The following is a 72,089-nucleotide window of genomic DNA, read 5'->3' as shown; positions in this document are numbered from 1 at the left end:
GTCCAAAAAATAAAGGTTGAGTGAGCATGACTGAATCTTAGTTATCAAAAGCCACAGGGTGTATAAAACAATTATTCCAAAATTGCTGCGTAAATCAGGAGACTGCAGGAACATTTTTTTCCTTAGAAAATCATTTAAATGTACTTTAAGATTTAAAGATCCGTACTGTAGATTTCTTAAAAATGTACAAAAATTCAGGAAAACAAAGTATTAGTGTGCGTAAATGATTATATGACTAATATGAAAACATACTCATTGTGATTTATTAAAAAAAATGGGATTTTAATACTGAAAGTAAATGATACGTCTCCCTTGCTTTCTCTATTTACCTATCTTATGTATAAACTTGCCCCTTAAAAATTGATGCTCGATTTTTTTTGCATATTTGTGACATTTGAATGTTTCAGATTATTAAATGAGTTTACAGAAAATAGCATACAACCATACAACATATACACACATAAATAGCTTCATAATGATAATAATAAAATTCCCTAACAAAAAGCTTCATATCAAATTAAGCTATGAAATTCATAACCAGCCAAGACATAACCTTACGTTCTATAGAAATACACTATATCACTTATGGAGCATGAAACACAAAGAGACCATAGGTGTGAAGCATGAAATTTGTCAAGCAGAAACACAAGTAGTGCAACTAATATGTATGGAACAAAAGAGGGGAGATTTGGACATATGAAATTTGATAAGGTAGCCTCTTTTTAATTATATTTTAGTATACAATCATAGTATCTCTTCTATATTTCATGCTTTTGGGTTGCTTAGTTTCCAACCTAATGATCCAAAAGGCTTCCCTGAGAGAAAGTTTATTTTTCCATTCTCCTCCTCTAATGGGAGGATTAACCTTCTCAATGTCAAAAAAGAAAAGCAATTAATATTACAGTCATATAACAAAAAACAAAAACAACCATGGGTGTCTGCAAATATCTGAGTGTAAATATCATATAAAAACCCAGAAAACGACTAGGATTAAGGAAGAAAAATATCAAAGTTTATTAACAGTAATACACATAATGATACAATAAACAATATGTGAGAAAAACAGCTAAAATGAAGGAAAAAAGGGGTGGAAGATGGAAAAAAAAATTATAAACCCTCTTATCAAGACTTGTATCTCTCACAGTATGTATCCAGGTAACATAAACCACACACTATCAATAGTGTTAACATAAACTGTAGGGTCAATACTAAATATGAATTGCCTAGCTATCAGGATAATAAAGAATATAGCGGGCTTATGCACACATAGCTGTCATATAAAAATGGAAATATATAAGGCAGATGTCTGATACAAAAAACTCATGGGCCAGTACTAAAGAGTTTCCAGATAACATCCAAAGATCCTAAAGTCAGTCTGGTAAGTCTATATGCTGCAGTGCTTGTGATCAGAGCTCATGATTCAAGCAACTTATTCTTAAGCTTTGTTTTTAGTTATATGTTCTATTACTAGGATTTTTTATAGGTTAATTTAATATTACAGTCATGATATCAATAAAATGTTTCACTACACCTGAATATGTTCTGTTGTTACTATTAATATTTTGTTTAGGTTTGGATATCCATTTCTTTATTTTACAGCCGGTACAGCCAATATATTTGAGGTTACAATAATCGCAAACAATACAATAACAACATGTCATGTGTCACAGTTTTTAAATGAATCAGTTATCAAATGGTAATTAATTTTTGTTTTTTTCTTGCAAATTCATATGTTACATTTGTTTTCTGTACATTTATGAAAATCTTAACTAACAGCCAAGTGAAAGCATTAGAAGGTTTTTGAAACATACTAGGGGACAATATTGTGCCCAAGGACCAGCCCCTTCTGGCCACACATCTCTGACCCTTCGATAGGATATGATTAAAAGTATCATCATGGTATAACATGGTGTGGAGACGTGAGGGAAGGGACAGTAGGTGCTCTCATTTGCTGGCCTGGCAGCACGGTGGCTCCGTGGTTAGCACTGCAGCCTAGAGTCCAGCACTAGAGTCCTGGGTTCAAATCCCACCAAGGACAACATCTGCAAGGAGTTTGTATGTTCTCCCCATATTTGTGTGGGTTTCCTCCGGGTACTCCGGTTTCCTCCCACATTCCAAAGACATACTGATAAGGAATTTAGATTGTGAGCCACATAAGGGACAGTGATGACAATGTGTGCAAACTGTAAAGCACTGCGGAATATGTTAGCGCTATATAAAAATAAAGATTATTATTTATAAAGACCGCATGGACCAGAGATCATCCCACTCAGACAACACAAGGTGAGGGTAACACACTAGGGTAAGAATTTATTGGATCAACAACATTCAATAACGTATAGTACAGTCCCAGCAGCATAAGGTGGTGCAAATGACAGAGTCTCACACTACCGCTGGTTTGCCGTGAATTAGAACATCTGCAACTTTGCAGCTTCCAGGGCCAACTATCCCACTTTTGGTCGGCACCCACAGAGAGGAGGTAGTGGCAAGCTTAGTAAGCTGACAGTCCATTGAGGTATCTGGCCAGGTGACCTGATTGTCCCAACCTGGGCTCTCCAAATGTCTCTGTAGTTTCGATGATGGGCTTTGAATCAAATCTGTATTCCTCCAGTTGGAGCCATGGTGCCTTGGCTGCTGTTGTCTAGAGTTTCTCTGTAAAAGAATATAAGTCCCTTTTTATACCAACAGCTGTTCTTCAGGCTATTTTCCACAGGTTTGGGGGGTCATCTATCATTGTTTCAATTAACTTGCATATTTTGTCCTTCAATATTTGCAGAACAACAAGCTGCATTGACTGATACAATAGGTAGTCAGCTGGCATTCACCAAATTAACAAACATTGATTTTGAACTAACTTGCGCCTTTGTGCCTCAAGGATAGTAGAACAAGGAGTGATACAATAGGTAGAAAGCAACCACTCAACAAACAAGCGATTTAACAGATAAGTAAATGCGACCCGAAAGCTTCTTTGGGTTCCATTAATTGCCAATAGTCCTGAAGTTGCTGGGACCGTCTCATTTTTTAGGACAGCAAATTTGGAGCTTCCCCAAATAGCATACAAATAGCAAATTCAGGGCTTCCCCAAATCTAAAAGTACTAATGTAAACCCAATGCATAAAATAGGGGCATGCCCGGAGGAAATTTGAGTGGGGCTTAAAAATCATTACTATATCAAGAGCAATGCTGGTAAATATGTTTTCTGCTCGTGCATCAGCTTTGGCTGAATGCTTTTTTGTTTTTATATGGTTCTCTATTCTCACCCATGTGCCCTCCAACAGAAACTGCTGCCACGTTCTGTTCTCCCTTATCATCCCTAAATAGGGTTTTCCATTTAGCTTTCTCTATGTCCAATTTCAGGGTATGTGCACACGTTGCAGATTTGCCTGCGGATTTTTCTGCACTAAATCTGCAGCTCTTGGCAAAAAACGCAGGGGCGTTTTTGATGCTTTTTTGCGCTGTTTTGATGTGGTTTTTGACGCGTTTTTGTATGCGGTTTTGAAAGCAAAATAAAGATGTATTATTAAACAAAAAAAAAGATTTGTGATGTCATGTCTTGTCCAACCTCCTCTTTTACATTTGTCCAACCCACACTCCATTACACACATAGATAGACAGATAGACAGATAGATAGATAGATAGATAGATAGATAGATAGATAGATAGATAGAAGGAATGAGATAGATAGATGTAGATAGATATATCTATGGATAGATGTAGATAGATATATGGATAGTTAGGCTACTTTCACACATCAGTTTTTTTCCGTCAGGCAGGATCAGGCGAATTTTTGAAAAAACGGATCCGTTGCAAATAGTGAAAAACTGATGCAACTGATCCGTTTTTTTGAGAGACAGAGAATGGAAAATGTGCATGATTTGAATGGAAACATGCATGAAAAACCAGACTCGGAGGCCGGATTCATCATTTCACATCTCAGTTTCATACGTTTTTCACCGGATCCGTCGCTGTGCGTTCTTTTTTTCAACAGAAAAAACGTTCTTCTGTACGTTTTCTCCGTCCACTGGAAACAGCTTTTCTGACGGATCCGGCAAAAAACAGATGAAATGTGAGGCAATCAGGCGCAATCCGGCACTAACACAACTGTATGAGAAAAAAACGGTTCTGGTGGAAAAAAAACCCAGATCCGTTGTTTTCAAAACTCACTGGATTGTGCCTGATGGCAAAAACCTGATGTGTAAAAGTATCCAGATAGTTATATGGATAAATATATCTAAATACCTGATGTGTGAAAGTAGCCAGATAGATATATGGATAGATATATCTATGTATCTATAGATATATTTATATATCTATAAATATATCTATAGATAGATATATCTATAGTTATCCATCTATAGATATATAGATTTATCTATGGATAAATCTATAGATATATTCATAGATATATAATAGCTAGGCCGATGTTTATTAATGAACGTTTAATTAAAAAAAGATAAAAAAACGGAAAACAATGGTGTGGGCTCTTTTCTGTGCCAGAGGGGGAAAGCTTTCTCACTCTCCCAGTCTTTTTGACACATTCACCCTTGTTTAACCCTTTCGCGACATGCGCCGTACATGTACTGCGCATGTCGGGTCCCCTGCTTTGATGTGCGCTCCGGCGGTGAGCGCACATCAAAGTCGCGACATGTCAGCTGTTTTGTACAGCTGACATGTGCGCGCAATAGCGGCGGGTGAAATCGCTATTCACCCGCCGCTATTAACCTGTTAAATGCCGCTGTCAAATGCAGACAGCGGCATTTAACTACCGCATCCGGCCGGGCGGCCGGAAATGACGTCATCGCCGACCCCCGTCACATGATCGGGGGTCGGCGATGCATCAGGAAGGTAACCATAGAGGTCCTTGAGACCTCTATGGTTACTGATCGCCGGTAGCTGTGAGCGCCCCCCTGTGGTCGGCGCTCACAGCACACCTGCATTTCAGCTACATAACAGCGATCTGATGATCGCTGTTATGTAGCAGAGCCGATCGGGCTGTGCCTGCTTCTAGCCTCCCTTGGAGGCTATTGAAGCATGGCAAAAGTGAAAAAAAAAAGTTTTTAAAAATGTGAAAAAAAAATTAAAAATATAAAAGTTTAAATCACCCCCCTTTCGCCCCATCCTAAATAAAACAATTAAAAAAACCCCAAACCTACACATATTTGGTATCGCCGCGTTCAGAATCGCCCGATCTATCAATTAAAAAAAAGCATTAACCTGATCGCTAAACAGCGTAGCAAGAAAAAAATCCGAAACGCCAGAATTACGTTTTTTTGGTCTCCACGACATTGCGTTAAAATGCAATAACGGGCGATCAAAAGAACGTATCTGCACCGAAATGGTATAATTAAAAACATCAGCTCGGCACGCAAAAAATAAGCCCTCACCCGACCCCAGATCACGAAAATTGGAGACGCTACGGGTATCGGAAAATTGCACTTTTTTTTTTTTTTTTTAAGCAAAGTTTGGAATTTTTTTTCACCACTTGGATAAAAAATAACCTAGACATGTTAGGTGTCTATGAACTCGTAATGACCTAGAGAATCATAATGGCAGGTCAGTTTTAGCATTTAGTGAACCTAGCAAAAAAGCCAAACAAAAAACAAGTGTGGGAGTGCACTTTTTTTGCAATTTCACCGCACTTGGAATTTTTTTCCCGTTTTCTAGTACATGACATGGTAAAACCAATGATGTCGTTCAAAAGGACAACTCGTCCCGCAAAAAATAAGCCCTCACATGGCCATATTGACGGAAAAATAAAAAAGTTATGGCTCTGGGAAGGAGGGGAGCGAAAAACGAAAACACAAAAACGAAAAAGGGCCGCGACTTGAAGGGGTTAATTTCAGCCAAAAACATTTTAGTCTGTTAATTAGGACACAATACTTACCTCACCATTACTCACTATACTCACTATACGGTACGTAGCTTTACTCATTTTGTCCATCAAATCCTATGTGACTGTGCCAGGATGTATCTATCTCTTCCAATTATGTTTCACTAAATATCTAACATTTTGCCATGTAATGTTTGTATATACTTTATTTTTTATATTCTTTCTTTTGGTAATTCTGTAACCTACAGTAACTGATGAAGGTCATTGTTTATGACTGAAACGTTTTGCTGTTACTGCATTTGGAATAAAAACCGCTTGCATATATCACAAAGTTGAGTGCCAGGTTTTGTTATATATATCACTAAGGTTTTGGAACTTACCTGGGCACCATTCTTTAGAGCTGTGCACACACTTTTTTTGATACTGAGTTTACCTCTACGTGTTTGCACGCCCTTATCGGCTATGTCTTCAACCACATTTTCATACATTTCATACATACATTTCTTACATATAGAAGAATCCTCTAACAACTTGGCACAGTCTAAATTTTCCTGTGACTTCCTTAAAATTCCTCCACAAGAAACACGTGGTCGCGATCTTGAAAGGGCACTTCGGCACCAAGTTAACATTGAACTACATTGTGCCACACTTTCTGAGTACCTCCGGGTTAAAAGAATACCAAGAAGATTAATGGTTCCTTTACACCCCACCCTCTTTCATGATAATTCGGATTACTGTTCTAAATATGAACACATACTAGACAAATGTTCTTTTGATTTGATGACACTCACGGTTAGTGTTGAGCGATAACCTTCCGATCCTTGAAAGTATCGGTATCGGATAGTATCGGCCGATACCCGAAAAATATCGGATATCGCCGATACCCGATACCAATACAAGTCAATGGGACACAAGTATCGGAAGCTATCCTGGATGGTTCCCAGGGTCTGAAGGAGAGGAAACTCTCCTTCAGGCCCTGGGATCCATATTCATGTAAAAAATAAAGAATTAAAATAAAAAATATGGATATACTCACCCGTCCGGCGGCCCCTGGACCTTACCGATTGTAACCGGCAGCCTCCGTTCCTAAGAATGAGGAGTTTAGGACCCTCGATGACGTCACGGCTTGTGATTGGTCGCGTGCCGCTCATGTGACCACTCACGCGACCAATCACAAGCCGCGACATCATCGAGGGTCCTAAACTCCTTATTCTTAGGAACGGAGGCTGCCGGTTACAATCGGTAAGGTGCAGGGGCCGCCGGACGGGTGAGTATATCCATATTTTTTATTTTAATTCTTTATTTTTTACATGAATATGGTTCCCAGGGCCTGAAGGAGAGTCTCCTCTCCTCTAGACCCTGGGAACCATACACTGGGAACTTCCGGTTCCGATTTCCGATACCACAAAAATATCGGAACTCGGTATCGGAATTCCGATACCGCAAGTATCGGCCGATACCCGATACTTGCGGTATCGGAATGCTCAACACTGCTCACGGTGGAACACCTCCACAAGAGCATCGAGAGCAAAACAGCCCATATCAAGAACATCGAGACTCAACTGGCAGCAGCAGGCTTAACAGAGGAACTCAACTCTCTCAAGGTCCAGATCTAGACCCGTGTGGAACAACACAGAAAGGACACTGAGAGCCGCAAACGCAGCAAGTTCTCCAGGGACACCACTGATTACGAATTGAATCAGGTATACCGATGGCGAGACAGGTCTTCTACCAGACAACCACCATCCCGCAGTCAAAGATCTTCAACGGCCCTTTCCACTTCAGGATCGGAGCAAGAAAGGAGTACACTTCCTTCCAAACAGGGTCTTTTTTTAGGACAGAAACGCCGCTTCCCAAGAAGAAGACAAGATGTGGGCGTACACAGAGACATCAACCCGGACAGAATGAGAGTGACGAGGTCCCAGGTAGGGAATCTTTGGTAGTCAATATATCATCAAGATCCCTGGGTATTGCTGAACAAAAGTTGCTTCCGGTCACCCCATGGGTCACATGCAGTAGAGACGTTTATTAACTTTATACAAAATTCTTTCCATACCATCTGTGAAGACATTGAGAAGGGAGACTCTTCTTTCCATCTAATTTATCTGCAGTTGAACATCAGGCACTTAGGACACTCCAGAGAGACAGCAACTTATTATTAAACTGGCAGATAAGGGGGGTGTCCTCGTAGTCATGGATAGATCCAGCTATTTATCTGAAATCACCAGACAACTGGCAGATACATCTATTTATTGTAGATTCACCAGGAACCCCACCCAGGATATCCATAATAAAATAGAATTTATTCTATTAAAATACTCCCATCTTGGAGTCCTGGATGCCAAAACCATGGATTTCCTTAGGAAAAAGAACCCGGTTACACCGGTGCTTTATACCCTACCCAAAATCCATAAGGATTTACAGAACCCCCAGGGAGGCCCATAGTGGCCTCTACTGAATCTATTTTATCACCAATATCAATTTTCTCGGAGAAAATTCTTACACCAATAATTCATAAAACACCTTCTTTTCTCCTTGATACTGGGGCGTTTCTAAGTACTATTCAGCAACTTGACACTGTACCACCTAATACTATCTTAGTCACTATGGACGTTAGAGATTATATACTTCTATCCCCCACATTGAGGGGATTAATTCAGTACACCACCTTCTAACATCAACCAGTATGGAAGCGGATCAAATAAACCTATGTATAGATCTTCTCACACTGGTACTGTTCAATAACTTCTTTCTTTTTCAGGATAACTTCTTTCTTCAGAACAGGGGGACCGCCATGGGCTCCAACTTAGCGCCCCCTTACGCTAATGCCTATATGGCACATTTGGAGGAATCAGTGATTTATAAACATCCCCTCTTCATCTCCAATGTCTTACAATGGACACGTTACATCAATAATGTATTCTGCCTTTGGGGGGGCTTGTTGGAGTCCCTAAATCTATTTTTCACAGTCCTTAATGATTCCTGGCCTAGTATAAAATTTACCATGACTCATGATGTAAGTTCGGTCTGCTTCTTAGACACAATTGTCATCAAAGATTCAGAGGGTCATTTAGCTACTGACCTTCACATCAAGCCTACTAATGGGAATAGTATTTTACACTATCAGAGCTTTCACACACCCTCAGTAAAACGTTCCAAACCTAGGTCACAATTCCAACCTGTCAATCGCTTTGTTTCAAATAGTGAGACACGTGGACAACGTTTGTGTGATATGATGTCCAAATTCCTTAATAGAGGATACCCTGCCTTAGTACTAAATGAACAATTGAATCCTTCACCCCGAATCTGCAATACTAACCATAACAAAAGGATACCATTTGTACATTCGTATCATCCTTTCTCATTTATTCTTCATAAAAACATCAGGAAACATTGGCCCTTATTATCAACAGCTTATCCGAATATCCCGGAATTAAGAGTCCCGTTTTTACCGTGTTTCAAAAGACCCCGTAATCTCAGGGACAGTTTAGTCAAGGCTGACATCGGCCCTACACTAACTAGGAGACCACTGTTTCTATCTAAACCTAAAATGGGAACTTTTCCCTGTCTGCATTGTGCACAGTGCAGCAATGTACAAAAAGGCAGTATTTTTTATCATCCCCAATCAGGTAAAAGCTATCAAATCAGGGAATACTACACATGCGAGGCATCCTTCGTAGTGTATCTAATCAAGTGCCCTTGCGGCTTACTTTATGTTGGGGAGACCACGCAACCTGTATGAGACAGAATCTCAAAGCACAAATCCATTGTAAAAACCTACTTTTGCCCATTCCATACCACTTCCATTCACAGTGTCACTCAATCTCCCAATTGAAATATCAAGTCATTGATTCTGTCCCCCCACCTAGATGGGGAGGTGATAGGATCTCTCTTCTAAAAAACCGCGAAGCATACTGGATACACACTCTGGAGACGCTCACCCCTAAGGGGTTAAATAGAGAGTACGATCTGTTAGCATTTATATAGATTATGTCTGAACTGCATTGTATCTAGTTGCCATGATCATTAACTATGTTCTCTCTATTCCCCTAGAGTCACCTATACTGACCCATGGACACGACTGTTCGCGAGCACCTTCTAGCCTTCACCATCTTTTGCACCGTGTATGAGCTCGTGTCGCTTTCCATTAATGTCACACTGGATTTATTGTGGTATTCCCTACACTGTCTCTACTATGATGATAGTTCAGGTCTCTTTATTCTTATAACACATTTTCCACCTCTACATATTATTAGGACAATTTATCTCATTATTTAGAGAGGCCTCTAACAGTTTCATATTAGACGATCCCTCTGCAACACCTAGGCCATGCACGACCTGTCTTTACAATCAGCGGATAGTGACTTTACATGGTTTATATGGGTGGAACGCATCTAGTGCGTCAGTGGAAGGCACCTCCATGTTGGCAACGTCACATCTGCTCCCATCATACAGCAGCGCTTACCGTCTCCCGCCCAATTCTGGTTTTTGGCGTCTGCACACTTCCCGCCCCCTCCATGTGTATTTTATGGGGCAGTCTGACCGCACACTACAGATGTGGAGTCCGTGTCTGCAGCACCACAGTCAGGTAAGATACCGCACAGCGCTCCAATCACCGCCCCAATTACTGTTTCTTTTTGGGGGGCCAGCAACTTAACCATATATATTTCCACTACAGGCTGCGCTCTTATCTATGTCCTCTAACTTGTGCCTTCCTGAATAGGGGTATGCTTACACGTTATGTCTACACTGGTCTATGGCAGTAAAGTCACTCTCCCAGTCTTTTTGACACATTCACCCTTGTTTAATTTCAGCCAAAAACATTTTAGTCTGTTAATCAGGACACAATGCTTACCTCACCATTACTCACTATATGGTACGTAGCTTTACTCATTTTGTCCATCAATTCCTATGTGACTGTGCCAGGGTTTATCTATCTCTTCCAATTATGTTTCACTAAATATCTAACATTTTTGCCATGTAATGTTTGTATATACTTTATTTTTTATATTCTTTCTTTTGGTAATTCTGTAACCTACAGTAACTAATGAAGGTCATTGTTTATGACCAAAACGTTTTGCTGTTACTGCATTTGGAATAAAAACTGCTTGCATATTTCACAAAGTTGAGTGCCAGGTTTTGTTATATATATCACTAAGGTTTTGGAACCTACCTGGGCACCATTCTTTAGAGCTGTGCGCATGCTTTTTCTGATAGAGGGGGAAAGCCGATGGCCAGGGGCCAATATTTGTAGCCTGGGAAGGGTTAATACCCATGGCCCCTTCCCAGGTTATGAATATCAGCTTGCAGCTGTCTGCGTAGCCTTTACTGGCTATTAAAATAGGGTGACCCCCAAAAGAATGATGTGGGTCCCCTATATTTAATAGCCAGAAAGGCTATGCAGACAGTTGTGGGCTGATATTTATAGCCTAGAGAGGGGCCATGGATATTTCCTCCACCCGGCTACAAATACCAGCCCCCAGCCTCCCCAGAAATGGCGCATCTGTAAGATGCGCCAATTCTGGCACTTAGCCCTTATCTTCCCACTCTCCTGTAGCGGTGGGATGTGGGATAATAAGGGGTTAAGGTCACCTTGCTAATGTAAGGTGACATTAATCCCGGTTAATAATGGAGAGGCGTTAATAAGACGCCTATCCATTATTAATCCTAGAGTAGTGAAAGAGTTTAAAAAAATGAAGACACAGCCAGAAAAAAGTATTTTAATATTCTTAATTTAACCATACTAACCATACTCGATAGCCTGCAAAAAATTAAAAATAATAAACCTTATACTCACTTTCCGCCATAGTCCAATCAATAAAGTGTCCCACAACAATCTCCCCTATAGAACAGTGACATCGGGCGATGTCACCACTCTATAGACCTTCAGTGACACACTGACAGGAGACAATGGCTCCTCCAGTGTATCACTGAGGTTACCTTAGTTCAGAGTCTCACTTTATGGCAAAGCTGCATGGGAATTTTCCCACACAGCAGTGCCACAAGTAAGACTAGGGACTATTTTTAACAGTGGTGGAGGAATACATTGCAGAAGGATACTTTCTGTCATTGTATTCCTGGAGCCCCTGGAGAGCGGTCGCATCAGCTGATGTGGCTGCTCTCCACGGGAGATCGTTGTGGAACACTCATTTTAATTGGATATCTGCAGATCAGGGAGTATATTGTTTGTTTGTTATTTTAATAGTTTTTACAGGTGACAATGGCTTCAGAGATCAAGGTGACAAGGTGATGGTGAGTATGTACTCTATGTTGTATGTACTGTATGTCTATATGTATGTATTGTATGTAATGTATAAATGTACTGTATGTATGTATTGTATGTTATATGTTGTATGTACTGTATGTTGTATGCTGAATGTACTGTTATATGTTTGTTGTATGTTGTATGTACTGCTATATGTTGTATGTACTGTTATATGTTGTATGTTGTATATACTGTTGTAAGTTGTATGTTGTATGTACTGTTATATGTTGTATGTTGTATGTACTGTTATATGTTATATCTTGTATGTTGTATGTACTGTTGTATGTTGTATGTACTGTTATATGTTGTATGTTGTATGTTGTATGTACTGTTATATGCTATATGTTGTATGTTGTATGTTCTGTTATACTGTATGTTGTATGTTGTATGTACTGTTATGTTATATGTTGCATGTAATGTTATATGTTGTATGTTGTATGTACTGTTATATGTTATATGTTGTATGTTGTATTTTGTATGTACTGTTGGATGTTGGATGTACTGTTGGATGTTGTATGTTCTGGTATATGTTGTATGTACTGTTATATGTTTGTGGGTTTTTTTTACATTCAATACATTAGCCGGATAATGGGACTACTAATGTCCCATCATTGGCTAATGTGTCAATCACTGTCACTGTAGCAGGTATAGCCGGATGGGACTTGTAGTCCCATCGGACGATGCCTGCACACACACCCGACAGCCCCGCACAGACCCTCGACAGGCCCGCAGAGACCCCCGACAGTCCTGGCAGATGCCCCGGCAGCCTGCACAGACCCCCATCAGCCCACACAGACCAATGGCAGCCCCGCACAGAGCCCCAACAGCCCCACAGACCCACACACGCAGACACCACACGCACACACAGACATGCACAGTCACCACCCACACTCCGCCCACACACTTCCCTCCTCCCGATCTGCAGTATTTCCCCCGCAGCTAAACCACAGATCTTTTTTACATCTGTGGTTTTGCTGTGGACATGCCTGACTCAATGCAAGTCAATGGGTGCAGAAACGCTGCAGATCTGCACAAAGAATTAACATGCTGCGGAAAAAATAACATTGCATTTCCGTGTGATTTTTTTCTGCAGCATGTACACAGTGGATTGGGTTTTCCATAGGTTTACATGGTACTGTAAACTACCGCAGCGTCAAAAAAGTAGTGGATCCACGGTAAAATCCGCAACGTGTGCACATGGTCTTATGCAGGCAAAAATTCTGCAAATTCGGCTACATATGAGTTTGAGTAATGCAGAAGCTCGAATGTGTACTATGAGGTTATGCAACTTCTAATGTGTTTATAATTATGTTCTGTATTATCTAAGGTATATAATATAATGATCTGCAGCAGCTACGATATGTAATGTAATCTTATTCAGTAGTCGAATAAAGTAGTATGATGTTCTGAAGCATCTGAGTTATGTTTTATCATATTTTGAAGCATTTAAAATTTGAGTTTTACAGTAACAAACACATTTATTTGCATCAATCTAATTAAACAACATTATTACTAAAAATGTCAGCATTATTTACTATTTTTAAATAAGGATATCTTTTTTATTATTTCACTTTGCTGGCAAAATTAAATAGAACCTGCCCAGATTACCACTGCGGATATGATCAGATAACACCGTTCAAGAAGAAAATAAACTAAGATGAACTCGCTCAGAGATTTTGTGTATAAAAAACAAAGAATGCAGAAGACCATACTTGATTATTGATATTTACTATTTTTGATCTTTTTATGTCAAAAGACCAAAAAAAGAAAAATGCGAGAACTAATTGCATTTGACATTTATAGAAATTAATGTTTGGGAAGACATTTTTCTATCAGATGGAGTGTGGGAGTCTTGTGGAAATTAGACAAGTTCAGCCAATTGAGAATATTTCAAAATCTGGGTAAGTATTTAAAAATGGAACTCCAGATGGCATGTTATACATGATCAGTGTCAATAAATATGCACCAAGTGATCTTGTGTTATTCATTTGCAGATATATATCCTATATGAACTGGTACACTTGTATTCATCAATGAATACTCAGTTAAGGTTTAACTACCTACAGTGGCATGCAAAAGTTTGGTCACCCCATTTAAATATTACTGCTATTGTGGACAGTTAAGCAAGTTGAAGATGAAATGCTCTCGAAAAGGCCTAAGGTTAAAGATGGCACATTCCCTTTGTATTCTAGGCAAACATATTAAATATTTTAATCTTTTACATTTTGAAAATTACAAAAAGGAAAATGGACTGATGCAAACGTTTAAGCATCCTTCATGGTTAGTATCTAGTAGCACTCCCTTTTTCAGTCTCACAGTTTGTAAATGGTTTTTGTAGGCCACAGCTGGCTCACACACTGTCATCTGTATGGCAGCGTGGGAACCGCAGTGCTCTGACTGACGGTAACAGAGTCGGTGTTTCCTGTGCTGTCACACAGATGACAGAGTGGGAAACACCAGATGTTCAGGCTGCTGGATCTGAAAAGTGACACGGACTTCAGGGAGAAGTATATGTTTGGGGTCCGTGCACGGACACCAGGTGTTCAGTACAGACCCCAAACTTTACCATTCTGGCTCTCCCATCTCTAATTGTGAACACTTAAGCAAATTGCAGATTAAATGATCTCTAAAAGAGCTACAGCTAACCCCTTTCTGACATCGGATGTAATAATCCATACATGTGAACTGGTTCTATTTGACCAGGGATGGATTATTACATCCGCACAATCGCACGCGCTGATTCTGATAGCTGACACCCAGCAGTAAGTACCAGTACTTTAACCCCCAAAATGCTGCGATTGAACGAGATCGCAGCGTTCCAGGAACTGGCAGAGGGCTGACAGCCTCTCTACCTTTGAATCGGAGACCCCGCGGCATGATGTAGGGTCCCAATCATTGCATGGTGAACCGATGTCATCATGTCGACATCCAGTTCACCAGAGCTAGGAAACTTTCCCTATCAGTGTAGAGCTGACAGTTTATACAGCATGGGGATGCTGCTGCATTCCCATGCTGTAGAAGCAATCAGCCTGCAAAAAATGATAGTCCCATAGTGGGACAAAGTAAAAAAGTTAAATAAAGTTAAAAATTTTTTTAAAACAATTGTAAAAATATTTAAAATAATATAAAATAATAATGAAAAAATGTAAAGATATTGTATCTATGAACAAATATAATAATAATAATATAATAATAATTTGAATGAAAAAAACACACAACAAAAGTACACATATTTGGTATCTGCAAGACCCAACCTATAAAACTGTCACACTAGTTAACCTCTTTAGTGAACACCATAAAAAAATAAACTAAAAGACAAGACGAAAAACAATGCTTTATCATTTATCATTTATCATCATATCGCCAAACAAAAAATGGAATAAAACGCGATCAAAAACACGGATGTAAATAAACATGGTACCACTGAAAATGTCATCTTGTCCCGCAAAACACAAGCTGCCATACAGCTCCATCAGCGGTAAAATAAAAAAGCTATAGCTCTCGGAATAAAGCAATGCAAAAATAATTATTTTGTCTATAAAATAGTTTTATTGTGTAAAAGCGCCGAAACATAAAAAAACCTATATAAATGGGGTATTGCTGTAATCGTTCTGACCTGAAGAATAAAACTGCCTTATCAATTTTACCACACACAGAACAGCATAACCCCCCCCCAAAAAAAAAAAAAATTCCTGACTTGCTGGTTTTTGTTCATTATGCCTCCCAAAAACCGTAATAGAAAGGGATCAAAAAATGTCATATGCCCAAAAATGGTACCAGTAGAAACGTCAACTCATCCTGCAAAAAACAAGTCCTCACATGACTCTGTTGGCCAAAATATGGAAAAATTATAGCTCTCAAAATATGGTGAGGCAAAAACTGTTTTTTGCAATAAAAAGCGTCTTTTAGGATGTGACAGCTGCCAAACATAAAAACCCGACATAAATCTATCGCTGTAATCGCACCAACCGGAAAAATAAAGTCAACTAATCACTTTTACCGCATGAGAAACAGTGTAAAAAATAAATAAAACCAATTCTTCACCTGCTGTTGATTTTTCCATTATGCGTCCCAAAGAACTCAGTAAGGCTTGGTGCACATGAATCCTGCACCCTGCGCAGAGCGTTTGCTTCCGGGTTTCTGCGTAAATCTGTAAATACGTGATTCAGGCAGAACCTCTGGTGGAAGATTCCCTATAATGAGGCAGATGGAGGCACTGTGGACACCATCTGACCTGTGATCTGGCGGTGTCCATCTTTTCAGGATTACACTTCTGAAACAAAGGACAAAGCTGAGCAGAGGCCAGAGGGAGTCCAGAGTAACTCTGCTGCCTCATTATAGTGAATGGATCAGGGGTTTCATCACGTCACTGAGCAATTTAGATGAAAACCTCAAACTAAGTGGTCAGCATAGAGCACTGGATAAATGTGATCCCAAATGTTATGTAAAATGTTCCCAATAATAGCTTCAACTCAATTCACAAAAAAAAGTCCCCACTCAGGTCTGTCATCTGTTAACGGAAATATAGGGGTTTTCCATGTTACTGGTAGTACAAATGCTCTGGAAAAACAAAATGGCTCCTCACCCGCCAAAAGAAATTCAGCAAATTCTCCGCTCTCAAATCCAAATGCCCCCCTCCTTTATGAGCCCCACAGTGTACTTAAACCACATTTTGCATCCATGTTTGGCATTTCTGAAATGATGAGAGGCTGACTAACTTACAGGTGCATGCCTCCAGGAGCAGGGCATAACGTACTAGTGACTACAATGCACTGGTCACTACAGCGTACTGGTCACTACAATGGCAGTTTGCAATTTTCACTCAGCAACATTATTTGCTGCTTGTTTCTGAAAAATGTCCATAGAGTCAAAATCGTTACTACACCTGTAGATAAATCCCCCCACAAGGGTTATAATTTCCAAAATGGGGTCACTTGACAGGGGATTCTGTTCTTCTAGCACTTAGGGGCTCTGTATATTGAGTCCGCAAACTGTTCTAGAAGCTTCTGCACTGCAGGAGGCAAATAGCACTCCGTTCCTCCTGTCTCTCCGTATGGTTATATTACATAGTACTGTACAATATGGGCCTATTGCCACGTTCAGTAGAAACGTGGACAAATTTTGGTGCCATTTTTACCCACTTCTTGTGTGAAAATGGAAATTCTGGGGCTAAAACTAAATTTTGTTGGTAATAATGTAGTCATTTTGTCTTCACTGCCCAATGGTATAAAATTCTGTGACACACCAGTGGTGTCAATATGATCATAAATTCATTGAGAGGTGTAGTTTGTAAAATGGGGTCACTTATGGGGAGCTCTGCTGTTCTGGCAACTGAGGGGTGTCTCCCAGTGAGTCATGGCACCTGCAAACCATAACAGTAAAATCTGGTGATCCTAGCCTTCTGAGACTTGTACTGTGCCTGAAAAATATTTCCCAATTGCATGTAGTTTATTGGCGCACTCAAGAAAAAATGGACCTCAGTTTTTTGAAAAAAAATTCCAATTAGCCCTTAGAAAAATTAAAAACTTGGGGCTACAACAACATTTTAGTGGTAAAAATTTAATTTATTCTTTCTTAACCGCTCAGTGGTATAAAATTCTATGAGGCACATGTGGTGTCAATATGATCACTGCACCACTAGATGAATTCACTGGGGAGTATAGTTTGTAAAATTACTTCACATATGGGGGTTTCAGTTGTTCTAACACCTCAGGGAATCTACCGGTGTGACATGGCACCCTCAAACCATTGCAGCAAAATCTGAACTCTAATATGGCGCCTCTTGCCTTCTGAGCTTTGCACTGTACCCCAAAAGTAGTATTCCCCCACATATGGGGTATTGGCATACTCAGGAGAAATTTAACAAAAACTATATGGGTCAATTTCTCCAGTTACCCTTATGAAAATGCAAAATTTGGGGTCAGAATAACATTGTGGGGAAAATACATAGGAACTAGCTCTTGGAAGGATGGAAACTTAAACTGACCATGAACTAAACCTGCCGCACAACTAACAGTAGCCGGGTAGCGTAGCCTGCGTTTTATCCCTAGACGCCCAGCGCCGGCCGGAGGACTAACTAATCCTGGCAGAGGAAAATATAGTCCTGGCTCACCTCTAGAGAAATTTCCCCGAAAGGCAGACAGAGGCCCCCACATATATTGGCGGTGATTTAAGATGAAAATGACAAACGTAGTATGAAAATAGGTTTAGCAAAATCGAGGTCCGCTTACTATATAGCAGGAAGACAGAAAGGGTACTTTCATGGTCAGCTGAAAACCCTATCAATACACCATCCTGAAATTACTTTAAGACTCTAGTATTAACACATAACATCAGAGTGGCAATTTCAGATCACAAGAGCTTTCCAGACACAGAAACGAAACTGCAGCTGTGAACTGGAACAAAATGCAAAAAACAAACAAGGACAAAAGTCCGACTTAGCTGGAAGTTGTCTGGTAGCAGGAACATGCACAGAAAGGCTTCTGATTACAATGTTGACCGGCATGGAAGTGACAGAGGAGCAAGGTTAAATAGCGACTCCCACATCCTGATGGGAACAGGTGAACAGAGAGGATGAAGCACACAAGTTCAATTCCACCAGTGGCCACCGGGGGAGCCCAAAATCCAATTTCACAACAGTACCCCCCCCTCAAGGAGGGGGCACCGAACCCTCACCAGAACCACCAGGGCGATCAGGATGAGCCCTATGAAAGGCACGGACCAGATCGGAGGCATGAACATCAGAGGCAGTCACCCAAGAATTATCCCCCTGACCGTATCCCTTCCATTTGACCAGATACTGGAGTTTCCGTCTGGAAACACGGGAGTCCAAGATTTTTTCCACAACGTACTCCAACTCGCCCTCAACCAACACCGGAGCAGGAGGCTCAACGGAAGGCACAACCGGTACCTCATACCTGCGCAACAATGACCGATGAAAAACATTATGAATAGAAAAAGATGCAGGGAGGTCCAAACGGAAGGACACAGGGTTAAGAATCTCCAATATCTTGTACGGGCCGATGAACCGAGGCTTAAACTTAGGAGAAGAAACCCTCATAGGGACAAAACGAGAAGACAACCACACCAAGTCCCCGACACAAAGCCGAGGACCAACCCGACGCCGGCGGTTGGCAAAAAGCTGAGTTTTCTCCTGGGACAACTTCAAATTGTCCACCACCTGCCCCCAAATCTGATGCAACCTCTCCACCACAGCATCCACTCCAGGACAATCCGAAGATTCCATCTGACCGGAGGAAAATCGAGGATGAAACCCCGAATTACAGAAAAAAGGAGACACCAAGGTGGCAGAGCTGGCCCGATTATTGAGGGCAAACTCCGCTAAAGGCAAAAAAGCAACCCAATCATCCTGATCTGCAGACACAAAACACCTCAAATATGTCTCCAAAGTCTGATTCGTCCGCTCGGTCTGGCCATTAGTCTGAGGATGGAAAGCAGACGAGAAAGACAAATCTATGCCCATCCTAGCACAGAATGCCCGCCAAAATCTAGACACGAATTGGGTTCCTCTGTCAGAAACGATATTCTCCGGAATACCATGCAAACGAACCACATTTTGAAAAAACAGAGGAACCAACTCGGAAGAAGAAGGCAACTTAGGCAGGGGAACCAAATGGACCATCTTAGAGAAACGGTCACACACCACCCAGATGACAGACATCTTCTGAGAAACAGGAAGATCCGAAATAAAATCCATCGAGATGTGCGTCCAAGGCCTCTTCGGGATAGGCAAGGGCAACAACAATCCACTAGCCCGAGAACAACAAGGCTTGGCCCGAGCACAAACGTCACAAGACTGCACAAAGCCTCGTACATCTCGTGACAGGGAAGGCCACCAGAAGGACCTTGCCACCAAATCCCTGGTACCAAAGATTCCAGGATGACCTGCCAACGCAGAAGAATGAACCTCAGAAATGACTTTACTGGTCCAATCATCAGGAACAAACAGTCTACCAGGTGGGCAACGATCAGGTCTATCCGCCTGAAAATCCTGCAAGGCCCGCCGCAGGTCTGGAGAAACGGCAGACAATATCACTCCATCCTTAAGGATACCTGTAGGTTCAGAATTACCGGGGGAGTCAGGCTCAAAACTCCTAGAAAGGGCATCCGCCTTAACATTTTTAGAACCCGGTAGGTATGACACCACAAAATTAAACCGAGAGAAAAACAACGACCAGCGCGCCTGTCTAGGATTCAGGCGTCTGGCGGACTCAAGATAAATTAAATTTTTGTGGTCGGTCAATACCACCACCTGATGTCTAGCCCCCTCAAGCCAATGACGCCACTCCTCAAAAGCCCACTTCATGGCCAAAAGCTCTCGATTCCCAATATCATAATTCCACTCGGCGGGCGAAAATTTACGAGAAAAAAAAGCACAAGGTTTCATCACGGAGCAGTCGGAACTTCTTTGCGACAAAACCGCCCCAGCTCCGATTTCAGAAGCGTCGACCTCAACCTGAAAAGGAAGAGCAACATCAGGCTGACGCAACACAGGGGCGGAAGAAAAGCGGCGCTTAAGCTCCCGAAAGGCCTCCACAGCAGCAGGGGACCAATCAGCAACATCAGCACCCTTCTTAGTCAAATCAGTCAATGGTTTAACAACATCAGAAAAACCAGCAATAAATCGACGATAAAAGTTAGCAAAGCCCAAAAATTTCTGAAGACTCTTAAGAGAAGAGGGTTGCGTCCAATCACAAATAGCCCGAACCTTGACAGGATCCATCTCGATGGAAGAGGGGGAAAAAATGTATCCCAAGAAGGAAATCTTTTGAACCCCAAAAACGCACTTAGAACCCTTCACACACAAGGAATTAGACCGCAAAACCTGAAAAACCCTCCTGACCTGCTGGACATGAGAGTCCCAGTCATCCGAAAAAATCAGAATATCATCCAGATACACGATCATAAATTTATCCAAATAATCACGGAAAATGTCATGCATAAAGGACTGAAAGACTGAAGGGGCATTTGAAAGGCCAAAAGGCATCACCAAATACTCAAAGTGGCCCTCGGGCGTATTAAATGCGGTTTTCCACTCATCCCCCTGCTTAATTCGCACCAAATTATACGCCCCACGGAGATCTATCTTAGAGAACCACTTGGCCCCCTTTATGCGAGCAAACAAATCAGTCAGCAGTGGCAACGGATATTGATATTTAACCGTGATTTTATTCAAAAGCCGATAATCAATACACGGCCTCAAAGAGCCATCTTTCTTAGACACAAAGAAAAAACCGGCTCCTAAGGGAGATGACGAAGGACGAATATGTCCCTTTTCCAAGGACTCCTTTATATATTCTCGCATAGCAGCATGTTCAGGCACAGACAGATTAAATAAACGACCCTTAGGGTATTTACTACCCGGAATCAAATCTATGGCACAATCGCACTCCCGGTGCGGAGGTAATGAACCAAGCTTAGGTTCTTCAAAAACGTCACGATAGTCAGACAAGAATTCAGGAATCTCAGAGGGAATAGATGACGAAATGGAAACCAAAGGTACGTCCCCATGCATCCCCTTACATCCCCAGCTTAACACAGACATAGCGTTCCAGTCGAGGACTGGGTTATGAGATTGCAGCCATGGCAATCCAAGCACCAACACATCATGTAGATTATACAGCACAAGAAAGCGAATAATCTCCTGATGATCCGGATTAATTCGCATAGTTACTTGTGTCCAGTATTGTGGTTTATTACTAGCCAATGGGGTGGAGTCAATCCCCTTCAGAGGTATAGGAGTTTCAAGAGGCTCTAAATCATACCCACAGCGTTTGGCAAAGGACCAATCCATAAGACTCAAAGCGGCGCCAGAGTCGACATAGGCATCCGCGGTAATAGATGATAAAGAACAAATCAGGGTCACAGATAGAATAAACTTAGACTGAAAAGTGCCAATTGAAACTGACTTATCAAGCTTCTTAGTACGCTTAGAGCATGCTGATATAACATGAGTTGAATCACCACAATAAAAGCACAACCCATTTTTTCGTCTAAAATTCTGCCGTTCGCTTCTGGACAGAATTCTATCACATTGCATATTCTCTGGCGTCTTCTCAGTAGACACCGCCAATTAATTTAACCCTTTGTGGGCCGGTCAAACTGTTATGGTTCTCAATGGCAAGAGAACATAGCCCAGCATACATAGGAACTAGCTCTTGGAAGGATGGAAACTTAAACTGACCATGAACTAAACCTGCCGCACAACTAACAGTAGCCGGGTAGCGTAGCCTGCGTTTTATCCCTAGACGCCCAGCGCCGGCCGGAGGACTAACTAATCCTGGCAGAGGAAAATATAGTCCTGGCTCACCTCTAGAGAAATTTCCCCGAAAGGCAGACAGAGGCCCCCACATATATTGGCGGTGATTTAAGATGAAAATGACAAACGTAGTATGAAAATAGGTTTAGCAAAATCGAGGTCCGCTTACTATATAGCAGGAAGACAGAAAGGGTACTTTCATGGTCAGCTGAAAACCCTATCAATACACCATCCTGAAATTACTTTAAGACTCTAGTATTAACACATAACATCAGAGTGGCAATTTCAGATCACAAGAGCTTTCCAGACACAGAAACGAAACTGCAGCTGTGAACTGGAACAAAATGCAAAAAACAAACAAGGACAAAAGTCCGACTTAGCTGGAAGTTGTCTGGTAGCAGGAACATGCACAGAAAGGCTTCTGATTACAATGTTGACCGGCATGGAAGTGACAGAGGAGCAAGGTTAAATAGCGACTCCCACATCCTGATGGGAACAGGTGAACAGAGAGGATGAAGCACACAAGTTCAATTCCACCAGTGGCCACCGGGGGAGCCCAAAATCCAATTTCACAACAATGATCCACAGTATTGAATGCTGCAGAGAGATCCAAGAGAATTAGCATGAAGTATTGACCATTAGATTTAGCTGTTAGTAGGTCATTAGAGACTTTAGTGAGGGCAGTTTCAGTAGAGTGTAAAGAGCGGAAACCAGATTGAAGAGGGTCGAGAAGAGAGTTATCTGAGAGATAGCGGGTAAGACGGGAGTGGACCAGGTGTTCGAGGAGTTTAGAGATGAAGGGAAGATTAGAGACAGGTCTATAATTAGCGGCACAGTTTTGATCGAGGGATGGTTTTTTAAGTAATGGATGTATGATGGCATGCTTAAATAAGGAGGGAAAAATACTGGAAGTGAGGGAAAGGTTGAACATTTTTGTTAGGTGAGAGGTGACAGCCGAGGAAAGGGACTGGAGGAGATGTGACGGAATGGGGTCACTAGTGCAAGTGGTCGGGCGAGAAGATGCAAGGAGCCTGCTTACTTCTTCTGTAACTGGTTCAAAGTCAGAGAGTGAACTAGATGCAGTGGGGGAGGGAGGACAGTGCATGGTATGAAGAGATTGGGAGATGATTTCCTGTCGAATGTGGTCAATTTTTTCTTTGAAGTAATTGGCCAGATCGTCAGCGCGGAGATCTGTGGTTGGGGCCTGCTCTCTTGGGTTGAGTAGTGACTGGAGAGTGTCAAAGAGACGTTTAGGGTTATTTGACAGTGAGGTGATGAGGGTGTTGAAATAGGTTTGTTTGGAGAGGTGAAGGGCAGAGTTGTATGTTTTTAGCATGAACTTATAATGGATGAAATCTTCGGGTAGATTAGATTTTCTCCACAGACGTTCGGCGCACCTGGAGCACCGCTGCAGGAAACGTGTTTGCAGCGTGTGCCACGGTTGTTGCCATCTGTGCCGAGTTGTTCTATGTATAGGAGGTGCAGCTTCATCCAGGGCACTTTGCAGGGTTTCATTGTAATGCTTCAGGGCAGAATCAGGACATGAGATGGAGGAGATTGGGGCCAATGAGGACTGCAAGTTCTTCATAAGTTTCTGGGTGTTAATGGCCTGTATGTTTCTATCAGTGTGGAAAGTGGGGGTGACCTGAGCGGGATGGCAGTTCTTGATAGAGAATGAAAGAAGGTTGTGGCCAGAGAGCGGGAGAGGGGAGTTTGTGAAATCATCCACTGAGCAAAGCCGGGAGAAGACCAAGTCAAGGGAGTTTCCATCTTCATGCGTTGGAGAGTTAGTATGCTGCAAGAGGCCGAAAGAGGAGGTTAGAGATGAAAGGTGAGAAGCAGATGGGGAGAGGGGAGAAGCAATGGGAATGTTAAAATCACCCATGATAAGGGTGGGGGTGTCACAGGAGAGAAAGTGTGGAAGCCAGGTGGCAAAGTGATTCAGGAACTGATGAGAGGGGCCGGGAGGACGATACACCACTGCCACTCGTATGGATAAGGGGACGTAGAGTCTGACAGCATGGACTTCAAAGGAAGGGAATATAAGTGAGGGTACTTGGGGGATAACTTGGAAGGTACATTTGGGTGAAAGGAGCAATCCAACGCCTCCACCTGCTCTGTTGTCTGATCTTGGGGTATGAGAAAAGTGTAGTCTACCATATGAAAGGGCAGCAGCAGTGGTGGTGTCTGACTGCTGGATCCAGGTTTCAGTAAGAGCCAGGAGTAGTGTTGAGCATTCTGATACTGCAAATATTGGGTATCAGCCGATATTCGCTGTATCGGAATTCCGATACCGAGTTCCTTTATTTTTGTGATATCGGAATCGGAAGTTCCTATAACTTCCCAGGTGTGTGCGGTGCTTATGGTTCCCAGGGTCTGGAGGAGAGGAGACTCTCCTTCTGGCCCTGGGATCCATATTCATGTAAAAAATAAAGAATAAAAATAAAAACTATGGATATACTCACCCCTCCGACGGACCCTGGACCTCAGCGGTGCAACCGGCAGCCTCCGTTCCTAAGAATGCAGTGAGTGCAGGACCTGCGATGACGTCGCGGTCTTGTGATTGGTCGCGTGACCGCTCATGTGACCACTCACGTGACTGTGACATCATCGAAGGTCCTTCACTCTCTGCATTCTTAGGAACAGAGGCAGACGCTTGCAGCGGTGACAGCCAGGGCTCGTCCAAGGGTGAGTATATCCATATTTTTTATTTTTATTCTTTATTTTTTACATGAATATGGATCCCAGGGCCTGAAGGAGAGTTTCCTCTCCTTCAGACCCTGGGAACCATCCAGGATCACTTCCGATATTTGTGTCCCATTGACTTGTATTGGTATCGGGTATCGGTATCGGCGATATCCGATATTTTTTGGATATCGGCCGATCCAATCCGATACCGATACTTTCAAATATCGGAAGGTATCGCTCAACACTAGCCAGGAGATTAAGAGAATTAGGAAGGAAGAAGTCATGGATGAAGGAGAGATTATTACACACAGAGCGAGAAATTACCCTGAAGTAATTAAACATATGCTCTGGCACATTTCTTTGACGTTGCTCTACCTTTTTGAGCTGGGCATTTTGTCTGTATAGAAAATCTCTTGACTTGTTAAATTGAGGCCTTTATTTATTTTTGCTAAATTTATCTTTGTGAGGATCTGGCCACATAATAAAGACTATGGGACGTAGAACTGAGTCCACAGGTCTAAGGGATGCCGACTTTTTCTATCACAGCATTGGTTGCGTCAATATTTTTGTTGTATTTTGTTACAAATTTTCTTGATTGACAGTTCAGCCCCAGGAATCAATGTTTCCATTCAGTGATAGTAAGCAGACAGTGACAGTAAGCAGACATGTAGGATAGATCTTATGCATACATAAGGCCAAACTCAAGAATAGTAATCAAGGAACTCTATCTATTGTTCTTCCAGCCATTAGGTCCATATAGGTTAGATCTTATACATTAATACGGCCAAACTCAAGATTAGTAATCAAGGAACTCTATAATTCTATTGTTCTTCCAGCCACAAGGCCCATTATGTGGATGTGGATTGTAGACCCAGGGGAGCCGTCACTACAGGTGGTCTCATATGCAGTTTCAGGTGATGGGCTTATGAATATTCTTAAGTGTTTTGAGCTAAAAGCAAATGTGTAAGGGGGAGGGATAAAAAGAAGCCACATGTTTTAGTCAGGTAGTTGGGAGAGTGACTTCAAAGGGAGATGATCAAGGGTGATGTCCTGGAGCACATGGATGGATGGCCTATTGAGTTTAGAGATCGGTTGTTGGCTGGAGGGATATCCATGAGCTGAATCCATAGGCTGTGACTGTGCACTATACCATCTGGAGAAACCAAAAACTGTGAGCCAACCAAAAGTTTGGAGACAGTGGGTATTGTCTCGTACCGGGGCAGTGGAACTGCCGATCTCAGGTTGGGAACTTGTGGACTGAGGACATTGTATTTTGGCCATTTACCTGGATTTGTTATACAACCATGGAAATAAAGAATAAAAAATAGTTACATCATTAACCTGCCTACGTGATTATTACAACCCACAACCTCAGATCTTCTCAAGCTTGTATAATACTGTCAAGCTTCAATATAGTGGCAAGACTGTGCTGTCATAGACAAGTCACATAAAATCACAATATAGTGCAGAAATAAGTGAATAATTTAAATATTACTTTCTTAAGGTTCATTAATTCTGGCATACAGTTTCTCTATAGCAATTTTATCTACCACTACTGCTAAATTATATTACAATCTTTATATTTGATTGAAGATTAAAGGTCTCTGTCTACTTGCAGAGATTGTCAGACTTTGTCAAACCTTTCCAGATAGGCCACGTGTTAATGTTTCTGGAAGGCAACTGTCACAATTCCACCTTTCAGTGTGTCTGGACATAGTAAATTTCTGTCTGCCATCCAATCTAGAGAAGGGACATGCTGAGCTATTACTGTCTTGAATGACAGTTTAGCCATCGAATCGGAGTTAGGGTGTTCCATGAGATTCATCCATGTGTCTCCTTTTTGGATAAATACCAGCTCTCCGCCTCAGACTAGTGCAAATTATAGCTTCTTGCTCACTGGTGTTTGCTTTGTTTCACTGTGATCTGATTTAGGGTACCGTCACACAGTACCATTTTAATCGCTACGACGGCACGATCCGTGACGTCGCAGCGATCGTATGAATATCACTCCAGCGTCGTAGACTGCGGTCACACGTTGCAATCACGGCGCTGGAGCGATGCCGAAGTCCCCGGTAACCAGGGTAAACATCGGGTAACTAAGCGCAGGGCCGCGCTTAGTAACCCGATGTTTACCCTGGTTACCAGCGTAAACGTAAAAAAAACAAACAGTACATACTTACATTCCGGTGTCTGTCGCCGGCGTTCTGCTTCTCTCCACTGTGTAAGCGCCATAGCCGGAAAGCACAGCGGTGACGTCAGACGTCACCGCTGTGCTCGCTTTCCGGCTGGCAGACGTTCACACAGTGCAGAGAAGCTGAGACGCCGGAGGACAGACACCGGAATGTAAGTATGTACTGTTTGTTTTTTTTACGTTTACGCTGGTAACCACGGTAAACATCGGGTTACTAAGCGCGGCCCTGCGCTTAGTTACCCGATGTTTACCCTGGTTACAAGCGAACACATCGCTGGATCGCTGTCACACACAACGATCCAGCGATGTCAGCGGGTGATCAAGCGACGAAAGAAAGTTCCATACGATCTGCTACGACGTACGATTCTCAGCAGGATCCCTGATCGCTGCTGCGTGTCAGACACTGCGATATCGTAACGATATCGCTAGAACGTCACGAATCGTACCGTCGTAGCGATCAAAATGGTACTGTGTGACGGTACCCTTACTGCTGCCTGACCTCGGACCACACTCTGACCTTCCTTTGCCTTGACTCTTTGCTTGACCAGTTATCTTCCTGGTATTTTGAACCCTGGACCATAACCTGACTATTCCTTTTTTATCACCCCTCTGTCTATGACTTACCCTCCTGGCTTCTGACCTCAGACCTTTTGATTACCTTATGGCTTGTCCCTGAGTAGTGACTAGCATCACAGCATCATACTATATACCACATTGGTGAACATTCAAGTTCATGTTTGTTTGTTTGCCTACCTTCTCTATTACAGTTTTGCACTCCATGCATTTATAATGATCTACATGCATTTTCATCCTTTTCATCATTGAATTAGGTCAATTTCTTGGCCATTTGATCTATAGTGTATCTGAACTTTGAGGAGTCATTTCAATGTTGTAATATACTGAAATTATATAAGAAATTATATTAGAACTTATATATATTTTATGTACCGTATATATTTTGTGTTCATACACATACATGTAACTCCTACCATGCAATAAAATTCAAGTCTCTGGAAAGTAGTAATAAATCCTCAATAACAGACAGTAAAATATTTATTTCAGGTTGTCCTCCATTGACTGATCATCTATTTTCATAATAGTTTCCCGGCAACATATAATGAGAGAAAAGATTATTCAAATATTCGGCAAAAGCATCTAAATGTTTCCTACAAACATAATGAAATAAATGTGAATTTATGAGGAAAAAGACAGTGCTTGAAAAAAATATATGTTAACCCTAAATAAACCTAAGGAATAATTGAAAACCATTACATTACTCAGACAGGGAACAAATGAAGCAACCTGCAGCAGAGGACTTGCAGTAAATGTACAAAAAGCTATTATAGATATCAGTCTCACATTGCATATTCAATCTCATAGTCATTAATTAAATTGAAAGAGCACAGCTAAAGCAAGACCTGTGTCATCTTAACTGATTTCTTTAATTTCTCATATACTAAGTTATGCCTTTATGGAAATGGAATACAAAGTCCATAAGCAACTTAATTCAACATTTAACAATTTTTGTATCAGTTGCAAAAAAATAAATAAATATATATATATATATATATATATATATATATATATATATATCAGATACAAAAGGTCTACACACCCCAGTAAAAGTGCCATGTTTTTCTCATGTAGCAATATCATATCATGAAGAATCATGTCACAACTTTTCCACCTTTAATTTCACCAGTAGTGTTGAGCGATACTGTCCGATACTTGAAAGTATCAGTATCGGAAAGTATCGGCCGATACTGGCAAAGTATCGGATGTAATCCGATACCCGATACCAATACAAGTCAATGGGACTCAAGTATCGGAAGGTATCCCTGATGGTTCCCAGGGTCTGAAGGAGAGGAAACTCTCCTTCAGGCCCTGGGAACCATATTAATGTGTAAAATAAAGAATTAAAATAAAAAATATTGATATACTCACCTCTCCGACGCAGCCTGGACATCACCGCTGGTAACCGGCAGCCTGCTTTGTTTAAAATGAGCGCGTTCGGTACCTTCCATGACGTCACGGCTTCTGATTGGTCGCGTGCCGCTCATGTGACCGCCACGCGACCAATCAGAAGCCATGACGTCATCCGTCAGGTCCTAAATTCCTAATTCTAGGAATTTAGTACCTGAGAATTACGTCACGGCTTGTGATTGGTCGCGTGGCGGTCACATGGGCGGCCACGACCAATCACAAGCCGTGACGTCATCTAAGGCCCTGAACGCGCTCATTCTTAGGAAGGAAGGCTGCCGGAAAGAAGCCGAGGGTGAGTATATTCCTATTAGGTATATACTCACCCTCGGACGTGCCCTGCTTCTTTCCGGCAGCCTTCCTTCTTAAGAATGAGCGCGTTCAGGGCCTTAGATGACGTCACGGCTTGTGATTGGTCGCGGCCACCCATGTGACTGCCACGCGACCAATCACAAGCCGTGACGTAATTCTCAGGTCCTAAATTCCTAGAATTAGGAATTTAGGACCTGAGGGATGACGTCATGGCTTCTGATTGGTCGCGTGGTGGTCACATGAGCGGCACGCGACCAATCAGAAGCCGTGATGTCATGGAAGGTACTGAACGCGCTCATTTTAAACAAAGCAGGCTGCCGGTTACCAGCGGTGATGTCCAGGCTGCGTCGGAGAGGTGAGTATATCAATATTTTTTATTTTAATTCTTTATTTTACACATTAATATGGTCCCGATACCGATTCCCGATACAACAAAAGTATCGGATCTCGGTATCGGAATTCCGATACGGCAAGTATCGGCCGATACCCGATACTTGCGGTATTGGAATGCTCAACACTATTCACCAGTAAACAATTGGGAAACAAACTGAAATCATTTTGAGAAGGAAAATAAAATAATGTGCTTGCATAAGTTTTTACAACCTATTATAATTGGGGATTTGGCTGTTTTCATAATTATTCAGTCACATTTAAACTCAGGGTAAATAGTAGTCAAGTATAGAAGAATAGTAGAAATTTTGCCTGTTGCGGCAGCACAACAAACACGCACATCCATGAGACCTAACTTCCTGTCCCACTTTGCCAGGGATGCAGGTATCACTGTTGAAGCCAGATCAGTGTGAGCAGGTTGTGGGCTGGGTGGCAGATAATGCACCCTGTCAGTTTCTCAGCACCACCTTCTCTTCAACACGGTCCAGTCTTACTAGCAAAGAGTCTAGACCACATAATCATCACCCTGATCCTCCTTCCTCCCACCATGGCGAGTCCCAGGAGACAAGTAACCCCATACTTGGCACTCCAAGGAGCGCTTTACATTTTCTGTTGTAGCTTCTGGCATGAGGGGGACATGAGGAGATTGTGTATGGTGATGCCCAAATATTTTAGCAGCCATGATCAGAAGAAGCTGACAGTGGTGAACGGCAATTACTGTCTCAAGAGGAGGATGATGATGAGACACAATTGCCCAATTGGATGATGAAGTTACTGTCCCAACCTGACAAGGTGGCATGCAGGGCGAGCACAACAGCGCAGAGGAGCAGGGATCCACACCACCATAAGAGGCAGGAAGAGGCAGTTGGGCTGACAGAGGGAGAAGGTGGTCAACTGTTTCCCAGAGCACTCACTTGTGGCCAGATCCCAGGCCAAAGATAAGGTGTTCCCAAGTCAGGCGCTTTCTTACGTGAAGTGCGGAAGACAAAAAAATGGTCATTTGCAACCTGTGTTTAACCAAGCTTAGTAGGGTCCAGACCACTACCAGCCCGACCAGCATGCTCAGGCACATGTCATCCAGGCACCTGACTTGGTGGACCAAATTCCTGGGTCCACAATCCGTGTCAGTGGGTGACAACATTGCCTCTTCCCCTGTGCTACATGCTTACCAATCCCCTGTCCGGGACACAGCCTCTGATACCTCCTGCCCTGCACCTGTCCTTGCACATACGCAAGCAACATCAGTGTCCAAGTCCACTTTCTTGTCAGCAGTCCCTACCACATATGTAGCAACCTACACACAAGTCCAAACACTAAACATCCACCTTTCCAGGCTGCTTGCCCTGGAAATGTTGCGGTTTAGGCTTGTGGACACTGAATCTTGTTGCAACCTCATGGCTGTGGCAATCGCTTGGTCCGGACCTATCTTCTCTCTCTGTATATGATGGGTCTATACCCATCACATTAGACAAAACCGCTGCTACTATTTCTGAAAGTCTATATTCCCCTGATGATCTGACTAATGAAATGCGTCGGGAGCTTTGGGGTTACTGTATGTATGATGGATCCTATGTGATGTACTTTGGTGGGGTAATGTATGGACGGAAGTGTGTGCCTCCTCCTCTCTTAATGGAAATCAGGATTCTTACACTGTCAACAAAATATGGTCTTGTGAGGAACAACACAAGTGAGCTTGTTCCTGTTTACACATTGTATTATTTTTTACACCAGGGCATTGACCTAACTGGTCTGAGCAATAAAAAATAGTTGAAATCTTGCTCTTTGGATTATCCATTTCCAAAAGTTATCTTAGGCTTTCACCATTCTGGATGTGTTGCAGCAGCGCTTTAATTTGCCTCATCAGTAACTGATTTGTGACCTGCCCACACTCTGAAATTTGACCTTTCATATGTTAGCAAGGCTTAGTGAGCAGCAGTGGGCAATGGCTTAATTCCAGCTTCTCAATGCCCGTCAGAGTAACGCTCAGCCCCCCACATAACAACTGCCGAGTGGGTGTGTATCGTTAACATATGTGAGATTCTTCAAAACTTTGAGTACTGCACCAAAATGGTGCACGCTGATGAATCTATTATCAGCGTAACCATTCTTCTGCTCTGTCTATTAAAACACTTGCTGCAGAATCTCAAAGAGAAAGTTTTGAATGCCGAGCAGGTGGCTTTGGAGCAAGATTTTACATTGACTGATACCACACAGCACAGCCTCAGACAATATTCTCAGGCCACATTGGGTGATGACGAGGAACAGGAGGAGGAGGATGAGGAGGAACAGAAATTTTTTGTCTGCACTACAGAGGGGACTCCCAATCCCAGATTCATGCCTGTCCAGCATGGATGGCCTGAAGAGGAGGAGACGGAGGCGAGGCAATGTGAGTAGGAGAGGATGGCTAGTGTTCGTCCTGGTGGGGCATTGAATGTTTGACTCTTTGTAGTCTGCCACACATGGCACAGTTCATGTCCAGATGCCTTTCCCAAGACCCTCGCGTGAAAGACATTTTGTTCACTATGAAATACTGGCTGTGTACCTTTCTTGACACAAGGTACAAGGAGAAATTTCCTTCTCTCATGTCGGAGGCAGATGTGCCATTTTCAGTGCATGCATGCCAGAGGGCCATTGCTGAAGAGTTGCTAAAAAGATTACCCTCAGACAACGCTGCTGGAAGAGGTACCGACAGGGATTTACCCACAAGGATTACAGAGGAGGGACACGCACACCAGGTGCAACTCAGGTGGGAGGAAATTGTCCAACAACTGGGCCATTTTCATGAAATAGTCACATCAGCAATGGCTATCTGTCCGTGTAACTATGACAAGAAGGGAGAAGTTGACAAGATGGTGAAGGAATGCTTAAGTTACCATACCACCGTCCTTTCTGATTCTTCAGTGCCCTTTAACTATTGGTTGTCCAAGCTGCACACTTGGCCCGACTTCTCTTTGTACACCTTGCAGCTGCCCTGCCACAAATATGTTGTCTGAGCAGGTTTTCAGTTTGGCCAGTGCAATGATAACAGATAGGCGCACACACCTGTCAACGGAAAATGCAGACAGGCTGACTCTTCTAAAATTGAACAAGGGCTGGATTTCTTCTGACTTTGTAAGCCCTACAGATGACAGCAACCCAATCTAAATGCACCCCAAATGTTCTTTATTGTAAGTTATCTTAACGTCCATGCCTTACCATTCAAACTCATTTTGTTCTGGAAATCATGTCCTACTCCTCCTGCTTCTGTAACAAGTATTTAGTGGTCATATATGTATACCCCTATGAATAGTGTTTTTAAATTTGTCAACCTTTGTACACTGTGCAATGGTGAAACTTGTACTCCCTATCTCTAGCAATTATAACTACAAAATTTATTGTGAGGTCCCCATCACAGTCTCTTTCAGCGTGTATGATACAGACCCCTTGGGTAATTTTTTGAAACCTTTTTACACTGTGCAATGGTCAAATTTCTACTCTCAATCTCTATATGTTCCATTATTATAACACTTTTGTTATTGTGTTGCCCTTTTCACGGTCTCTTTCAGCGTGTATCTCAGAGCCATATTTTGATTTTTGGGTATGCACTTGGACATTGTGGAACAGCACAATTGGTATGTTGTGACCTATCAGGTCCTTTATCCAAGCTCTTGAATTAGTGCCCATCAATGCATTAATATGCTCCACTCACTTCTTCAAATTTCAGCCTTACACAGAATAATAATGTAAGTAATGAAATATGCTCTATATACAGTATATGCTGCAAGTTTGGAAATGTTACCCACACATCCCTTTATAAAGGGAAATTCGACATAATACCTCAATTAGCATATGCCATATACTGCTGACATACGCAGCACCCCAATAGGTGGGCGGAACGTCTGGGTACAAAATCTGTGTCTGAGAGTGAAACCACTGCCCCTTCCCCTGTGTTACGTCCTTCCCAATCTGCTGTTCAGGAAGCAGGTGCTGATGCCTTTTGCCCACAACATGCAGTTGCACATACAGTAAGAACATTCAGCAACCACTTCCTGCTCATTGTCTCAGCACAGTGTTCAGTTTTCCCTTGTCAGCATATATGTCTCTTCCCAAATTGTTACTTAGATAGGGCATACATATTTGTTAGCATTTTACATTGTCCTGTGCTGGCCAAAGACCACTGCTCGATTTTCCAGGCACCTAAATGAGACTTGTGTCTCTTTATTAAACTGTTGCGTCCCTTACATTTTCTAAATTTTGGTTAAAAAAAATTGTGGTGAGGTATTAGCCAGTTTCTGTACATTTTTAGCAGGCCTAAGAGACTGGGTTAATGTGCTCCACAGACCTATTTAGGCCGCAGCCTTATACATATTGGAACATGGTCATTGCCTCACTAAGGCCTGAGCTCTGTAGCACTGCCTGTCACCTGAGTAATATACTCCACAAACCTCGTCACTCTCTGAGGCATATCCTGTAATTACTTCATTGTTGCTCAAAACCATGCAAAAGAGACATTCTGTCTGGTTGGGTAGTTTCCAGAAAAAGTGCATAAGCTTGTGTAGATTGGTCAATGGCACTCCTGTCTCTTTCCCTTGCGGACTGCTTCAAAGTAAAATGAGGCTTATACATGTTCATGACATGGGTTTCATCCCTGACAGACTGACCACAATAGAGGCCTTTGCTTGCATACACTGTATTCAGAATTTTATTCTAATGCTTTTGGTGTCTGGTAGAATCCAATTTACTGACATTGATCATACAGCTCCCCCAACGCCTGTAGTATATTCACCTTACGGTGGCTTCACCCTGTTAGGGTTTGGTGGACTGCACCATATATATATATTTATAGAGTAATAGGTGCGTTCGCAACCCGGGATCCACCGTGCAGGCGTAAAATCCGCTGCTAGTAACTGACAGTACTATATGGTGTTATAAGTGAACTCTGTTACTTCACAGAGTCACTTAAGACAAGAGAACGCTGTGCTCTGTTAACCTCACAGAGGAACACAGCTACCAAATAGAGTGAACAGTGGTCATGCAGTCAGAATAGCACACGCAAACCTCCTCACCGGAAGTGCCGGTATTCTAGGGGCTTATTTCAGCCAGGCCCTGAATCCACTCACACAAAACTCCTCACTGGAGGTGCTGGTATTCTAGGGGCTTATTTCAGCCGAACCCTGAAACCACATATATATGACCACACTGGCGCAGAACACATAACTTCATGACCTTCCTAGAGGACCAATGGCAGCTGCTACAGTACCTGAGCCACTTCAGGACCTTCCTAGAGGACTAATGGGAGCTGCTGTAGTACCTGAGCATGTGACCCCCAACCTCCAATGAGAGGACTTACCCTGGGTATGCTCAGAAGGGAAATAGCAGGACTTAGTCCCAGAGACGTCTCCTCGTTGCTGACCAGTACTGGCTACAATGGCTGAGCCTAGAAAGGCAGCAGTAACCATGCACACCGTATCAGGCTGAACCAGACGCTGGGACCAACATCTCCGCTGAGCAGGCTCCACTGTGGCTGGAGAAGAATGGGAGACCGCATCAGAGATGGCTCGAGATTCCCCCTGTGCAGAGGTGGGAACTCAACCCATAACACACCCGCTATGACAGTGGCTCCATTGAGATACGGTGGCCAAAATGAACTGTGGAGCTCACAAAACTCAGGTTTCATGGCACCTGCTGGCCCTCTGAAAAAGTAAAGCGAGGACCACATAATGACATGGCGGAGGACGTGGTGGTGGTGGGCAAAGCACAAAATTCAAATGGGCATGTTTTAGTTGTCATTGTAAAGTGTTGGGGAATATGTATTCCACTATCTAAAGAACAATTTTGAATGAGGGAGGGACCTCCCAAATGTAGGAGTGAGAGCCCTCCCTAATGTATGATACAGGGCCACCGGTGGGCCCTTCCCAAACTCAGGTTTCACGGCACCTTATGACCCTCTGAAAATGTGAACCGAGGGTCAGATAATGACATGACAGTGGACGTGATGGTGGCGGCCTGGAAAGCACAAAATTCAAATGGACATGTTTTAACTGGCATTGTAAAGTGTTGGGGAATATGTATTCCGCTATCTAAAGAACAATTTTGAATGAGAAAGGGACCTCCCAAATATAGGAGTGAGAGCCCTCCCAAATGTATGATACAGGGCCACCCGAGGGCCTTTCTCAAACTCAGGTTTCACGGCACCTGCTGGCCCCCTGAAATTGTTAAGCGAGGGCCGCATAGTGACATGGTGGTGGATGTGGTGGTGTAGGGCAAAGCATAAAATTCAAATGTGCACTGTAAAGTTCTGGGGAATATGTATTCCACTATCAAGATAACAATTATGAATGAGGGAGGGATCTCCCAAATGTATAAATGAAGGCCCTCACAAAGATAAAAGGAAAAACTAAAGCCAAAATGCTGTGTGTGGACATATGCTAAAGGGGAGGTACAATGTTTTTTTTTAAATTTATTTTATTTTATTTTTATTTTGTGTTATATACAAGTAATTGCGATGGAAAAAATATATATTTTTCCCTGTAAAAAACAATTTAGGTTTAGTTTGGTAAATCCTCTTTTAAATCCATAAAACCGGCACAATAGTATGAAAACATTATTCCAAGATACCATATGTGATTTAGAAATGCATGCAGGCATCTTCTCCATGCTGTACCCATTTAGTTTTAGCACCTACCTATCCATTTCTTCTTTTTTTCTCAGGCCTCAGACCTGTTTGTTGGGTCCAGCCAGAAAATATTCGACTTTCCCTCTGACTTTTATTGCATTCGCTATTTGGTATGAATACCCGAATATTAAGAATTATTCTGACCGAATTTCCTGAATCTGAATATTTCACTATTCGATCATCACTAGTAATGTGGTGATATCGGGTCCAGAGAGGTAGATCTGTGTGTCATCAGCATAGAGGTGATACTGAAAGCTGTTGGACTCTATGAGCAGTCCCAGGCCGAAGATGTAGATGTAGAAGAGTAGGGAACCTACGACTGAACCTTGGGGGATACTGACAGATAGGTGACAAAGTTAGGAGGTGGTGTGTAAATGGGAGACCCTAAATGTATGGTCTGTTAGGCATAAGGAGATCCAAGATAGGGCCAAGTCTGTGATGACAAGAGATGAGAGAATCTGTAGTAAGAGGGAATGGTCCACTATGTTGAAGGCTGATGACAGGTCCAGGAGGAGGAGGACAGAGTAATGTCGCTTGGATTTGCCAGTTAATAGGTTGTTGGTTCCTTTTAGTCAGGGCAGTTTCAGTGGAATGGTGCAGTCGGAAGCCAGATTGAAAAGCGATTGAAGAGGGAGCAGGAGGAGAGGCGTGAGGTCTGTTCTAAATGGACATGTTGTTCCTGTAGTTTTGAGGGGAGAAGTGATATGAGGTGATAGCTAGACATAGAGGATGGGTCAAGGAGGGGCTTTTTGAGGAAGGCTGTGATTGAGGCATGTATGAAGCAAGAGGGAAAGACGCCAGTTGTTAGTGACAGGTTGAAGAGGTGGGTTAGGGTTGAGATGAAGACTGTGGTGAGGTTTGGGATGGGATCGGGTCAAGTTCACAGGTGCGATTTGGAGAGTAAAGAGGAAAGTTGATTTTCTGTAATGGTGGAGATGCTGGTTTTGGAGGAAGAAGCCTGAGTAGTTATGAGGAGGGGCTGAAAGGGCCGTAGGCCAAAGCTTGAGGCAAAGTCTTCAGCTGAGATGAGAGGAGAGGGAGGAGGTGCAGGGTGACAAAGGAGAGAGATTTGAAAGTGTTGAATAGCTGTTTAGGGTTGTGAGACGGGGAGGGTATAAGAGCTGGAAAGTATACTTTTGCTGCAGTGAGCATAGACGTGAAAGTAATGAGGGACTGTTTGAATAGATGAAGTGCTCATTGGAGTGGGATCTTTTCCATCTCCACTCAGCAACCATAGATGTCTGCCTCAGTACTTTAGTCAGGCTGGTTTGCCAAGGTTTCCTGTTGAGTGTGCGACAGTACTTTAGTGAGGCTGGTTTGCCAAGGTTTCTTGTTGAGTGTGCGACCTTTGTTATGTGTGAAGGGGGCTGCCGATTCAAGAGCAGCGGCTGTTGCACTGAGAGAAAGAAGCTTAGATACAGCTGAGTGGGATGTGTAAATGGGGATGTTGAAGTCACCTATGATGATAGTGGGGATGTCTGCGTAAAGGAAATGAAGTAACCGGATAGTGAAGTGGTTGAAGAAGGTGGTGGCTGCCCTGGAGAGCGGTAAATGACAGTCAGTTGGAGGTTGGATCTGGAGTAGGTGTGCACACAGTGCACCTTGAAAGAAGGGAAAGTAACAAAGGGTAGCAGTGGGATTTGAGTGAAGGAGCAGTTTTCTGACAAGAGAAAACCAACTCTCCTCCTCCATGCTTGCTGCTGTGGCAGGGGGTGTGGGAAAGGGGGAATCAACCATACAAAAGTGCTGCTGGAGAAGATCTGTCAGAGGAAGTGAGTCAGGTTTCCCTGATGGTGAGGAAGGAAAGTTTACTAGTAATGAAAAGATCATGGAAGTAGGAAAGTTTGTTGCAGAGTGAGCATTCCATAGAGCTCCTGTTAGAGGGACTGGGGAAGCGAGTGCTGGGTGAATGGGTATGAGGTTAGAAAGGTTATGGAAATTTGTGATAGAGCATGGATAAGAAGTAGAAATTACTGTGGGGATGTGGTGAGGAGGGCCAGGATTTGGAGAGATATCACTGGTAGTGAGGAGGAGCAGAGAAAGTGTTAGTAGGTGGAAGGAGGAGAAGGCATGAGGTTTTGCATTCCCGTGCGATCACCGCACACCTCAAATTGCCACATGCGGACACATCCGCATACAACGCATGTCCCTGCATACCCAATATTAAAGATAGGTACGCAGGGAAATGCAGGATGCAGGCGGCAGTAGGCGGAGCCTGGGCGGAGCTTCACGGAGGAAGCAAGGAAGAAGTATGCTGCCATCCGCAGCACAACGAAACACAAGTGTGAAACCAGTCTAAGTAACTGGCTTAATGATAGAAAGCAGAGGGTGGTTATAAATTGTATATTCTCTAACTGGGTCACTGTGACGAGTGGGGTACCGCAGGGGTAGGTGTTGAGACCTATTCTCTTCAACATATTTATTAACTATCTGGTGAAAGGTTTACACAGTAAAATATCAATATTTGCAGATGATACAAAACTATGTAAAGCAGTCAATACAAGAGATGATAGTATTCTGCTATAGATGGATCTGGATCAGTTGGAAACTTGGGCCGAGAGGTGGCAGATGAGGTTTAACAATGATAAATGTAAGGTTATACACATGGGAAGAAGGAATCAATATCACCATTACACACTGAACGGGAAACCACTGAGTAAATCTGACATGGAGAACGACTTAGGGATCCTAGTTAATGATAAACGTACCTGGATCAGCCATTGCCACACAGTGGCTGCCAATGCAAACAGGATCATCGGATGCATTAAAAGAGGTCTGGATACACATGGGAGTACATGGAGTACTGTGTTCAGTTTTGCACACCCGTGCTCAGGAAGGATATAATGGAACTAGAGCAAGTACAAACGAGGGCAACAAAATTAATAAAGGGGACCAGGGAACTACAATACCCAGAGAGATTAGCAAAATTAGGATTATTTAGTGTAGAAAAAAGACGACTGAGGGGCGATCTAATAGATATGTTTAAGTATATAAGGGGACAATACAAATACCTCTCCGAGGATCTGTTTATACCAAGCAATATGACGGACACAAGGGGGCATTTTCTGTGTCTGGAGGAGAGAAGGTTTTTCCACCAACATAGAAGAGGATTCTTTACTGTTAGGGCAGTGAGAATCTGGAATTCTTTGCCTGAGGAGGTGGTGATGGCTAACTCAGTCGAGGAGTTAAACAGAGGCCTGGATGTCTTCCTGGAACGTAACAATATTGTATCTTACAGCTATTAGGTTCTTTAGAAGGACGTAGGTCTGGGGATTTATTCTGATGGAATATAGGCTGAACTGGATGGACAAATGTCTTTTTTAGGTCTTGCTAACTATGTTACTATGTTACATATAGTGTTCCATACAGTATGAATGGCCCTATATATTTCTACATTCAGTATAATGGGCCCAATATATTGACCCATACAATATAATGAGCCCCATATAGTACACAATACAATATAATGAGCCCCATATAATACTCCATACAGTATAATGAACCCTATATAGTACTCCATGCAGTATAAAGGGCCCCATATAATGTTCCATACAGAATAATGGACCCCATGTAATGCTCCATACAGTAAATAATGGCCCTTGTATAATGCTCCATACAGTATAGCGACCCCATATAGTGCACCATACAGTATAATGTATCCTATATATTGTTCCATACAATATAATGAGCCCCAATCTAATCAGTTTTTATGAAGAGGTAAGCTATAGACTGGACCAAGGTGAGTCGATGGACGTGGTATATCTTGATTTTTCCAAAGAGTTTGATACCATGCTACACAAGAAGTTGGTACACAAAATGAGAATACTGGGTCTGGGGGAAAATATGTGTGAATGGGTAAGTAACTGGCTTAGTGATAGAAAGCAGAGGGTGGTTATAAATGGTATATTCTCTAACTGGGTCACTGTAACCAGAGGGGTACCGCAGGACTTGTGTTGGGACCTATTCTCTTCAACATATTTATTAACGATCTGGTAAAAGGTTTACACAGTAAAATATCGATATTTTTTGATGATACATAACTGTGTAAAGCAGTCGATACAAGAGATGATAATATTCTGCTACAGATGGATCTGGATAAGTTGGAAACTTGGGCCGAGAGGTGGCAGATGCGGTTTAACAATGATAAATGTAAGGTTATACACATGGGAAGAAGGAATCAATATCACCATTACACACTGAATGGGAAACCACTGAGTAATTGTGACATGGAGAACGACTTAGGGATCCTAATTAATGATACTTACCTGGAGCAGTCAGTGCCAGGCAGTAGCTGAAAAGCAAACAGGATCATGGGGTGCATTAAAAGAGGTCTGGATACACATGATGAGAGCATTATACTGCCTCTGTACAAATCTCTGGTTAGACCGCACATGGAGTACTGTGTACAGTTTTGGACACCGGTGAACAGGAAGGATATAATGGAACTAGATCGAGTACAAAGGAGGGCAACAAAATTAATAAAGGGGATGGGGGAACTACAATACCCAGAGAGATTAGCAAAATTAGAAAAAAATCTAGAAAAAAGACGACTGAGGGTCGATCTAATAACCATGTATAAAGACTACCTCTTGAAGCTCATCTAAAGAATGCCAAGAGTGTGCAAAGCAGTCATCAAAGCAAATGGTGGCTACTTTGAAGAACCTAGAATATAAGACATAATTTCAGTTGTTTCACACTTTTTTGTTACGTATATCATTCCACATGTGTTAATTCATAGTTTTGATGCCTTCAGTGTGAATGTACAATTTTCATAGTCATGAAAATACAGAAAAGTCTTTAAATGAGAAGGTGTGTCCAAACTGTTGGTCTGTACTGTATATAAGGGGACAATCCAAATATCTCTCCAAGGATCTGTTTATACCAAGGAATGTGGCGGTCACAATGGGGCATTCTCTGCGTCTGGGGGTGAGAAGGTTTTTCCACCAACATAGATGAGGATTCTTTACTGTTAGGGCAGTGAGAATCTGGAATTCCTTGTCTGAAGCGGTGATGATGGTGAACTCAGTCGAGGGGTTCAAGAGAGGCCTGGATGTCTTACAGGAGCGTAACAATATTTTATCTTACAGCTATTATACAGTATAGCGACCCCATATAGTGCACCATACAGAATAATGTATCTTATATATTGCTCCATTCAATATAATGAGCCCCAATCTAATCAGTTTTTATGAAGCTATAAACTGGACCAAGGTGAGTCATTGGATGTGGTATATCTTGATTTTTCCAAAGCGTTTGATACCGTGCTACACAAGAGGTTGGTACACAAAATGAGAATGCTGGGTATGGAGGAAAATTTGTGTGAATGGATAAGTAACTGGCTTAGTGATAGAAAGCAGAGGGTGGTTATAAATGGTATACTCTCTAACTGGGTCACTGTGACCAGAAGGGTACCGCAGGGCTTGGCGTTGGGACCTATTCTCTTCAACATATTTATAAGGACATAGATCTGGGGAATTATTCTGACAGAATATAGGCTGAACAGGATGGACAAATGTTTTTTTTCGGCCTTGCTAACTATGTTACTATGTTACATATAGTGTTCCATACAGTATGAATGGCGCAATATATTTCTCCGTTCAGTATAATGGACCCAATATATTGCTCCATACAATATGATGAACCCCATACACTGTGTGCAGAATTATTAGGCAAGTTGTATTTTGATCACATGATACTTTTTATACATGATGTCCTACTCCAAGCTGTTCAGGCTTGAGAGCCAACTACCAATTAAGTAAATCAGGTGATGTGCATCTCTGTAATGAGGAGGGGTGTTGTCTAATGACATCAAAACCCTATATAAGGTGTTATGAACTGGTGGCCTAGGAGTAGCATTGGACGTACTCTGGAGAAGGTGGTATCTGTACTGACCGCGGACCCTGAACTTAACACCGCAACTAGAAGTAGCCGTGGGATGTACCTACTTATCCTAGACACCTCGACACAGCCGGAGGACTAATTAACCCTATAGATAGAAAAGAGAAAACTATCTCGCCTCAGAGAAAATTCCCAAAGGATAGGCAGCCCCCCACAAATATTGACTGTGAGAGGAGAGGAAAAAACATACACAGGCTGAAAACAGGATTTAGCAAAGGAGGCCAATCTAGCTAAATAGGAAAGATAGGAGAGAGAACTATGCGGTCAGTATTAAAATACTAGGAAATATCCACCACAGAAAATACAAAAAACTCCACATCTAACTAAAGACATGGAGGGTATATCTGCCTCTCCAGAGATTCCAGCTTGACTGCATAAATCCTTACACAGATTAAGCTAGACAAGAAAAAACATGAAATGCACTGAACAATGAGGCCCACAAAATGTGGGCTGCAAAACAAGCAGAATTTATCTTGGTGAAAAGACCAGGAAGCAGGAGAAACCATGAAGGGATGTGAATCCTCCAGAAACAATGGACAACTGGCACTAACTAAAGGGTGAGGCCAGAGTAAATAGCCCAGTCCAGAGTGGACACACCTGATAACTGCTGTGAAGGACAGACAGCAGCGCTACCACTTATAACCACAGGAGGGAGCCCAAGAACAGAATTCACAATAGTACCCCCCCCCTTGAGGAGGGGTCACCGAACCCTTACCAGAGCCCCCAGGCCGATCAGGACGAGCCAAATGGAAGGCACGAACCAAATCGTCAGCATGAACATCAGAGGCAACAACCCAAGAATTATCCTCCTGGCCATAACCCTTCCACTTGACAAGATACTGAAGCCTCCGCCTTGAAAAACGAGAATCCAAGATCTTCTCAACAACATACTCCAACTCCCCATCAATCAACACCGGGGCAGGAGGATCAACAGAGGGAACGACGGGTACCACATATTTCCGCAACAAAGATCTATGAAAAACATTGTGGATGGAAAAAGAGGCTGGAAGGGCCAAACGAAAAGACACTGGATTGATAATCTCAGAAATCCTAAAAGGACCAATAAACCGAGGCTTGAACTTAGGGGAAGAAACCTTCATAGGAACATGACGGGAAGACAACCAGACCAAATCCCCAACCCGAAGCCGGGAACCCACACGCCGCCGACGGTTAGCAAAACGCTGAGCCTCCTCCTGAGACAAGACCAAATTGTCCACAACATGAGCCCAAATTTGCTGCAACCTGACAACCACAGAGTCCACCCCAGGACAATCAGAAGGCTCAACCTGCCCCGAAGAAAAACGAGGATGAAACCCAGAATTACAAAAAAAAGGTGAAACCTAGATAGCAGAACTAGCCCGATTATTAAGGGCAAACTCGGCCAATGGCAAGAAAGCCACCCAATCATCCTGATCGGCAGACACAAAGCATCTCAAATAAGTTTCCAAAGTCTGGTTAGTTCGCTCGGTTTGGCCATTTGTCTGAGGATGAAATGCGGAAGAAAAAGACAAATCAATGCCCAGCCTAGCACAAAAGGCCCGCCAAAACCTGGAAACAAACTGGGAACCTCTATCGGACACAATATTCTCCGGAATCCCATGCAAATGAACCACATGCTGAAGAAACAACGGAACCAAGTCAGAAGAGGAAGGCAATTTAGGCAAAGGTACCAAATGAACCATCTTAGAAAACCGGTCACAAACCACCCAGATAACCGACATCCTCTGGGAAACCGGAAGATCCGAAATAAAATCCATAAAAATATGCGTACAAGGCCTCTCAGGGACCGGCAAAGGTAAAAGCAACCCACTGGCGCGTGAGCAGCAAGGTTTGGCCCGCGCACAAGTCCCACAGGACAGCACAAAGGAATGCACATCCCGTGACAAAGAAGGCCACCAAAATGACCTACCAACCAAATCTCTGGTACCAAAAATCCCAGGATGGCCAGCCAACACAGAACAGTGAACCTCAGAAATCACTTTGCTAGTCCATCTATCAGGAACAGTTTCCCCACTGGACAGCGGTCAGCTTTATCAGCCTGAAATTCCTGAAGAACCCGTCGTAAATCAGGGGAGATGGCAGAAAGAATCACCCCCTCCTTCAGAATGCCGACCGGCTCAAGGACCCAAGGGGAATCAGGCAAAAAACTCCTATAGAGGGCATCAGCCTTAACATTCTTAGAACCCGGAAGATACAAGACAACAAAATCAAAACGGGAGAAAAACAGGGACCATCGGGCCTGTCTAGGATTCAGCCGTTTGGCAGACTCGAGGTAAATCAGATTCTTATGATCGGTCAAGACCACAATACGGTGCTTAGCCCCCTCAAGCCAATGTCGCCACTTCTCAAATGCCCACTTCATAGCCAACAACTCACGATTACCGACATCATAATTGCGTTCCGCAGGCGAAAACTTTCGAGAGAAGAAGGCACACGGTTTCATCAAGGAACCATCAGAATTCCTCTGAGACAAAACGGCCCCTGCCCCAATCTCAGAAGCGTCAACCTCAACCTGAAAAGGAAGAGAAACATCCGGCTGACGCAACACAGGGGCAGAAGTAAATTGGCGTTTAAGCTCCTGAAAGGCAGAAACGGCCGCAGAGGACCAATTCGTCACATCAGCGCCTTTCCTCGTCAAATCGGTCAGGGGTTTAACCACACTGGAGAAGCTGGCAATGAAACGGCGATAAAAATTAGCAAAGCCCAAAAATTTCTGAAGGCTCACGGATGTGGGCTGGATCCAATCATGAATGGCCTGAACCTTAACCGGATCCATTTCTATAGATGAGGGAGAAAAAATGAAGCCCAAAAAAGAAACCTTCTGTACTCCAAAGAGGCACTTAGACCCCTTCACAAACAAGGCATTATCACGAAGGATCTGAAATACCATCCTGACTTGTTTCACATGAAACTCCCAATCATCCGAAAAAATCAAAATATCATCCAAATATACAATCATGAATTTATCAAGATAATTCCGAAATATATCATGCATGAAGGACTGAAACACAGATGGAGCATTAGAGAGTCCGAATGGCATCACAAGATATTCAAAATGGCCCTCGGGCGTATTGAACGCAGTTTTCCATTCGTCGCCCTGCTTAATACGAACAAGATTATATGCCCCTCGAAGGTCAATCTTAGTAAACCAACTAGCACCCTTAATCCTGGCAAACAAATCAGAGAGCAAAGGGTATTGGAATTTGACCGTGATCTTATTCAAGAGGCGATAATCAATACAGGGTCTCAAGGAGCCATCCTTCTTGGCAACAAAAAAGAAACCTGCTCCCAATGGAGAAGAAGATGGCCGAATATGCCCCTTCTCCAAAGACTCCTTAACATAACTCCGCATGGCGGCATGTTCTGGCACAGACAGGTTGAAAAGTCGGCCCTTAGGGAACTTACAGCCTGGAATCAAGTCAATAGCACAATCACAGTCCCTATGCGGTGGAAGGGAACTGGACTTGGGCTCATCAAAAACATCCTGGAAATCTGACAAAAACTCAGGAACGTCAGAAGAGGGGGAGGAGGAAATTGACATAAAAAAAAAGTCATCATGAACCCCCTGACAACCCCAACTAGTCACAGACATAGATTTCCAATCCAACACCGGATTATGCACCTGTAACCATGGAAACCCCAGCACAATAGCATCGTGCAGATTATGCAACACCAGAAAACGACAATCTTCCTGATGGGCTGGCGCCATGCACATGGTTAACTGTGTCCAAAACTGAGGTTTATTTTTAGCCAATGGTGTAGCATCAATGCCCCTCAAAGGGATAGGACTCTGCAAAGGCTGTAAGGAAAAACCACAACGTCTGGCAAATTCTAAGTCCATTAAATTTAAAGCGGCGCCTGAATCCACAAATGCCATGACAGAAAATGACCATAATGAGCAGATCAGGGTCACAGATAACAGAAATTTAGGTTATACAGTACTGATGGTAACGGAACTAGCGATTCTCTTGACACGCTTAGGGCAATCAGAAATAACATGAGCAGAATCGCCGCAGTAAAAACACAACCTATTCTGATGTCTGAATCCTTGTCGTTCAGCTCTAGACACAATCCTATCACATTGCATAGGCTCAGGACTCCGCTCGGAAGACAACGCAATAGTGTGCACAACTCTGCGCTCACGCAAGCGCCGATCAATTAGAATGGCCAGAGACATAGAATCACTCAGACCAGCAGGCGTGGGAAACCCCACCATAACATCTTTAACGGATTCAGAAAGACCCTTTCTGAAAATTGCCGCCAAAGCATCCTCATTCCATTTAGTCAACACAGACCATTATCTAAATTTCTGGCAATATGATTCTGCCACTTTTTGACCCTGACACAGGGCCAACAAGGTTTTCTCAGCATGCTCTACAGAGTTAGGTTCATCAATCATACAATAACCCAAGCGCCTGAAAAAAGGTGTCTACATTAAGCAACGCTGGATTCCCAGGTTCCAGGGCAAATGCCCAATCCTGGGGATCGCCACGCAACAGAGATATGACAATTTTAACCTGCTGGATGGGATCACCAGAGGAACGGGGCTTCAGAGCAAAAAACAGTTTACAGTTATTTTTAAAGCTCAGAAATTTAGACCTGTCCCCAAAAAACAGATCAGGAGTTGGAATTCTAGGCTCTAAAATCGGAGTCTGAATGATATAATCAGAAATACCCTGTACTCTAGCAGCAAGTTGATCCACACGAGAAGCAAGTCCCTGAACATCCATGTCAGCGCCAAACTCCTGAACCACCCAGAGGTAAAGAGGGAAAAAAAACACAACAGAGTACAGAAAAAAAAATGGCTCAGCACTTTCTTTCCCTTCTTCTGAGATGCGGTTAACTCATTGTGGGCCAGTTGTACTGTTATTAACTGGTGGCCTAGGAGCAGCATTGGACGTACTCTGGAGAAGGTGGTATCTGTACTGACTGCGGACCCTGAACTTAACACCGCAACTAGAAGTAGCCGTGGGATGTACCTACTGATCCTAGACACCTCAACACAGCCGGAGGACTAATTAACCCTATAGATAGAAAAGAGAAAACTATCTCGCCTCAGAGAAAATTCCCAAAGGATAGGCAGCCCCCCACAAATATTGACTGTGAAAGGAGAGGAAAAAACATACACAGGCTGAAAACAGGATTTAGCAAAGGAGGCCAATCTAGCTAAATAGGAAAGATAGGACAGAGAACTATGCGGTCAGTATTAAAATACTAGGAAATATCCACCACAGAAAATACAAAAAACTCCACATCTAACTAAAGACATGGAGGGTATATCTGCCTCTCCAGAGATTCCAGCTTGACTGCATAAATCCTTACACAGATTAAGCTGGACAAGTAAAAACATGAAATGCACTGAACATTGAGGCCCACAAAATGTGGGCTGCAAAACAAGCAGAACTTATCTTGGTGAAAAGACCAGGAAGCAGGAGAAACCATGAAGGGATGTGAATCCTCCAGAAACAATGGACAACTGGCACTGACTAAAGGGTGAGGCCAGACTAAATAGCCCAGTCCAGAGTGGACACACCTGATAACTGCTGTGAAGGACAGGCAGCAGCGCTACCACTTATAACCACCGGAGGGAGCCCAAGAACAGAATTCACAACAATAAGGTGTGCTTAATTATTAGGCAACTTCCTTTCCTTTGGCAAAATGAGTCAGAAGAGAGATATGACGGGCTCTAAAAAGTCCAAAATTGTGAGATGTCTTGCAGAGGGATGCAGCAGTCTTGAAATTGCCAAGCTTTTGAAGCGTGATCACCGAACAATCAAGCGTTTCATGGCAAATAGCCAACAGGGTCGCAAGAAGCGTGTTGGGCAAAAAAGGTTCTAAATAACTGCCCATGAATTGAGGAAAATCAAGCGTGAAGCTGCCAAGATGCCATTTGCCACCAGTTTTGCCATATTACAGAGCTGCAACGCTACTGGAGTAACAAATAGCACGAAGTGTGTGATACTCAGGGACATGGCCAAGGTAAGGAAGGCTGAAAAACGACCACCTCTGAACAAGAAGCATAAGATAAAACGTCAAGACTGGGCCAAGAAATATCTTAAGACTGACTTTTCAAAGGTTTTATGGACTGATGAAATGAGAGTGACTCTTGATGGGCCAGATGGATGGGCCAGATGTTGGATCAGTAAAGGGCAGAGAGCTCCACTCCGACTCATTCGTCAGCAAGGTGGAGGTGGGGTACTGGTATGGGCTGATATCATCAAAGATGAAGTTGTGGGACCTTTTTGGGTTGAGGATGGAGTGAAGCTCAACTTCCAGACCTACTGCCAGTTTCCGGAAGACAACTTCTTCAAGCAGTGGTACAGGAAGAATTCGGTATCGTTCAAGAAAAACATGATTTTCATGCAGGACAATGCTCCATCACATGCCTCCAACTACTCCACAGCGTGGCTAGCCAGTAAAGGTCTCAAAGAAGAAAAAATAATGACATGGCCCCTTTGTTCACCTGATCTGAACCCCATAGAGAACCTGTGGTCCCTCATAAAATGTGAGATCTACAGGGAGTGAAAACAGTCCACCTCTTGGAACAGTGTCTGGGAGGCTGTGGTGGCTGCTGCACACAATGTTGGTCATAAACAGATCAAGCAACTGACAGAATCTATGGATGGAAATCTGCTGAGTGTCATCATAAAGAAAGGTGGCTATATTGGTCACTAATTTTTTTGAGTTTTGTTTTTGCATGTCAGAAATGTTTATTTCTAAATTTTGAGCAGTTATATTGGTTTACCTGATGAAAATAAACAAGTGAGATGGGAATACAGTGTATATTTAGTTTTTATTAAGTTGCCTAATACATCTGCACAGTAATAGTTACCTGCACAAACAGATATCCTCCTAAGATAGCCAAATCTAAAAAAAAAACAATCCAACTTCCAAAAATATTAAGCTTTGATATTTATGAGTCTTTTGGGTTGATTGAGAACATAGTTGTTGATCAATAAAATAATAAAAAATAATCCTTTAAAATAACAACTTGGCTAATAATTCTGCACACAGTGTATAGTACTCAATACAGTGTAATGAGCTCCATATAATGCTCCATACAGTATAATGAGCCCTATATAGTGTTCCATACAGTAAATAATTGCCCCATATAATGCCCCATACAGTATAGTGACCACAGGCAGTGCTTCATACAGTATAATGAGCCCCATGTATAGCTCCACATTGTATAATGAGCCCCATGTATTGCTCTATACAGTATAATGGGACCCATATGATGCTCCATACAGACTAATGGGCCTTATATAATGCTCCATAAAGTATAATCGGACCCATATAATGCTCTTTACAGAACCTGCCTACAAGACCTCACTTCTTACAGTATATATGGAGCAGTATAGTAAAATCTGTGCTGTCCTGTTGGTTCAGGGTTGATCAGTTAATGCAGAATCCTGTGTAGTGATGTCTGTGGCCTCTGCTGTGGCTCAGTGTGATTTATTGCAGGAGTCTGAAGTTCCATGCAGATCGGGTGATGCTGGAGCCGATGAGCTGGTAGTGACAGCACCACCTGATCTGCATTAAAGCTCAGACTCCTGCAATAACTCACACTGAGCCCCAGCAGAGTGGCTCCCTTCCTGAGCTGAGAAAACAGAATCCTGTCTGGAGTTATCAGGAGGTGAGAAGCATCCTGCTACCTACTCGCTAGAGACCTCCCTAACCAACACTATCATCAACTCATGCTAGACTCCAAGCGCACTGTGCTGTGTGACTTTTCTTCAGCAGACGCAGCCCACACAGTGTGCAGTGGGCATGTCTGCATCTCTGTCATGTGACCGGACTGACAGCAAACACAATCAAAGGAACAGTGCTGGTTGCCTGGCGTCCTTGAACAGCTGCTTGGGGACTGGCCCAGGGGAACATGCCTGCCTGCCCCCGACACAGCCCGCCCTTGGTTATTGGGAAGCTTGGCGGTGACCATATCGGAGTAAGTTAATTTTCCGTGAGTCGGAATCGGATGTGGATATAAAATATGTTCACTGTGAGCTCCCTAATATCCAACCTAGTAGTGAAAGCAGCCGTGGCTTTGTCCATCAATCATCAGCGAGCTGCATCATTGTCTCGATGATTGGAGGCGGTATGCTGGTTCATGATCATCTGGCAACGGCAGACAGATATCTGCTGTTCCCTGACAATATTTCTTTATTTTTTTATTTAGTTATAGTTATCCTTCCTCTTGAGGGATACATGCAACATAATCTAAAATGCTACACTGCAAAGCAGGTACACATAGCTTTATGCTTGGAGATGAAAATACAGCAACAGCATGCAATATAGTCATGGGGTGTATGGCTGAGAAATTGAACTATTAAAATAGTTATTCAAAAAAGTGTCCAGTCTATAAAAGAAATAAAAAAAGCACCCCAGATACTTTCCCCCTATCCACCCCCCTTTAAAAAAAACAAGAATAGCTTGTTAGTTTCACATTTCAAAAGCAAATGCCTGGAACAGGCCATTGTATTCGGGTGGCAAGTACAAGTCTAATAATGGACCACTACAACAAAGAACTGTGCAACAAAATTGAAGATTTTAAAAACGTACACACTTTGTGAGATAGAAAGATAATTTTGAGTTTCTGGGTTCTGGAGATTTCTGATTTATAGATATAAAAAAACTATGGCTTCTCTGCCTGTAACACACAAGCCTAGATGTCAGGATTCTTGTTTAGTAGCAAAATTAAGACACCAGATATTAAACTGCACTACTGGTTTGCAATTGCAATGTATGAAGATTTAAAAAATACTCTTACTCAGGTGCTATTGTGCTGTTGCTGCAGTATATCATAGATCAATAAATTCAAAATCACACTAACTATGCAGGTACACCAAATCCCTGTCTCATTTTAACCTTTGGATTATTATTCATAGACTGACAACTACTCCAATTTCCAATGTTCTTCACTAATACAGTTGTACAATAGTGATGAGCGAGTGTACTTGTTGCTCGGGCTTTCCAGAGCACGCTCGGATGACCTTCGAGTATTTATGACTGCTCAGAGATTTAGTTTTCATCGTGGCAGCTGAATGATTTACAGCTACTAGCCAGGCTGAGTACATGTGGGGGTGGCCTGGTTGCTAGGGAATCCTCACATGTAATCAAGCTGGCTAGTAGCTGTAAATCATTCAGCTGCCGTGATGAAAACTAAATCTCCGAGCAGTCATAGATACTCAGAGGTCACCCGAGCAACGAGTACACTAGCTCATCACTATTGTACAACACAATCCATTTTGCCCTTCTTCTGTCGCTCTTAGTGTTGAGCGATACCGTCCGATACTTGAAAGTATTGATATCGGATAGTATCGGCCGATACCCGAGAAGTATCGGATATCGCCGATACCAATACCCGATACCAATACAAGTCAATGGGACACCAAGTATCGGAAGGTATCCTGTATGGTTCCCAGGGTCTGAAGGAGAGGAAACTCTCCTTCAGGCCCTGGGATCCATATTAATGTGTAAAATATTATTATTATTTTACACATTAATATCGATCCCGATACCGATTCCTGATATCACAAAAGTATCGGATCTCAGTATCGGAATTCCGATACCGCAAATATCGGCCGATACCCGATACTTGCGGTATCGGAATGCTCAACACTAGTCGCTATGTGAAATGAGTTGTTCACTCTGAATTCTTATCCCCACCCTTTAAATGTATAAAATGACGATGCTTGGCCAGCCCCCATATTTTATGCTGGCTGTGATATATCGGTAATTGTGAGCAGTTGTCATTAACCCACTCTTTGACTTTTCAGAACTGTGTAAAATTGCAATGGGTATTTTTTTCCTTTTTATTGGGCTATCTGCATAAATCAAATCGCAAACTGCTTGAATTCGTAGGGACCTATGAATTTCAGCAAATTTTAATCAAAGTTGATTCTCCACGTATCGAATCAATCATCTGTAGTTAATATGTTATGTTAATACACAGGATTAGTAGGACACTTTTTGCACGCATTGTAGAAGACAGCAGTACAAAGAACTAAGCTGTGATAAATGATTTTAAACCATTTAGCGAAACCACATAAAATTAAAAGATTTCAAGGGATGTTAACAAATGTCTAATACTAACCCTTCTATCCAACATCCATCTTAGATGATCTATCCAGATGGTGTTGGCATATGGAAACCCCGAGGTTCTAACTGCAGGGTTTTAAACCACATGAAATAAAAAACTTCTGCATGCTTCACTCATAACAAAACTGACCTGAGCACAACGAGACACAATTTGCCGTCAGCAATCATCTGTTGAATTGGCTCCACATCACTAGCAGTAAGCAGGCAACAGAACTCACATTTAAAGGAAAGTTTATTTGCAGTTGGAATAGGCAAGAAATTGTGAATGAAAGTTTACACATTTTAGGAATAATTGAGTTAATAGTGACAGATTTTAAATTATTCTATTAATCCTACATTATTAGCCTGTTAAACATACAATAAATAACAAGTCAATTAACATATACTGTATATTAAATGTACATGAAAACTCAATATTTAAAATAACCCCAACAGGTGAAACAAACCTACATAGAGCTTAGAAGGATTCAGCTAGTCAGTTTTTAATCACATGATGTCACAGACCTAATGGAAATATGAAGAATTAACTGGGTAGAAAGGCAAAATGAGCAATTGTAAGTACACAGTGCCATATAACATGGTAATTGCAATATATTAAAAAGATAAACGTTTTCATCAGAGTGCTTCTTCAAAAGGGATTTCCAAATGGCAAAAAAAGTGATCACCTACACACTTTTTCACAACTTAGAAAGACCCTTTAAAATCATGTTTTACTTGTTACATACCATTATGAGGCAATCTTCAATTTAACTTGACAAACGTTAACTGTTAAAAATATAAGATGTTCTATATTATGGTAAATCTTGTTAAATGTCTAAAAAAAAGTCACTATATCTGTAAATGTAATTAGTGATAGTTTGCAACCAAAAACAGGTAACTGGTAGATATTTTATTTTACACTGTGCTTCTGAACAAAAAATGTTTTTCTTTTGGATTATTAGTTTTTCACAAAAAAATTCTATAAATATTTGCATTCCCAATATTTGGCAAATCTCTTAGCAAGAACAAAAACCGTGAACCCAAGATGTAGATATAGAGAATGCAAGGGTAGCACTCACACAAACCCTGAAGCCTGAGAAGTCACAAAGGACCTTGTGCCACATAGAAAACAACGGTATCACAAATAGCACATGATAAGCATGGGGGGAGAGTAGAGGGGTCTTGTTACAGATTTTGCACTGGGACTCAAAAATTTTAGGTTGCCATTTTGAATAGTTTTAAAAGGTTGAAAAGTCTTTTTAAGAGATTCTTGACTACTCCTCCATGTTGAACATTTCTAAATTATTTTGGACTGTTGGTTTATATAGACTTTTAGGTTTATGAACTTATGCATTAACAAAAACACTACAACACTGATTTATCAAGATAAGCTGAAGTCAGAGATGCCTGATTCATTAAGAGGTGTAAGGGACAAATTTTACACCATTTAGTGACTGGAGTAAGACTTATGGTGTAAGGTATACAACAGCACGTTGTAAATTAGACTAGCTTTGGTGTCACACCCCAATTTCACCTTGACAAAATGGAAACTGGCTTGAAAATGCCAAAAGTCGCAAAATTTTAAGTATCCTCAAGTTGCACCAAAATTTTGCTACTTATCAAAGGGTGTTACTCCAAATTTGTGGCAAAAACATTTTGATGAATTGAGTCATAGTGCTTGAAGCCCAGAACCTGAGATCTTTATTCTTTCTTATATTCCTGGGTAGATTTTAATGTGTTTAAAATATTTCTTTTGTTTAATATAATTTATGATATTATGACATTGAATCTCTGCATCACCCACATAGAAACAGTTCAAAAGCATTAAAGCACCACTACAATATTCTTTTTTATGTCAGTGCTGGATTGATGTCATTAATCTAACTTATCTGCCCCTAGTAGTATACTTACCAGCCACCAACCTCTTCTGTTATTGGCACTGCTCCAGTTGGTCTTTAGATTGTTACCTGCCTTATAGCTATAGTGTTTGCTGAACAAGCAGAAAGTCACAACTCAATGTAAGTCTATGAGAGACAGAATGAGACCGGAACAACGCTCTCATGGAATCACATCAAGAGCTTGTAACTGTTACCTCTGTTTTCTGGTCAGGCAGAAGTTGCAGTCACAAGATGGAAGATCGCAACAAGAGCGGTGGTGGAAAGAGGTGAAGATGATGGCTAGTAAGTATAATACTAGTGTTAGGAAACTTAGATTAGTGGCAGCACTTCAGTGCTGAAATTGCAAAAACGCTAGAGTAGTGCTCTTTTCACTTTTTTTTGCATTGTCTTTCCAAGGTTTACATCAGTAGGTTTACCTAATGGAAACTTTGAATTTAACAGGTTTAACACCAGAATAAACTGGTGATTTTTTTCACTTCTGCAATTTTATTTTTCCTTTTCATCTTCCAAGAGCCAACGCCTTTCTATTTTTTCAACATGGCAACATAAGGGTTTGTTTTTTTCATGATGAGTTGTAGTTTTGAATGACACCATGTATTATACCATGTACCAGGGGTGTCAAACTGCATTCCTCAAGGGCTGCAAACAGGTCATATTTTCAGGATTTCCTTGTATTGCACAGGTGATCATTTAATCACCTGCGCAGAATGATTCCAGCACCTTGTGCAATGAGAAGGAAATCTTGAAAACACGCATGGTTTGAGGCCCTCGAGGAATGCAGTTTGACACCCCTGCCATGTACTGTACTGAAGAATGGGTAATATATTCAAATGGGATTGAATTGAAAAAGAAAACAGCTTTTCCTGTGAGGTCGGCGGACACGTCAAAACAACACATCTGCATACATCCGCATACATCCACATGTCCTGCATACCCAATGTTAAAGATAGGTAAGCAGGACGCATGCAGAAGTATAAGGAAGTAGGCGGGTCGGAGCAATTTTGATATTTATATACCAGAGTGCTCTTGTGAAGTCCAGTATGTTGGAGAATTACTATGACCCTAAGAGAAAGGATTAACAAACATAGTTATAACACCAAATAAAGTTAAAAATCATGTGTATCTAATCATTTATCAGTAATGCATGATGGTGATTTCAGTTGTCTGAAAGTAAAACCCATAGAACAGGTTCCGCTTTCCCTCTGCATGAGGAAGATGTTCTAGATTTTCAGCCTGAATTGTCAGACACCTAAAGAGTTTAATATTTTAGTAGAACAAAATTGTTTATATTATTTAATCAGAAGTCATTTTTTTAATTTTTATTTATATATTTATTATTTATTTATCCATTAAATTAATTCTGTGGGTCTCTTGCTTGATTGGGATTGGCAATCACTCCCAAATATGGTTTAATTTCCACTGTATTGTTCTTTGTGCCCAGAGGGGAGGTTGACCAGGAAGGAAGGGGGAGGACAAATCTTACCCCTTCCATATGAAGTAGATGAGCTTTAACTCTTCAACTTCCCACCTCCCCGTGTGGACCTACCGTGTTCTCTGGCAGCTGCTCCTTTCTTTGTTTTTTTTTGTTTTTTTCATCAGTCTCACATGCAAATAATGTCAGAGGTTCATCAGTCTGTCAACAAATGCGTCTAAAAATGATGGAATACTAGGGAGAAAGTAGCGCAAATAGGGTCTTATCTGACATACAATTAAGTTCTTAGTCAGATTCTGCTAACCTGATTTATGCTTTAAAAAGCATTTTTCCAACTACTGTGGATTCACGGGTCATAAAACCAGAATGCATGAAGATAAGAATAATTTGTGGATATCTCCCACGCTGTTGAGTATATAAGACGTCAAATCTCAGAGATTATTCAAGTGGTTTTTAATCAACGTGTTTCAAAGAATCAAGCACTTCTTCCTCAGGAAATGATCACATACAGGTATCAGACATACAAGGCAGTTTTTAAAAGAGTGATTTTTGAATAAAGGCACCAAACCAACACATGACAGTGTGTGCGTGCTATGTCGAAGTTTACGCGGTCAGCACATGATAAAATCAAATAATACTAATGAACAGTTGCAGCCAATACATACATAAAAATATGAGCAAAATGTAGAATAAAATACATATATTATTACACATAAAAAAACAAAACAAATTATATTTTCTGAACAAAACTAAAGTAAGACAAATAAAAACTGGACTTGAACTGAGGTTATTTGTGGGGTGATCGATAAGATTTCATGTTCCTTATTCATTAGACTGTTGTGTCTTGAAGACAGGTATCCAAACATCTGATGCAATTAAAAAAAAAAGATTTCTTATTCATAGCTGATGAATATGAATAAGGAATCTATTTCCGGAACGTGTCAGTGTTTGTATACCTGTCTTGAAGATGTTTTAGCATATTGATTAAATAATAAAGAATTAATTCAAGGAGGATGGAGTCCTGGCTTTTCTTCTACGTATGCTTCTACGTCTGCTCTAGCCAATGCACACCCGGGATGGAATTATTACAGGTTTGGTGAGCTGTTATTTTGCATTTTTGTTAAATTAGCCCCGAACCCTAAACTACTGAGTTTCATCATGTAATGATAGTTGGTGACATGGTTAGTAATGGTAATATTACCTTGTGGGATTTTCACATAGTCAAGTCAAGAGTGTATTGAATAATGTAAAAAGGAAAAAAAATCCAGTAAGTAGTGCTAATGTGACATAAATGCCATGTCATGACAAAAAATAGTCAAAAGGTTGGCATAAAGTCACCAACTTAAATTCCTGGTCATTATAACGCTATAGGCAGTATCAGAAGAGCACACCAAAGATAGTTTTCCTCCATTCATAAGACAGTCTTGTACATACTTTTTCTCATGATGCATTGTTCTAGATTCCCTACCAGCGGGATCTCCACATGAAAAATAGCAATGGTTTTGACACATTTCAGCAACAGAGAATCAATGCTGTCCACAATTAAATCTCTCTGGTATAGCTCATACTCTACATCATACATGTTAAACTCAGGCCATGGACCATATCTGGCTTGCAGTCAGTGTAATAATATTTGTTTACTGGTGAAATACCCAATGTCTACTAGAGCTGACCTGCTCTAGTAGTCAGCACATGCTAATAACACCACAAATAAATATCATATGTGCTCCTCTGTCACAATCTGCCACCATGCCCACACCAATGATGCGGAGAAACTATCCCCTTCCCCACACATTCCTCCAAAACCTCACATCACTTCATTCATGGCACGGCACCATGAACATTTTTGTCCCCAAAACATGTTGCAACTTCACAGCGACACACCAGGACTGTCGCCGCAGATGGAGCTTTACTGGAGGCGCCTAAACCAGCAGTGCAGGGTAAAGCCAAAAAGGCTATGATCAAGAAACAGGTGGAGGAGGACAGCAACGAGGGCAATGGTCACTTCTCACTGCTGGATCTGGGGCGCAGAAAGACCGCTGGGTCAGGTCCAACAGATAGCAAAGTTTCAGCACAGAGAGCGCAGCCAAACGTATGCTCAACTCCTTGTAAGTAACTTGAGGGCACTGAGAACATGCCAGGAATATGATATATCCTATGTGATTTTATTGTACAGATAGCTGCATCTGACGATCAGATGTCATTACTGTCACATGCACAGGTAGTATCCACCAACACAACATTCAATAATTGTCTATGGCAGAACATGGCACTGTTGGATATTACATGGCTGCCAGCACAAAATTGGCCATTGTGATCAACATCCTCTGAAAACATGGCAGCTGATCAGACAAAAGTCTATTTCCTCTTGTCTAAGGGATCTCAAGTGTCTTTGTACTGATAGCTGATCCTGTGATGAGAAATCCACCGATCTCCTCTTTGTACATGGTTACATTCTTGGACATTATTGTATCAGGATTATATTGTTCATATTTGCTGCACATGTCTATATGAATCAATTCCTTACCTTAACTGTATATTTATTTACATACAATTCAGCTATCTATTGTATCTCATCATATAGATCTATTAATTGTAATGTACTTTGTCTGTGGGACAACCCTTTAAGTTCATTTCCATATGAAAAGGTTCATCGTTATATTTGATAAGGATAAACCTCCTCAATTGTAGACTTTTTTATGTGTATATATATATATATATATATATATATATATATATATATATATATATACATACATATATCTCAAGGTTGGCCAGCAAGTTGGCTCCTGACATTGTCCAAGTTTTTCATTTTGCTCCTCCGCGTGTTTCAGTTTGACATCCCTGGTTTAAATAATATTTCAAGACTCTTTAAAGAATTTAACACTGACTTACAAGATACATATTCAAAGCCTCTGTGAAGAATATTCATATACTCGACTATGAGTTTGCAAAGTAAAGAAAAGAATAGTACAAAAGAGTAAAAAGGTTAAGAGGAACCATAAAAAAAATTATCAACATTCCCTCCTATCCTTTCTTTAACTAGTTTGTTTGTTTCTTATTTTTCCATTCTTGTCAATCGCATATGTAATTATGGATTAAAAAAAACCTTTAAAAAAAAAGAAACAATACATTTTTTGTAGGTGGCACAAAAATAGTGAAATTACTTTTATTTCTAATTTTTATTTCCGAATATTTATTAGTGAACGGACGAATGTTTCACCAATCCTTACATTCTAAAGCTTTGACTTAATGAAACATTATAAAAGACAATATTGTGCAGCGAGACTTTACTCATTCTTTTTGTTGACAAATAGAAATAAAATGGTGTCCCTTATTTTAGAATATAACATGCCATTTTCTAAAAATAACCAAAGCGCTGTGACTCAGCTTAAGAGACTGACATGCACTTCAGACAGTTTATCTGAAACAAATCCTTTCATGATATAAACATTTAATTTCCAAAGCAGCTGATGATGCCATTTTACAAAATAGTGCGATGCATTTAGATGCAAAACAGGTCATTGAGCGCCTCATTGTTGCCATAATCTGCTTTTGACAAGTTGTATGTCTAAATGCTTCTTTCTGCTTTATAGCGCCCTCTAGGGTGCATTTTTTTTATTTTTTACATGTCTGCTATAATTATTTCAGGTGAAATGTCATTTATGATTGAATTAGATGTACTTAGGAAAGACTTAAATACATCATTATGATCATTTTTAGCTAAAATAGTGAGAACATCAAATTTGATGTAATATATACTATGATGTCTCAGTGCTCTACTACGATTAATCTACTGATATTTTTACCCATTGTTTAGATAGCACCAACATATTCTGCAGCATAAAACTTAGATTCATTCACATCAGTCCTTAGCCCCCCCCATGAGGCCCATTATCTTATTGCCGTATACCAAAAATACTGGGATTAATTTCACAAGAAGTCAAATAATCTATCAGAAGGTTATTGCTTTTTTGGGAGAGAAGTTTTATTTTTATTATTATTATTATTATTTATTATGCTGTGCTTATATAGCGTTATCATATTTAGTAGCACTTTACATACATTATCATGGCTGTCCCCAGTGGGGCTCACTTTCTAAATTCACTTTTTTTTTTAATTTCCCATCAGTAGCACATATTCCCAGGCATTGAAATTATATAGACATCAATGATGAGTGGATTATGCAAAATTAAAATTCTCCTGTTTGCGTGCTTTCTCTCAAGAAATTTGATTAATGGAAAAGCTATTCTTTAATAATTATATTTCCCTAATTATGCTATGGAGTTTCTTCAGACCCCACAGCATATTAAAAATAATGTGTAAAAAAAAATAGAAAACAGATTCCTTATACTTATCTCACTGTTCCCGTATCCAGCCCTTCCACTACTCAACCCCTATGCTTTTTGCCATATCTTCTGATATCCCTTCGTTTTAGAATCCCAGGGCCTATCAGAACTTCCATCTTTCATGAAGCCCGTGAATATTTTGTGCAAGTGCACAGAAGGTCCAGTGCGGGTGGCGGAAGATCAGCGAGTAGTGTAAGGGCTAGAGAAGTGAGCGTAAGATCAGTATAATAATAAAATAAAATAACTTAACCACTTGATGGAGTTATAGTGATCATAAAAATGTCGGTCAGCAGCCACGTTTTGGAACAACCTCCCTGCTGAATTCTTTCAAAAACTGTGTGCTGGAAGATTTTGATTCTTTGATGCTATTTTGAAGGCAAATGGTGGTTACGACAAATATTGATGTGATTTAGATTTCTCTTTTGTTCATTCACTTTGCATTTTGTTATTTGATAAAACTAAACTATTTACGCTTCTATTTTTTAAAAATGATTCTTACTTTGCAGATTGTTTTTTGCACTGGGGATTCTGAAATTAAACGTCATCCAAATGTTAATAGAAAAAAAGCAACAGGAAGATAGAGAAGGACGGAAGGGAATACAGTATGTACTTAAAGTATAATAGAAAAGTGATTAGATTATTATATTAAATAAACATTTAGGATTAAATTCTACTTTCGTTTAGGCCACCACTTTAAAGAATAAAGTTAACTGAAACTATATTGCAAAATACATACAATACACTATAAAATAAACTGGCTATCATGTGCAATGTATCAAAAGATGCTATCAAAAGCTAACTAGATAATAACAATAAACATCTATATATATAATTGTCTAAGGGTTTTTCCGTCTGTCTGTCTGTCTGTCCCGTTTATTCATTCGCTGATTGGTCGAGGCCGCCTGGGCCTCGACCAATCAGCGACAGGCATGGTATCGACGTAGAAATCCCGCGTCTCTGATTGGTCGAGGCCGCCAGGCCTCGACCAATCAGCGACGGGCACAGCATGGCGACGATGATGTCATAATGGAAATCCCGCGTCTCTGATTGGTCGAGGCTGCCAGGCGACGGGCACAGTATCGACGTAGATGTCATAATGGTTGCCATGGCGACGATGATGTCATAAAGGTTGCCTCGACCAATCAGCGATGGGCACAGTCTGCCGCGAATTCTGGAATCATCATTGACCATATACTACGGGGACATGCATATTCTAGAATACCCGATGTCTAAGGGTTTTTCTGTCTGTCTGTCTGTCTGTCCTGGAAATCCCGCGTCTCTGATTGGTCGAGGCCGCCAGGCCTTGACCAATCAGCGACGGGCACAGTATCGACGTAGATGTCATAATGGAAATCCCACGTCTCTGATTGGTCGAGGCCTGGTGGCCTCGTTGCCATGGCGACGATGATGTCATAAAGGTTGCCTCGACCAATCAGCGACGGGCACAGTCTGCCGCGAATTCTGGAATCATCATTGTCCATATACTACGGGGACATGCATATTCTAGAATACCCAATGCGTTAGAATCGGGCCACAATCTAGTCTACTATATAATCGTCTAATTCTGTCTGTTTGTCTGTAACAGAAATCCCACGTCGCTGATTGGTCGCCACATAGTTCACTCACGTTTACTGAACAAGTTCTGTCAGTCACAGTGCCACGTAGTTCAGTCACGTTTACTGAATAAGTTCTGTCAGTCACAGTGTGACGTAGTTCACTCACGTTTAGTGAACAAGTTCTGTCAGTCACAGTGTGATGTAGTTCAGTCACGTTTACTGAACAAGTTCTGTCAGTCACAGTGCCACGTAGTTCAGTCACGTTTACTGAACAAGTTCTGTCAGTCACAGTACCACGTAGTTCACTCACGTTTACTGAACACGTTCAGTCAGTCAGTCAATGTGGTGTACAAAAAATTTTTTGAGTTGATATTGTTAACAAATATATTATAGTGTCGATGTACTTCTTTCGTCCCATGATTTATTTAAATACAGTTAGATATTCATGTAATGGTTTATATATTTTGATGATCTGTTTAATAATTTCGTTCAGTTGTATTAAGTTCTATGAGCAATAAAATTTAATGATAATGTATATATTTTACCCGGAAAATCCTGTGTATTCATTGCATTATTCTTAAATCTTTATAAATAAACTACATACATATTCTAGAATACCCGATGCGTTAGAATCGGGCCACCATCTAGTATATTATAGTCAGCTTCCATATTTTTGAAGGCCCCCTCCACCACTATACAGCAATTTAATTTGGACCCCATTGTTCTTTGCCTAATCCTAACTTTCCAACCTTTACACACCTGATGTCTTTGGACAGAAAAATAAAAGTGGCATAGAGGTTTCAAGTATCAAAACTAGTGTCTGTGTAGTGAGCATGTTGCAAGGAAACTACTTAGGAATGTGGTCTACTGTTCAACTGTACCAGGTTCCTTATCTGTGAAACTGCAATAAAAATGATATATTAAAGGTACCTTCACACTAAGCGACTTTGCAGCGAGAACGACGACGATCCGTGACGTTGCAGCGTCCTGGATAGCGATCTCGTTGTGTTTGACACGCAGCAGCGATCTGGATCCCGCTGTGATATCGCTGGTCAGAGCTAGAAGTCCAGAACTTTATTTCGTCGCTGATCACCCGCTGTCCATCGCTGGATCGGCGTATGTGATGCCGATCCAGCGATGTGTTCACTTGTAACCAGGGTAAATATCGGGTTACTAAGTGCAGGGCCACGCTTAGTAACCCAATATTTACCCTGGTTACCATTGTAAAAGTAAAAAAAAAAAAACAGTACATACTCACCTTCTGATGTCTGTCATGTCCCCCGGCGTCCACAGGGTTACGCGCTGCTGCTCAGAGCTTCCTGCACTGACTGTGTCAGCGCCGGCCGTAAAGCAGAGCACAGCGGTGACGTCACCGCTGTGCTCTGCTTTACTGCTGGCGCTGACACAGTGGTTCTCAGCCTGGACGGTCACATTTTGGCACTGTCCAGGTTCAAAACTGTTTTTCCCCCAGACATGGGTTACGGTGTGGGACAGAATGACGGACAGGTATGGTGTATTGTTGTTTTATTTTTTGGGGATTATTACAGGAGAATGAGGGCTTCGGTGGAATTAGGTGAGGTCATAAGTATGATTTAATTGAGATTATTAAAAGAGTCTATCATTTTTTCAATTAAAGGACTTATTCTTGGTGTCTGTGTTTTCATACAATGTGACTATGGGGTTAGTAATGGGGGGCGTTTTAAAAATGTCTCTCCATTATTAACCTCGGAGCTTGATTTCACCGGACAATAAAAAGGTGACATTAACCCCCCTATCACCCCACTTGCCACCGCTACAGGGCAAGTGGGAAGAGCCGGAATTGGTGCATCTAATAGATGTGCCTTTTCTGAGCAGCTGCAGGCTGCTATTTTTCAGCTGGGGGGCCATATCCATGACCCCTTACCAGCCTGAGAATACTAGCATCCTGCTGTCTGCTTTAGCAAGGTTGGTTGTCAAAAATGTGGGGGACCCCACGCCGTTTTTTAAAATTGCTGGTTTAGCAATGAAAACAGGTAGTCAGTCTGGCTCCTCCACACACTGCTCTGTTCACATTCTTACACTGACTCTGTTTTCTGTAGAGCACTGGACTGAAAGTAAGGCAGCAGAGACTCACAGGGAATCAGATAGTAAATGAACAGGAAATTTAGGTTTTTCGGATTATATTAGTAAATTATCTGACTAAATAAGATCATTTAAAATGTTTGTTCGAGCACTGAGTGAAACAGAATACCTGGAAAAATCCCACACAAACAAAAAATCTGTGCACATGTTGTCTCTGCTTGGATATAAACCCAGCACTGATAGGCAACAGTGCTCACCACTGAGCCACCTAGCTTAAGATAAGCTCTCCTTCCCCAATATTATTGGTGATAAGTACTGTTTCTATTTATGTGTCTGGTTTCCCTTAAGGAATTGTGATATTTTAGGATTTTTTTCTGTTTCGTGTCTGCAGCTAGAACACTCCTGTGACAATAATTCAAACTGACGGTCCTGTCTTATGCCAAGGAGTCTAGTAGAAATGTAAAATCCCATTTGTTTTTATTATTTAGCAAATTATATAGCAGAGATTATTGATTTCTTATGATCCTTTATCATAAAGGTAAATATTTAATAAAAAAGAAAAAATTCTAAGATGTTAATACAGTAAATAAATGACTTGTGCAGTCATCGACATTCACTCTTGGTCTTGGCACTTTTAAGACAGTATACATCCTTCATGAAGGCTAGACCCCCTTGAGAAATCTCATGGCTTAAAAGCATTTCTCTGTTTTGCGCAGACTTGTGTGCATGTTTGATTGAGTGGAAAGAGTGCGAAACAAAAATGAGATCACAAATGTATGTTTTGACTGCCATGCAGTCAATACAGTAATAGGTCGACAGAAACATCAAAACAAAATTAAGAGCTGTCTTCAAGGTGGTGAGCGAGCAAATTTTTTTTCAGGCAGCCAGCCAAGTTAGATGAAAATGCATGTACACAGGGCTGTTCTTCTTCCTAGTGATATATTAGTTTGAAGTGTTTGGGTTATCTAGGATTCATAATTTGTGCAGGTGTAATGAAGAAGGATTTCTGTTTCAATATTTGTAAAGAATCCCGAAAACTAAAATCTGCTCATTATATTTTTCTCCATAGTTCTGCATAAATAATATTAATTTCATATTAATTCAAATAAAACAATTCTGACATGTTTGTTATATTGAATAACTGTGTTCTCAAGCATATTCCTGAGAACTCCTATGTAGGGATGAGCGGACCCTGGGATGTTTGGTCCAAAGTATGGTTTGGGTACCAGAACACATTCTCACTTTCTCTCCCTCTCCCTCTTTCTTCTTTGAAATAAATTAACAACTAGGTGTGGCCAGTTGGAGATGTGACTTTACAAAGTCTGAGCCAGGCCAACTTTGTCCAATCAGTGCTCACAGTATCAGACTGTGTAGGAACACACCTTTTTAAAAAGAGAAACGATAAAACCCAGTTGTCAATTTATTCATAATTTTCTAGGAGGAATAACACGGGAATCTTTTAACGCAAAGAGTCTATGGGACATACAGTAGAATCTTCTAACTGTGCTAAAAACTGCATGTTCTTATCTGCAGTCAACAACAATTGCCTCTTTCAATTGATAGATGAACCAGCTAGGTTTCAATATATTAAGGGAAGAGCTTAATCGTGTAGACTGTGAAAATGTAATGGTAATTGAAGATCCTGAACATTAATGGGAATGGTTTTTGGATATATTAAAAGAATCCTGTGGAAAATTTGTACCCTGTGGTAATAAAATGTCTAGGAATAAAAAGAAACCATTATGGATAAAGAAGATAGTTCAATGTTTAATAAGACAAAAACAAAAGGCATTTAAAATCTTGAAGGCCTAGAACACAGAAATAGTATTTCAGGAGTATAAAGATCTCAATAAGAAATATAAAAAAAGAAATTAAGCTAGCAAAGTTTCTACATAGAAACAAATCGCCAGTAACATTAAAATAAATCCTCAAAAATTGTATAAGGGCATCAAAGCCAAAAAGCAAAAAGAGGATGGTTTTGTCCCATTAAAAATAAATAATTAAAAATAATAATAGCATGAAAATTATAGAGGACAAAGAAAAGGCAGAAATATTAAACAGCCACTTTTCATCCGTGTTCACCAGTGAACTGTCTGTTCCAGGGATCATTCAGCAAGGCAAAAATCAAAGTTCATCACCTAATATAACTACCATATTTTTTGGATTATAAGATGCACTTTTCTCCCCAAATTTGGGGGGGAAAATGGGTGCGTCTTGTAATGCGGTTATACCTTATCGGTACTATTAATGCAGGCTGCAGGCTGGAATGAGGGGATGTTTCTGTCGGTACTGCGGATGCCCGGCGGTGCTGCGGGGGTGTCCGGTGCTGCTGCGGGTGTCTGGTGCTGCTGCAGGTGTCTCCGATGTTGTGGAGGCTCTGCCGAATCTCGTGAAGGTCCAAAGTCCCCGCAATTCCATGGTTTCCTGTGCGGTGATGTCCGGGAAAATGTCCACCAGGGGGCGGAGCATGTGCAGATGGAGATCTCAGCACCAAGTTCTCAGGAGATGAGATCTTTTCTTACATGCAGGAAGCCTGTTTGTACACATTGAACAAAGACACTTCTTAAAAAAGAAAGATAAAAGATGGACAGATAACTTTACAAATACACTTTTATTCTCTTTTTAAATATGTTCGATAACACTTCAGATTTTTTTGATCAACCATGTCTGTTGAAAAAACCTATGTTGTCTTGAAACTTTGCTATATTCCACCATCTTTTCAGTTAATGCCAAAAAGTATAATCAACTCAAAACATTCTGTTTTTTAACTTTTAAACAGAATCCTGAGGTAAAAAAAATTACTAGGAAAAACACTTTTTAACTCCACTAACACTAGCTAACTTGTGAAAAAAACAAAATGCTAGCCATGAAGACATTTTTATATCTTGATAAACACTTTAGCCCAGACAAATATTTGTGCATGCTTTTTTTTCATTCCCCATTTTCCAAGAGCTGCAATTTTGCAGGATGAGCTTTAGCCTTGAATTTGACAATTCATTTCATCATGCATTGTACTGAAAAATTGGGGAAAAAACTGGGATGAATATACAGTGGGGAAAAAAGTATTTTGTCAGCCACCAATTGTGCAAGTACTCTCATGTAAAAAGATGAGAGAGGCCTGTAATTGACATCATAGGTAGATCACAACTATGAGAGTCAAAATTGAGAAAACAAATCCAGAAAATCACCTTGTCTGATTTGGTAAGATTTATTTTGCAAATTATGGTGGAAGATAAGTATTTGGTCACCTAAAAACATGCAAGATTTCTGGCTCTCACAGACCTGCAACTTCTTCTTTAGGAGACTCCTCTGTCCTCCACTCATTACCTGTAGTAATGGCACCTGTTTGAACTTGTTATCAGTATAAAAGACACCAGTCCACAGCCTCAAGCAGTTACCTTCCAAACTCCAATATGATAAAGACCAATGAGCTGTCGAAAGGACAGCAGAAACAAAACTGTAGCCCTGCATCAGGCTGGGAAGATTGAATCTGCAACAGGTGAGCAGCTTGGTGTGATGAAATCAACTATGGGAGCAATAATAAGAAAATGGAAGACATACAAGACCACTGATAACTTCCTTGACCTGGGGCCCACGCAAGATTTCACCTTGTGCGGTCAAAATGATCACAAGAACGGTGAGCAAAAATCCAAGAACCACATGGGGGACCTAGTGAATGACCCGCATAGAGCTGGGACCACCGTAACAAAGGCTACCATCAGTAACACACTATGCCGCCAGGGACTCAGATCCTGCAGTGCCAGACGTGTCCCCATGCTTAAGCTAGTCCATGTTATCAATTTATCGCAGCCAGCACAGCACATGGGAGGCGGCCAGTGCACCCCTGTTGCCAAATAAAGATCTCTTCCAGGAACCCAGAAAGAGATTAGCATACGAGGGCGCTCAGGCCGCACTCATGGCTGTGCCCCACTTCTGTAAGTAAAAGTTGTCTTTAAAGACAAAAAAGTTGTGGGTAAGGATGAAGTGCCTCAGCTCAAGGATAAGTTCACATATCGGGCCATCCAGGTTGAAGGTCCCGAGGAAGAGGCAGACCATGTGCAGACCGAGCATACAGTATGATCAATACAGGTGTACAAGGATTCGACATCAGCAATAACTAGAAGAGTATTGTTTTCCACAAGGATGCCATCCACCCACACCAGAATGTCCATCGTATCTCAGGTAAATGACGGTAATGATTCTACAAGTGGTTTCAAATAGAAATCCATAAATTTAAAATCGGGTCACAAAGACCCTCAATCCCAGACACGATAAGGAGTCTCGGGGGGTTGAGGGCATCCTTATGGACTTTGTGCAGAAGATAAAAAGTGGGAGTCTTGGGGGACCTGACCATTAACCCCTCAAAGACCTCCTTAGTGATTACATTATCCTCCAAAGCAGGGATCAGGATTCGCTGAAGTTCCAGTGAGAAGGAGGTAACAGGGTTATATGGTAGCTGCTTATACGTAAGGGGATCCTTCAATTGATGAAAAGTCTCCCTTTCATATTGTGTAGTTTGCCAGACGACAATGTTCCCTCCCTTGTCCGCACATTTGTACACAACACCAGGGAGTGACTGCAATTCGGTAATGGCCCAGTGCTGCACAGATGTCAAATTTTCAAATCTATGTCTTGAGGACAATTTCTTAAAATCTTCACTCACGAGTAGTGTTGAGTGATACCTTCCGATATTTGATAGTATCGGATTGGCTAGGCCGATATCGAAAAAATATCGGATATCGCCGATACCGATACCCGATACCAATACAAGTCAATGGGACACAAATATCGGAAGTGATCCTGGATGGTTCCCAGGGTCTGAAGGAGAGGAAACTCTCCTTCAGGACCTGGTATCCATATTCATGTAAAAAATAAAAAATAAAAATAAAAAATATGGATATACTCACCCTCGGACGAGCCCTGGCTGTCACCGCTGCAAGCGTCTGCCTCCGTTCCTAAGAATGCAGAGTGAAGGACCTTCGATGACGTCGCGGCCTGTGATTGGTCGCGTGACCGCTCACGCGACCAATCACAAGCCGCAACGTCATCACAGGCCCTACACTCACTGCATTCTTAGGAACGGAGGCTGCCGGTTGCACCGCTAAGGTCCAGGGTCTGTCGGAGGGGTGAGTATATCCATATTTTTAATTTTTATTCTTTATTTTTTACATGAATATGGATCCCAGAGCCTAAAGGAGAGTCTCCTCTCCTCCAGACCCTGGGAACCATACGCACCGCACACGCCTGGGAACTTATAGGAACTTCCAATTCCGATTTCCGATATCACAAAAATATCGGAACTCGGTATCGGAATTCCGATACAGCGAATATCTGCCGATACCCGATATTTGCAGTATCGGAATGCTCAACACTACTCACGAGTCTGATGAAGATTTCAATAGCCGGACTTTAGGACAAAGGAGGGTGCTTCGTCGATCTGGGCAAAAATAGTAGAGGGAAACCTACTTTGGCATGAGTAGGCCTGTTCGTCAAGGAGGCCCTTACCAAGAACCTGTAACTGTATATCAGAAAGAACATGTGAGGACAAATTAAGTACCTGGAGCCCTCCATGGGTACCACCGGAGGCAGACTTCCCACCTGCACCTTTGTTTTTTGAAAGTTGTCTTGTAGAGTTGATGGATCAGATAAGGATTGTCCATTAAACTGAGATGTCTGGGGTAGGGTATCGTCTTCATATGACATATTAGATTTAGTTGAAGCTGATCTTGATCTGGAACATGAAGTGTTCCTATAATATTGACGGGAACGGTCATTAGGATTGCACCATCTATACACCCTACAGGAGATTTTGTCCTGGACGTCCCTTTAAATATTTTTAGTTTTTGTGGTCTGAATTTCATAGGCCCACCTTTGGAGTTTGGCATCAATCTCCTTGTTAAGTTTTTTAAGGGCTTCACCAGTCACATTTTTCTGGGGTATGGTCTGCAGGGCCTCAATTTCTACCTCCAGGGATTTCAGGGAGTTTTGATTCATGTTTTTTAGGAGTTCTAAAAATCCTTTTGAACAGGTGTTCATTAGTCCTTCCACTTATCCTTAAAGTTACCATTCTGTATGAGAAGACCTGAATGCGTAGTCCCATTGGAGTTAATTCCTTTTGGAATTATTTGTCAAGGAACGCATGGTTCCAACATATATGGGTCCTTAAGTAAATCTTAAAACTGTTAAATAGTCTCTTGTAAGTCCTTACTACATCCATTTGCACCCCCATGAGTGCTGTCTTGAAAGGTGTAATTTATCTGTGCACACCATGTGTGATCACGTGCACAGAAATCCATACAAAAACTGGGGTAAGCTGTGGAAAACACAGAACAAGTCAATATACAAAGAAGAAAACCCAGTTGCATTTTAGATGTAAAAAGTGGGGATACTAAGTAGTACCCCACCATAATCAAAATATTTTAAACTCAATCATACGACTAAGAAACAGGAGAAAAACTGGAGTAAGCAATAATAAAGGTAAAAAGGTATACATTTTATGAGAGTATAAATTTAATTTTAAAAGAATCAAGCATGACAAACAACAGGACAAGCACAGGATAATACACGCAAGGGCAAAGGGCAATGGTTGTGTATATGTAAAAAGTCAATCCTCGCCACAAACTGAATCTAAGCATAAAATGGGCAAAGTACATAGCCACAGATTAGAGTCAATCATCTACTATATAATTGTCTAAGGGTGCTTCCGTCTTTCTGTCCTTCTTTCTGTCACGGTTATTCGTTCGCTGATTGGTCTCGGCAGCTGCCTGTCATGGCTGCCGCGACCAATCAGCGACACGCACAGTCCGGAAAAAAATGGCCACTCCTTACTCCCCGCACTCACTGCCCAGCGCCCTCATACACCTCTCCGGTCAGCGCTCACACAGGGTTAATGCCGGCGGTAACGGACCACGTTATGCCGCGGGTAACGCACTCCGTTACCGCCGCTATTAACCCTGCGTGTCCCCAACTTTGTACTATTGACGCTACCTATGCGGCATCAATAGTACAAAATGTAATGTTAAAAATAATTTTTAAAAAAACAAAAAACCTGCTATACTCACCATCTGTAGTCCGCTGAGCCGCTCGCGCCGCCTGCCATCTTCCGTTGCAGGTTGCGGTGGCAAAGATGGTATAGCAGAAGGACCTGCCATGACGTCACGGTCATGTGACCGCGACGTCATCACAAGTCCTGCGCGCCTGCGTGGAAAGGACCTGCCGTGACGTCACGGTCATGTGACCGCGACGTCATCACAGGTCCTGCGCTCAGACCAACCCTGGGACCGGAAACTGCGGTGGACTACAAGGGGCCCTCGGAAAGGTGAGTATATGTTTATTTTTTATTTTTTAACCTGTGACAAACGTGGCTGGGCAATATACTACGTGACTGGCTAATATACTACGTGGCTCTGTGCTGTATACTACTTCGCTGTGCAATATACTACGTGGCTCTGTGCTGTATACTACGTCACTGGGCAATATACTACGTAACTGGGCAATATACCATGTAACTGGGCAATATACTACGTCGCTGGGCAATATACTACGTCGCTGGGCAATATACTGCATCGCCGGGCAATATACTATTTAACTGGGCAATATACTACGTGACTGGGCAATATACTACATCACTGGGCAATATACTACGTCACTGGGCAATATACTACGTAACTGGGCAATATACTACGGCGCTGAGCAATATACTACGTCGCTGGGAAATATACTACGTGACTTGGCAATATACTACATGACTGGGCAATATACTATGTAGCTGGGCAATATACTACGTCACTGGGCAATATACTACATCACTGGGCAATATACTACGTAACTGGGCAATATACTATGTGGCTGGGCAATATACTACGTCACTGGGCAATATACTACGTAACTGGGCAACATACTACGTAACTGGGCAATATACTACGTAACTGGGCAATATACTATGTGGCTGGGCAATATACTACATCACTGGGCAATATACTACGTAACTGGGCAATATACTATGTGGCTGGGCAATATACTACGTCACTGGGCAATATACTACGTAACTGGGCAACATACTACGTAACTGGGCAATATACTATGTGGCTGGGCAATATACTACGTCACTGGGCAATATACTATGTAACTGGGCAATATACTACGTGGCTGGGCAATATATTACGTCACTGGGCAATATACTACGTAACTGGGCAATATACTATGTAACTGGGCAATATACTACGTGG

The sequence above is a fragment of the Ranitomeya variabilis genome, chromosome 3 (genome assembly GCF_051348905.1).
Source record: "Ranitomeya variabilis isolate aRanVar5 chromosome 3, aRanVar5.hap1, whole genome shotgun sequence".
NCBI lineage: Eukaryota > Metazoa > Chordata > Amphibia > Anura > Dendrobatidae > Ranitomeya > Ranitomeya variabilis.
Note: the sequence above shows the minus strand (reverse complement) of the source record.